The sequence below is a fragment of the Drosophila albomicans genome, chromosome 2L, assembly GCF_009650485.2.
Source record: "Drosophila albomicans strain 15112-1751.03 chromosome 2L, ASM965048v2, whole genome shotgun sequence".
Classification (NCBI taxonomy): Eukaryota; Metazoa; Arthropoda; class Insecta; order Diptera; family Drosophilidae; genus Drosophila; species Drosophila albomicans.
In genome coordinates this window covers 1,808,202-1,880,290 of record NC_047628.2, presented here as the reverse complement: position 1 = coordinate 1,880,290, position 72,089 = coordinate 1,808,202, and the positions used below count along the sequence as shown (strand labels likewise).

Genomic DNA, 72,089 nt, shown 5'->3' with positions numbered 1-72,089 from the left:
TTTGCAGCTTCTTACTAATATGCAACCAAAGCCTCTTCCAACCCGCCACTGGCAAACATTGAAAGCATTTTTCCAGTGAAAAAAACCAATGAAAAAAAACAGTAGAATTGATAAAGCGAGAAGAGAAAAAATGTTTAGCTGGCCACAGTGCACTGTAACGCGTGACCTTTGCCGTCACTGTCAGTAAATGGCAGAACATTTGAATTTGAATGTACCTTGAAATGAATTTCGCAATCGGCTTAAAGAACTCCTCTGACTATTGTCATGTACTTCTCACAAGTGCCTGCATCCACAACTCTTGCGATTAACATCAAATTTAAACAAAATTCTGTATAATGATATAGTTGTCAAAATTAAATCTACATGGCAACAGAAATGCAAATGTGACCAAATGTGAGATTTATCAGCATATATGCATATATACACAATTATATATATATATTTTTTCAATAAAAGCAAAACAAAACAGTATTATTCTTAAACTATACCAAATTATTGTACCGAATAAATTACTAAATTATACCGAAGACCTTATTTGGTATATTGATATAGTACTACATTGAAAGATTGTCCGCCAAAATAGCTTAGACTAATTCCAATTATCCTCATATTTTCAAAAATAATAAGACAAATCGTGTAGTACTTCATTGTATGATCTAGACACTTAAATTTTGTACAAATGGATACAGTCCCCAAGCTAACTTGCCAACTCAGTACAGCGGCAAACTGGAGCCCAACAAAATGGTTCCCAAGCAATACAATGATCGATGTTATGCGGGGTTATGGGGTATATCTTAAAATTTTTGTTTTTTATTTTTTTTAGAACTTTGCTTTTATTTATTGAATCTTCTTCTTAATTTTGAGACTAACAATAAGATTACGAATCTTAACATTATAATTTATCTAACAGTATGTTAAGACTGCATTCTGGTTGCGCGTCCCTCAAGTCGGTCGCTGGGTGGGTAAGTCATTGCGTCGAGGACGTTATTGGTTGCTCAACCTTGTTAGACCTCTCGCCTGGTGGTTAGGGTGCAATAATAGCTTGGTAAAGTACTTCCTTCTCTCCTGCGATCACTTCTTTGAGTGGTAGAATGTTTAAGTCGCGATGTATGTTTTCGTTGCGAACGGTGATGGTTCTCAAGATCTTCGATCTTAAAAATTTATAATCAAACGTTAAGTAAACTAGTACTACTATTTAGAAAAATTTAACATTTTGGGGAGTTGCACTGTTGTGGTGATTGAAAATTCCAATTCCAAATCATATAATGACAATAATAGATATTAATTTTTATTTTATTTCAAATTAGCAACGCGAATTTTTTATTTTCGTCAATTTTTCCGTTACAAAAAATTAACCCACATATATTATCTCTAAGTCGCAATAAAAGATTTAATATAAAAGTAGACAAGAAGTGTTAGTTTTTAAAGTATCGTAGTAAGACGTAGTTATAAATCTGTTTGTGAATCAATAATAATGTCAGCTTACAACTTAAAGAAAAAAATGTATTTTTTGGGCTTTGCGTAACAGCAATTTCTAATTATATATGTATGGTATGCTTTACGAATCTGTACGAATGCACGTGTATATGTATACCTCTATCGGTTTTATTTATTTTCATTTGATAAGAAATGCATTCATATACAGCATAGAGAATAAAGATTTTCATTCAAATATTTGGCATTCGAATAAGTGTGCAGATATAAAGAGATTAAAATCAATTGGCAATTATTCATTTGAGGTATTAAATTAGAAACTTATTGAACCACCCACCCACCACAACATTGCTTGGGACTTTGCTATTTTAAGCATCGTTTATTTACCTCAAACGGTTGCAAAAGTTTACCAACATGTTGAGCATATTTCGATTTGTACATACACGTACGCACGTACACACACACCCGCACCCGCACACACACACACACACACACACACGCGTACGTGCAAACACTGGCACACACACGCATAGATAAGTACACAAGCGGTGCGTTGGCGTTTGACTGAAAGCGTGACTGTCATCGCTTGAACCGTTACATCAGCTAGAGCCCACTACCACTACAACTGTGAAGCTGTGAAGTACATACAAGATAAAGTACACTCGTTATCTGAATCTGTTTCTGTTTATTTATGCGCGAGTTTATCTTTGAAGTGGCCATGACAGCGCTCCAACTTAGAATGAACATACATATGTACAAATATCAAATAATCTATATATTCGGCAGCCACAAGCAATTATGACTTTGTTAACCGAGCGGTTTCAAGATAATAATGGTCTAATTCTTGCTTAAGAGCTTATTGAACAAACTCTATGAACAAAACTTTTTGTCTTGTCTTACAAATCTACACAACGTCCAAATACTATTTGTTTTGTTGTTCATATTGGTGAAGTAGTTCAGTAGTCTAATTTGAACTCAGCGAACTATTCGATCACATAGTTTATATCCTTTAATACTTTCTTTTTAATCCTGTTCGAGCTCGTTTCAGTTCTTTATTGTTGTTCTTGTTTTCGAACGATCCTCACGGAATCTTTGATCCCAATGAAGAATCCTAATGAAAACATTCCGCCTAGAGTTCGGACGGAGGATTTAAATTCATCAACATGAAAATCAATTGTTTAAAAATACTACTTTCTACATCCAAAATATACCATAGAGTACAAAATATACCAGATTGTCTGCTTAAGTAACTAAGACTCGATTGGATGCGGCGTTTTTATACCCGCTACCCACAAGGCATGGTAGAAGGGTATTCTAATTTTGTGCCCGCCCGATCACATAAAGTATATATATTATTGACCAGCGTCAACAAGCGAGACGATATAGCCGATATAGTCTGTCCGTCCGTCTGTATAAGCACCTAGATCTCAAAAACTATGAGATAGAGATATAATTTTCTTATGACAGCACTTGACCAAGTTCACTTCAAGTTTTACCACACTCCAAGCCGTGAAAATGGATGAAAAATCAAATAACAATCGTAATTTTCAAGCTAGATTCGATTATAGTACAATACATACAATAACAACTATAGCCATTATGATTCCTGAAAATTTGGTTGCGATGAGATAAAAATTGTACCACCTATTCTTTTATCTGATAATCCGGTATATTTTGCATTCTATGGTATATTTTGAATGGTCCTATATCAATATCCCAAAAATATAGACCTTAGTATGTTTCAATATTTTTATGGTTAATTAGGGTAGTTCACACTTCTTACTTGTTCAAAATAAATTATAGAAACTATTCTACCTTTCGGACGTGTGCATTCCGTCACTAATTTCATCCGGTGGTTGCTCCAAATCACTAAAAACTACATATTTGTCAGCAGCAGCCAATAGGCATATATCAGCCAAAAAAACACAAGCCTATTGTAATTAGTGGCGTTTAAATTACATTACAATGCCCGACAATTACCCACTGCATAACATGTACCTATAAATTCATCAAAGTGCGTTTTTAGACAATAAAAGTCGAACTCAAAAGAGAGCATCATTTCAACCAATTATCGAGTTTAGGTAACTTTATGCCAATGCGTCACGTATACAGACGTTGGCTTAATATCATTTTGATATACTTCTACTGAAATCTTTATTTCTCTGTATATATGGTATGTGTCTCTGCAATATTCTTGAAACCTAAATGCGTGGTTTTTAAATCAACTAAACAACATTTTTCAAGTCCTCTGTACCGATGATGGAATGAAAAGACTGACGAAATATTGTTCTATTGCCTCAAAGATTAATTAAACAGGGTTTCGATGTTACTATACTCTTAAAATTATGTTTTAGTGCTAACAATTAACCAACGCAATGAACTTATTAACTAGAACACTACCCAGATGTTTTGACAAAAATCTGAATATACTCCAGACCATTAAAGCTCCGAGATTATTAAGTGTGCTGCTGTGTTTATTAAGCTGACATTTGTAGTAGGTAATTTGTACTGAATATATTTACAAAAAAAACGACTAATGTTTGAGATAATTGTGGATTTGAATATCTCCATATCGCTGTGCATATATATGCTAAGAAATGTACGCATATATACATATATACATATGTATGTAACTTTAGATACGTAGTTTTCGATATATTGCGAATTCGTGGCGTGTAAATCGTTTCGGACACCCAACGCTCGTATCTGCAGCATGCGACAAACAAAAGTCGCGACAACAGAAACAAAAACAATAGAAATGGCAAAGATGGGGACGAGTAGCAAATATCTTCATTCTTCATTCCGTTCGTGCGTGTGGGAGTTAGGTTGAATTTGATACCCCGGAAAGGATACTAATGCTGGATGGCTGGCTGGTTGGCAAAAAGTTGGAAGTTTTTGTGGCACGACGAGTGCTGAAGCTGGGTGCTATTTTCATTTGTCCGAAACGTGTTCGGAAAATTAAAAGTTTCCTCTCTCTCTGGCGTAGCGCACAGAAATGGAAAATGAAAGTGGAGCAACTTTTGCCAGCTCGTTTTACGTTGCAAATTTATTGGCGCGTGCGAGCAAATGTCCAGCATCAAGTCCTTGCACCGGGACAAGGCATTCCATAGAGCACCCTACTATCACACTATAGTGCAGCACATGCGATCTCTTATTGTTTGTTTATCATAAACAATAAAACTTATTTTGACAAGTTGGAAAAATGAAACTGCTACTCGGCAAATGGCAGCAGCGAGGCATAAACTTGCCCTACAAATTGTTTGCTTGGCTTCTTTTGAGTGGTGGAAGGGATGTCCCCTGCCAAGTGCACCGCCTACATACTAGTTGAGTGTGTGAGTCGACTTGACCGCGTGTGCTTTTCTCTCTCTCACTGTCTGTATCTCTGTTGTGTGTGTGTGTGTGTGACCAAAAGTTTCATAATTTGCATGACATGTGTGGCGCCATCTGCCAGCGCAGTTTGTCATAATTGCCATCAGTTGCGCAAATTCCAAGACTTGCCATAACAGCGCTGTGATTAATTTTGCACTGCGAAAACAGCTGAGACTGAGCGCGCTCTGTTTAGTTTGCTCAGTTTTGGTAGTCCCGAAAAAACTAATATATGACTTAAACTGACTGTCAAAAGTCTGTTCCACAAACATTATCAGCAGAGCAATAACAGCGCTGCACCGTTGCAGCAGAATAACAGAATATTTTGAACAGTTCAATAACAGAATATCCACAGTTTGCTAACAAATATTTTTTGTTGGTCCCAACATTTCAGAGGTATCAATATTGTAGTAAAAAAAGAGAAAAAAAGAAAATAAAATAAAACAGATCAGAAAGATCTCTACTTAATGAGATCTACAAACTTAATTTAAGTATAACTTAAAATAAACTTGGCGCGAAAATAAGCAGCAGTAAATACTGAACCTTTTTTAACTCAATTGGAACATACTTACGTAACACGGATTTATGGTGCATTACTATAATTATGTATAAATTGAATCTCCCATTTCCGGTGTCGATATGTTGTACTATGTCAGTAATTAACTTTAAACACAATCTCATGCAAATTCTGTACTGAACGTTGCCCTTCGCACTTAATTGCCCCTTAAACGATCTCAATTCAAAAGTTATTTCAGACATACAAAACATTTTTTTTATGTGTGAAGTTTTCCTTTATCGAAATTCAGTTAAATGCGTTGAAGTTTCGTACCAATCAATGCTCCGGAACAATACGAGTATGAATACTTTTAAAAATAACTCGTGTTTTTTTTTTTCTTGAACGCGCTTGAGTTCAATTAGTGGATTCAGTTTTTCGGAACACAGTTAAAATTTTCATAACACAAAATACGATGACGAGAACAATGACAACACATTCTCAACGACCATTCAACGCAGAATTTATTAACTCAATTTTCGATATATACACCAGTGAAACACATTCACATAATGGCAAATTACTAGAATATATACATTAAATTAAAACACACCTAGTTTGTATTAGACCTGAAGAGAAATTATTTCAATTAAAACGCAAATGTGTAATTCATTATGGGAATAACATATTTATAAGCAATTTAAAATATATCAATACCAATGCAATATGCATTTAGCTTTCTAACTTAAATTTCGTTTGTTACTAAATAAATAAATAATTCAAAATTTGGAATATTATCAAAAGTTGAAACTGAAATTTGAACTTGATGTACATTGCTTCGAAAAGCGATTTCATACTTTAGTTGTATAATGCTGCCTCCAAAATGTATTATTTAAGTTCCGAGTTTTGCATATCCACACACAGATAGATATAATTAATAACAGGTTTCCCCCCAACGCACCGCCCCGTCAAGTGGATTGCCATCCAATCCGGCCATATGCGAATTAAACGTGCGACAAATGCAGTTCCCCATATAAATTGGTTATTTATTGTTGGTTTAACGGCTGGCAAAATTTCAATGGCATTCCGATTTTTTTAATTGCATAAATGCAGAATCAATGCGAGCCAGAGCAGTGAGTTTCTAATGGGGCCTGAAACTGAAAGAGAAGCCGCAGCAACGACAACAAGAGCAGGAGATGAAGCCAAAAGGCAGTCACGCAGCCACAGGAAATTGTATCTAAATTCAATTTATGCGCCAGAAACCAGCCCCCAAAGTGCCAGCCAGCCACATGTGTGTCTCTGTCGGGTTGCAAGTGACTGTGTGAGTGTGTTTCTGTGTGTTTCGTGTGTGTGAGAGAGAGCTTGCGAGTGTGTTTCTGTGTGTGGCTACGTGGCTATGTTGCGTCCTGTTGTACGGCGGTTCTATTGCTGGTGCTGATGTTGGCCGAGTCGAGCCGAGCCGAGCCTGGCATTAGCTGACAAGCCCCACATTAAAAGTACGTGTCAAATTAAATTGTTATGCTCTAAACAATTGAATTTTGTGCCGTGTTTCATCAGCAATTGCGTCTCTCTTTTCCCTTTAATTCAGTGGGGCACAGATGAAATGATGATGTGGAGACGCTGCTCGATTTAATTTACGTTGCTAAAAGGCAGAGATTTATGCTTTTAATCTTCCAACGAGTAAGTGTCGGATACAGTTTCAGTATTTTTAGTATATATAATAAAGTGGATACGTACATTTTACGCAAATTTCAAATAATTACATCTCAGAGAAAAGTCCATCTAAAAAGAAATAAAGTTGCTACCTAAATAATGCTGACTTACTCAGAATTTGAAGAGCAGAGCAGCATTTCCAAATGTGCAAACAACATGTTTAATTATCGATTGTCTTGCTCAAGAAATTTAATTCGGTTTTTACTTTATGTAACTAACTTTGGCTAAGAGCAATGTCTCAAACATCTTCTGTACTGACAAAAGCTCTTAATTCAAACTTCACTTTACACTCCGCTAAGATATTTTTAAGAAGCCAAGTGTAAGGTCAATAGAAGTATACAATTAGTTTCCTAAATAAGCTTCCATAATACTTAATACTGAACCGAACTTTATGCAGTATCTGAAAATACATGTCATAGCATGCTGACGATGTTCCATTTGTACTTAGTTTCAGTTTTTTACAGGCACAAGAAAGTTATATTCATGTTATATGTTAGGTTTGAATGGAATACTAAAAATTATCGAAGGCTATAGTTGACATATTGATATAGTACTGCACTTAAAATTTACTATAGTGTGCAAAACATTCCAGATTGTCAACCAAAGCAACTAAGACTCTACTTCAGTGGGTGTTTTTATTTTTTTTCCATACAAATAACTTATTCCATTTCTTAAATAACTTATACAATTTTTATGTGATCGTATCCAAATTTTAAAGTATCATAAATACAGTATTTATTATTGAGTGAACTTAAAAGATTGCTTTAAATTTACACCTGCTATTTTTTTTTTTTGGATTTGCGAGGCCTGAAGTGGGCGTAGCAAGACTTGAAATAAACTTAATCTGCGTATACAGTACTACATAGGCTCCCTATCTAGTATAGTCTTTGATCAAGAATATATATACTTTATGGCGTGGGAGATGACAAAGTTATAATACCCTTCTTCCCTATGGGTAGCTGGTATAAATAAATTTCGTGGAGATCGGTCTAACCTATAATAAGCTATAGGCAAATAATGCCGTTGGCGTAACGTAATGAAAAACAAAAGTTAGCTTTGAGGTTGCAGACATTTTGTATATATTAATATGTTCAATTTTAAGAAAATTCCGCACTATTCTGCTTTTATTAAAAATGAGTTGCTGATTTCTCACTATAGTCTATAGCTAATATCAGATAAATACATTTAAATATTAAGAAAGAAATAAAAAGTCGAGGGAACTGCTGTTAACAACGAAAATCAGTCTGTAAGCTGTCAGAGTTTGAGCCATTAAATCCGTTTGTCATCCAATTGCCAAGTATCGGAAAGAGTATAATCCCGGGAGCAGGACAAGATTGCAACCAGAAGAGAGACACTCAACTGGGAAAACGTGCGAAAGTTTCGTCGAAGAGTTGTTGATAGTTAAAAACAAAGCAGGGTCAACGACAAAGGCAGGGCTGCGAAAGAGAGACAGACCGAGTGAGAGAGAGAGAGGCGGCTGTTGAACAGCAAATGGTCGCTATAGCCGATGCAACACCAGGGGACATGGGTAATTGTTGAGACACTCTGGGCAGAGCTTCGAAGCAACCTCCTTCCACATGACTTTCTGTGTTTTATATACGTGTGAGTGTGCGTGTGTGTGTGTGTGTGTGTATGATTTTACTGGCCGGGAAGGGCAGTAAATTGTGCAACACAAAAATATTACCTAGCAGAGGACAATAGTGTTGAAAATGCGCCACGCAGCGAGCAAAGAGAGCGAGATAGACGTAATATGAGCAGTTCACTTGGAGAGAGTGAGTGAGAGCAAGCGAGGTGCATCTGCCCGTTCAGAATGAAGGAGCATTCAATATGGGTGCCATTCGGGCGCAGCACAACAGACGCTTGTCAACGGCAGACGTGACTAGAAGACAACAACGAGAACGACGACGACGACGACGACGACGTCGACGACAACAGCAAAAGCAAAAACAACAACAACGCCGACGACATCTACGTTGCAGCAAAGACAAAACATGCTGAGGGTCTGCAGTGGCGCTTGTTAAATGGGTTGTGGGTGTTGTGGCTGCTCGAGTGAGTGGGGGAGGGCGAGGAGGCAGTAGGCAGGAGGAAGGGGATAATGGTTGCCTGACTGTTGCTCAAATAAACCCAAGCAATTGCGCATTAAATAGCACTAAGCCAGCTGATGTGGATGCAACGTTGCGCAAGAGAAGCAAAACTTTTCATAAAACTATTTCAACTGGACGACAAGTAAGGTAGTTGGCTGTCGGCTGAGAAACTGACTAATTAAAGCAACAAGAAAAAATACTTAAAAGAAGGTGGCAAAAAAAAGGGAGAGTATTTTTGTAATTTTGATTGAAATTAGCTTCGACTTATGAGTTCCTAAATAAATCACTGAAATTTCGACAGTCTTTGCATTTAACTCAATTATTTGATTTCGCTGAAAAGTTCTTTGAACTTCGCTGCATTGTTGCTCTGATGCATTCACCAGCAAAGGCTCCACTTATGCAGGACACTTTTGTGAAATGCTTTTGCTCGTATACCCCCAGAACCCTGAACTTAATGTGTTGATTTGTGTAACTTAATCCCCTAAGAATAGCGCAAAACAACTATACAAAATTGAAAGCGGAAAAATGAAAATATCTCAGCAACTGAGAAAGACCCTGTGAATATAAATTTACTAAAGAGTTTAATAAATAATTTCATTGGATAAAGAATTGATGAGTCAACATTGGGAAAGTCTCGTACAAAATGAGTATATTTTCAATAATTTGAACTGCAATATTCAGAAAAGAATTCCATACGTTCATCTAACTGACCGCCCTCAGTAAACTCTCAAAATTTATTGATACAGGGTCTATAAACAGTAAATAGCAAAAAAGACTGGGTAAAATGAGTTTTCAATGTTGGCTATGAAGCAAATGACGATGGCAGTGAGAATGGCAAAGGGGAGAATTAAAATAAGAGGTAAGAGGCAAAATCGTTTAATTAGTTGAACAACAGCTGAAAGCAGACAACAGATAAAAGACATCTGAAACTGGAGACCGGATTGTTGAATAGGCTGACGGTCGCTGGTCGCTATAGCTATCGCCGGTTTAAAGAGTTTTATTCCCTGTGTTACTTGATGTTTGTCTTTAGCTAATTAAATTTGTATTTCTGTTACTTATTGGCACCATTGCGATCGCATTGCATTAATGAATGTATAAAAAATGTATTGTTTCCAAAGAAAATGGCAAATAATTGATATGTTGTCAATTAACAAATTTATGATTATCAATTAAATAGAGTACTTAGCATTTCCTTTTCTAATTACGAGGAAATTTTTGTTATTTTTTTTTGCAGAATTTAGCTTAAGTATTAGCTCGCCAAAATGCTATGGACTACACAATAAGAATATACAGTTGTAAAGATAAATACTACAAAATTTATACAATAGTCCAAACACATATTGTTTTTTATACCTAATTGTAATAAAAGTTGAATTGGGATGATATGCTTAAAAGTCATTTACAAGCTACCCACAACTGCACTAACATATGTACATATAAGGCAAATGACCAGTGCACAGTGGTTCGACTTGTATGGAGCCGCGGCCATAAATAATTCTATTTGTTGTATTGTTACAAAACTTTCCCCAATATTATACAAAATATTACAAGTATATTTTATAAAAAATTGGCCATATCGTGCGTCTATTTGATATAGCTGCAATAGGAATGATCGGTTATAAATACAAATTTAGTATGAACAATTTTAATACCCGATACCCATAGGGGTAGAAGGGTTTAATAACTTTGTGCCGGCAGGAAATGTATGTAACAGGTAGAAGAAGGCATCTCCCACCCAATAAAGTATATATATTCTTGATCAGCGTCAACAGTCGAGACGATCTAGCCATGTCCGTCTGTCCGTCTGTTCGTATGAAACACTGGATCTCAGAGACTATAAGAGATGGAGCTATAATTTGTTTCGACAGTATTTGTTATATTTGCATGCAGATCAAGTTCGTTTTAAATTTTTGCCACGCCCACTTACACCCTCGCAAATCAAACAAGTAAGAAAGCTACAGTCGAGTGTACTCGACTGTATGATTCCTGAAAATTTGGTTGCGATCAGATAAAAATTGTGGAAGTTATTAAAGAAATACTTTTGTATGGGCAAAAACGCCTACTTAATTTTCCTTGGCCGACAATCTGGTATATTGTGCCGTCTATAGTATATTTTTAATGGTGTACTATATCGATATACCAAACATACCATTTGGTATATATTTACTATACATTTGGTATATTTTTAGTATGTTGTAGTATTTTCGGTATATTTTGAAAATAATACCGCAATATTTTGCCTTTATTAAAAATGGGTAGCGGGTATCTCACTGTCGAGCACACTCGACTGTAACTTCCTTGTTTATTTTTAAAGCTATGTTATCTAAACTCCCAGACTATAATTTTGGTTCAGTTTTACGTATGCTTAGCAAATTTTATTAAAATCGGATAACTAAATCATATTGCTGTCATAGGAAAGATTAACTATTTTGTGTTTTATTATACTTCCCCCATCCATTCCCCAAGCTATACCCCTACTAAAATATTATCATATCAAAAAATCCTAAATTAAACCATCCTAAACCAATTTATTATATTGATATTTGCACAGCCATCAACGATTCAATATAATTATAACAAAAATTTATGTTTCTTCTAATAAGTTTAACACATATTCAAGTAATATTGATTTATACTTCTTTCCATGTTTTCTTTGTTCAGTTATAAATGGGTCCGACCGTAAAATGAGTGTGTTCAATATGTCTGTGTTTGTTGCAATCCATGACATTTTTCGGCTGTGATACAGTCTACATTTTTTTAGCTCTTTATTATTTGCCTCAGCTGCTTTCTCGGAAAGCTCTCCGATTGATACGAGTGCATGCTCAATCACAGAAGATCCATGAACTAACACGTTGTGGACTGTATCTGGCAAATAATACCTTGGATATTCCTCTATCAGTTCCTTAGCAGTATCGATGGCATAATCATTAAATTTGTCCAAATTTATTTTGTACCCCGAGACAATAGCTTGGAATATAGTTGCACATCGATGGATAAAGTTTTCATTAAGCCACCTCTAACTCCGTCTCTTCCCAAAAAGCCGCTTGAATTTTATGCTTTTGGTCTAAAACTTTCAATTTTTGCTGCGAACCTCTAGGGTTTCACATATCAAGTTAGTTTTTATAAATTTCATATTAGTTAGTATAAATTAATTTCATAAATTAAAATAAATACCTTGGGCTTCAAAATACATTTTAAATAATATAAATTTATAAACTTGAATTGTTACAAGCCCGATTTGAAGTGCGCTTTTGCTTCGAAATATTTCACCAGAGCTGCGATGTGCTGTTAAAATGAACACGACGTGTTCATGCTTTTAATTCTTTTTTTAGAAAGTACCGTTAGGTTTCCAGCGAAAACCGGGTTGTAAATTGAAAATTTGGACATTTTAGATACAAACTGTGTAAATTGAGTTTAAATATTTTCTGATCGGTTTTTTGATTTTTGGCCTCTGGCGGAACCACTGTGCAGTGTGACTGGCATTTAAAAAATATATCATTTTCACTGCGGTGTTACTATAGACCATAGGAAGCTATTATAGTAAAGTGGGAAAGGATATTTTAAGCTAAACTTAATCTGTCTGAATCGTAAGCATTCGATTGGATACGAAACATAGAAGTTATTCAACAAAGAATGTTTAAGATACATCAAATCTACATTGGAAAAGGTGAGGTTAGGTGAAAACAATGCAAATTTCTCTAAAAGTATGGAGAAGACAAAATATAACTAATAGTTATGGACTTAAATTTAATACAACTGGAATATACTCTTGATTCTACACGTGAACAATGTGCAATTCTTCTCCAAAATCCTTTTCTATATGGTAATTTTCTATTGACAAAATGTTAGTATAAACACGGACAATTTGAACCAATGTAGAATTTGGCATTTAGCAGAAAACTGCAATATCAATATTTATAAGTTGTTTTATTTCAATTTTAATTTTAACGCACGTGCTTTCACTTGCAATAGTTAACTTTACAGCTGTTAGGCTAACAGAATTCTGTTAAGTATTAACATTTCGAGATTGAGGCAGTTTGAGGTTTTCATAATGTAAATTTGCTCCTTATACCCTTGGGTAGAAGGATGGTGTCAGTATATAAACTTTATCAGGCATAACAACGAATATTTAAATATCTTGATTTCATAGACTCCAATTGATAGAGCCACGATTTATATTCAGTCAAATTGTATATATAAATAATAATTTTTTGATTATTCGGTGTTTTTTCTGGTCTATGGTATATTTCCAATATACCGTTATAGCAAATAATCCTTTTGATATACATACATATGCAACTTAAATTATTTGGTTTTGGTTTTTTTAAAAGTTAACCACTCTCTACTGTTTCTTTTCTCAATTATTTATTTATCAAATTACAATAAATATAATAGGTTATTGTTTAAAATTTTTAAATTAATGAATGCCGATTGTATTTTTGATGTTATATACACACTCTTCACTCTTTTTCTGAAACCTAATCAAAGTGAACTTAAAGTCTAACCAAAAAGTATTTGAAGCCCCAATTAAGGGCTTTCATGGTTACTGCATTTGGGAATGGTATTATGCAAGTTTTAAGATGTTAAAGGTCGAGCATAATTTGCTTAATAAAATGACTAAACTGTGACCCCCCTCAACATGTGACTGTTTATCTATGGAAGTGTTTGTTTGAGTATGTTTGCAAGGAAACCAGAAGCCAGGTGCTTTGGTATATCGTTCTTAAATTGGCATTAAAAAGTATTTAGCATGTTAACAAGCCAGTAGGAAGTGGGTGAATGGGGCAGCATCGAGAGGGGCTGCATCAAAATAATAACAGCAAAAATTGACATGAAGCAAAGTTCACAGATTCTGCAGATGCTTTACAGAAGCACACATACATACATACAGGCAACAACATAAATAAGTATAAGCATCTATACGATGTATGTCAAATATGTATACTTTATAGAAATTGCCTTTATAATCGGCTTATATTCTGATATGAGGACAACAGACACGCAAACAAGCTTAAATTGAGACTCATATGAAGAAAGCAATAACAAAAATATATGGTACATCTACATATACTCAACGCATATATTGTATGCGTACTTACTCGGCATTGAGACTTTTGCAGCCACTGAGTGCTGAGTTCCAAGTATAGGAGCATATTTACATTTTGCAATAATGCTAATTGGAATACGAGTATCTATGGCAAGTCAAAGCAATGCGAAGCACAACAGATTTCATTTGGGAAAATTCAAAACAAATTTGACAATAAGTATACCATGACCAAAGTACACACAAGAGCAACGAGAAAAAATGCGACCCCATTTTCAGCGATAAGATACTTACTCTGTGCGTATGCGTATGCGTAACTGATACGTATTTAGCTCCAGTATATACACATTAAAACATCAATTCAGTAACCAAGCACTTCAGGGACATTTCTATTCTAAATGAGCAATGAAAAGCTGATAACATAAGTCCCTAGGCTTGCCTGGGATTGAACGCATTCCACCCAATCTTCCTAACTTGTCTTTTTGTTATTATTAAACTCACTTCCTATGTATGTAGAAGGAAGAATGCATTTCCGATCTTACAAAAGCCGTATGTATGCTACAATATTTCTTACCCAATTCTTGTTATTGTTGCCCGAAGATCAAGTTGGCTTTTGATTTTTGTTACGTCAATATAGAAAACTTTCATAGGTATTTAAAAACTAATTATATGTAGTAAATTATGGTATATTTTGTAGTCTATAGTATATTTCGAATGTAGTGATACATCGGTATATTTTTCGGTAAAAATTAAATTAAAATTGGAAGTGGGTATCTACCAGTCGGAAACACCCAAGTGTAGCTTTCTTACTTGTTCTAATTAATACAAATGCTCATAAATAATTCAAAATGTTGCAGATAGGGAATATATAACATTTATAATGTGAAGATTTTCGTTGTGACTTGTTGGAGCTCCTCAAATGTATGTATCCTTTTTGAAGGCGAAAATTTCAAAAATGAAACTGTGAGCTGAAGGAACGCGAAAGCTATTTATAACACAGCGCTGACACATACTCGTAGGGAAGTGATGAGGTTCTATTGTGATGATGGCATCTTCTGAAGCGGCTTCTGCTACTGATACTGGCTGCTGGTTACTTTAGAAGTAACACCAGAAGCAGCAGCGATGCTGAAATTAATGCACATTGCTGCATAGCCGCAATGGGGAGTTGTGAGCTGGGAAAAGCGGTTTCTGCTGCACTGTTGGACACAAAGGACCCTCGCAGCAGGATGCCGAAGTGAAAACGAACGGCCAAGTCATGGGTGCAACGGGAAGACAGAGAGAGAGAGAGAGAGTGCCACACAAAACAAACGATGTGGTTGCAAATTAGTAGTAAACCTTCAACTACATTAGGCGTTAGTCCAGAAGTGGGACCTGACCAAGCTCTGCCGGATCAGCTGTCTACCAGTACGTAGTTCGTAAGAGGGCCAGGGAATCATTACACTTAGGTGTAAAAAATATGCACATCCAACCTCCCTTTTCATTTCCCTTTTCTGCCTTTTCCTGTGCATTGTGAAGCGGAGCCGGAGCCCGCATGTCGAGCTAGCGAAATAAGTCAGTCAGTCAGTCAGCCAGGCAGAGGTTTTGGAATAGCGGGTGGGCGCCATGAATGAGGTTGCTGCTCTCGTCTGATGAGAGAACATCGTGTGTACATCTAACAAACCGAATTATTTCGTGCATCCTGCAAGAGGATGCATGACAGAGGCAGCTCGGGAGACAAAACAACAAAGACTCGACCAATAAACGCAAATTTTGGACCAACTGCGAAGGCGAGATGCTCTTCTAATAATGTTACTTTCAATTTTAATTACTCACATACTCAAATCATCTGCAAAGCAGTTCGACATGAACTTAATTGATGTCACGCAAGCTACAGATGAGGCCGAAAAACATAAGTAAAAGTATTTCTCCGATTGAAAGAATTAAAGTTTTAATTTCGCAATATGAAGATTTATATTTTGAAGAGATTTCCAATTTAACCCTTAAGAATTCAGTTGATAAGTTAATTTATCACAAACTTGCGTTTGTGTATAGTGTATAGTGAGCCTCTCCTTCTCCATTCAAGAGCCTTTGAATCTCTCTCACTCTATTACTGAGCAACATCTCCATCCCGTTCTGGCTGTCTACATAAGCCGCGATAGTGTTGCCTTTGCGCATAAACTATGATGTGGCTATTGTTCCCCTTGTTGTTGGCAGTTGTTAGTGGCACGGCGAGCTTGTGACAAGGCCACAGGAATGCTGGCAGCACCAACAACAGCAACTGTATCGGGTAGGGAAAACATCACGACACAGGTAAGGCAGGAAATACCGGATGTCACCGGATGTGGAACTGTGTGCACCGTTGCCGTGTGACTTTGGTCATGGTTATGACTCAGGTGTACGACTCTTGACTATTCTCCAAGCCTCGACGATGCCTCTTGCCTTTTGTCTGCTGAATGTTGTCTGCCCGAGTCTAAGTCTGGCCTGCTCCTGGTCCTGGGCCGTCACCTTTGTGTATTCGCGCCGTCAGTTAAATGTCAACAGGATATGTGACTATAATAATTTGTTGGCTGTAGTTGAAGAAGCGCCCGTCTAGCTCCTCAACAACTCACCAGCAATAAGTCTTGTTAACGCTATTCTGCCTGAGCTGTATTTTCTTTCATTGATAACATCATTAAAAGTTTAAGTACAAAGCCCATCCAAGTACCTAGATAAATATGTCATGAAGCTTCACTTTATTTATTTACTTGTAACTTATTATATTGAAGTCACTGAAACGCTATCCATCCAAAGTAATTGTTATACACGGTACTCATAGAGCAAGTATGATTTTCAAGAGCATGAAAATCCTAATGTTAGAAACCACATCTTGATTTTAAGAATATTTAATATAAGATCCGTGTTCTTATTAATAAGAACAATAACATTTTATTGTTTTAAGTTCAAAAATCATATTATAAGACCAACAAAATATTAATTTAAATTATATGTTATTGTTTTTTTTTCTAATTTATTATTTTAATATTTTATGATTTTGTACGTTTATTCAGTTGTATTTTGATCACTTTTACATGCGAAATATTTATCATCGATCCAGGACCTCCTCTCTTAGACTTCAATTGAGAATGTTTCGCGACAGCTCGACTAATTGAGCTATGAACGAATATAGATAAAAACTTTAAAGGAAATTCGATAGATTGCAGCATTTTGTAGCATAAATTTAGATTTTTGGGTCTTATTTCGAAAATTTGGCATTTTCAAACTAGTTTTGGTAGTTTTAAGAATTTGTTCTTAAAGTGGTCTTACTTCAAGAACACAATTTTTAAGACGAATGTTCTTGATTTTAGAACTAGGTTTTATTCAGGGTATGCCTTTTGTAATTGTTTGATTTTTGATTTCGTCGATTGGAAATAGAGTATTTTTGTCTATTTTACCATATTTTCAGTATATTTAGTGGTATATTTTTATGTTATGGTTCAGCCGTTATTACTTAGTTCGTCTCACAGTTGAAAATATCCGAATACATCTTTCTATCTTGATTAGTGTTAATAATCCTTACTCTTTGGTCGAATTAGAAAACAATCTTGGTCTGCTTAGAATTTCAGCATTAATATAAGCTCATATATTCTACGAAATCGAAGACAGACACACAGCTCTACATCGTTCCGAATGCTGCTCATAAACATTAACTTTCCCATTCTATCGTATCCAGTTCCTTTATAGAATTAAGTTTGCTGAACGAGTATTCAAAGTGTACGCTCAATTAGAACGATTGCTAGTTAAATAATTAGGACTTTATTGTTGCGCTTGATGGCTATCATCACAGTCCCTAAAATAATTAATAAAGCATGGGAAATCAAATGCCGCAAAGTTTCTCACCTAGCGCATAATTTCGAAATTCCAATTTCCCACACCTCATTCGTCCATTTGCAAAAATCATCGCCATCGTCATAGCCACCGCCTCCACTGATGCCATCGACTAGATTGATCCTTAGGCAAACCAATTTGCACAGAACTCCTCCATTATTATACCCTATATTCAAACATAAGCAAAAAGAAGTCGTGTTGTGTAACAAAATTACAACAATCAATAATCAAATCAATTTATTGTATATTTTCAGACACTCAACATCTATTCGTATTTTCAAGGATTGGCATAGGGAATTTTGTAGCCGAGTATCCTCCAATTCAAACAAGAGCTTTGCGCTCCTGCTTGTTTTTCAGATGTGTATTTATTACCGGAAATGTAAAACAGCAACCACGAAGAGTTAACAGCGAATCGGTAAGGGCACGAAAATGAGAGGCAGGAGGCTCATAGAACGAGAATGACGTCAACAAATATTATGAATATGAGTGATGCAATTGTCTGTTTCAAAATGCAATTACTGTCATAGGCTTTTTTATTGATCTGGTGTAGTATTTGTTATTATTTCGCAAATGAGTTTTTACCTTACCATCAGCATCAACCCCAAGCAAAAAGTTTCTTTGAAGCTGGTAGCTGTCATTACCTTGATAACTTTAATTATGTCAAAAAATTTAGCAACACATTGGTTGAGATACCGAAAAAACACGTTGCAAAACTCATAATTATATGAAAACTAAAATATAATTTTGTAATTGTTTTGTTCTTTTTGATTAATCAAGAAACTTACATAATGTAAAGTCATTTTAAACTTAAAAAATAAATTACAATTAAAAAGAAACAAGCTAGTAAAATCAATTAAAATCAATACAAAAATTATTAAGATTAAATTATTGTCATGTTTACTTTGGTGAACTGAATATGTTAGTAAATATTAATAATAAATACGTTTAGAGGGAGAATGAATTCAAGTTATTTTTGTCTGTTTGTCATTAATTTAAATGAACACTACTTTGTATAATATTATATTTTGTTATTTCAAAATATCTTATAAAGTAAAATTTATTTACAATATTTAATATAAAATAATGCTTGAATAATTATTATTATTATAATTTTTCCAAATTTATTCACGCAGGAAATATGTATCTTTAAGCGAGGAAGATATTCCAATGGAACCAGCCAAAACACAGATTCAGGTCCTCCAAATCGAAATGGCGATACTCAGAGTATTGCCCTAAAGGAAATTGGTTTGCTGTGGTGGCAACATTCACATTCCCAACGCGAATGCAAATTCAAATTCAAATGTGAATCCGAATTCTTGTTTTCGTTATTTGTTCAAACAGATGTTGCCTGTTTTACCGATATTGCGAGTACATAGCTTTGTTATTTGTTGCGGATGCTGTTTTTCACTGTGGTCACCTCATTGGGTTGTTTTAGTTTTCGCATTCGGGATGGGAGCATTTGGCAAAATTCGTTCGAAGTGCCCTCGATTAGTGAGGCGTGGATACCTTTTTCGACATAATTGTACTTTTAGTTAAAATTGTGTTTTTGCGATTGCTTGTTTGTTTGTTTTTCTATAGCTGCACCTAAATTTTGAAAGACGGTTAAAGGAGTATAGAATGAGTGAGATTGAGAAAGTCCTATAAGATATGTCACAGCAACAGCAAATTGCAACAACAGGTTTCAAAGCAAGACTCTTTCCTTAACTAGATTAATTTGAGTCACATTTTGATGTGTTGAGTAGAGCAATATTTTACAATTGCTTTCATTTAACTACTGATAAAGTAATGTTTATGATACATTACTGAAAATTATAGTGTTTTAGTAAAAATAATAATCATTCGTTCTGTTAAATATCGCATTTTTGGAATGTCAATTCTTGGGTAATGTACGCCTGCTTTTCTCTATCTTTCCCATTGACAATTAACAACTGCCATCGATGCCAACCACTGCCAAAATTTTCAGTGGTTTTGCGTTTTACAATACAAATTATTCTAAACCATTCGTTGCTAAATTTAAGCAACAACCACAGCCTATTTATAAATTTGTATCACAATTTACACACACACAACAGCACAGCACAGCACAGCACATATTGCAAAATATAGGCAAGTGGGTGGATTTTATGGGTTGTATGTATGTATGTATGTATATCCGCTTGCGGTGGACCACAAACGCTGTGGCAACCTCCCATCAGCCTTGCTCTACCCCGGGTCACAGCTGACAAGTGTCGGTCGCTTGCTTTTTCACTTTGCTAGCCAAAAAACGTCGATGGCAATGAGCAATCAAATTCATCAGCCACGGTTGCCGACACTACTCTTTATCCTTTGCTGTTGAAAATACTCTCTTGCCTCTTGAATAATTTTCATGTTTATTATTCCATTTGTTTGAAGGCAGCAACATTAAACTCTTTCCACTAGTAATTGATATCGAATATTTTGGTAAAAACTACTCAAAATCTTCCAATTACAATAAGTGTTCACATATCACTTTAATATAAACAGTTATCTAATATGGTGATATTGTTGTGAACTAAATAATAATACTCTTTATATACAATTCAAAGAACGAAAGCATCTTATCAACTTTAAACATCTGGTTAAATGTGGATCATATTTTTTTTAATGGTCCTAGAAGTGGTTCCTTTAAAATATTTCGGAATATTTATACCCGCTACCCATAGGGTAGAAGGGTATTATAACTTTGTGCCGACAGGAAATGTATGTAACAGGTAAAAGGAGGCATCTCCGACCCTATAAAGTATATATATTCATGATCAGCGCCAACAGCCGAGACGATCTAGCCATGTCCGTCTGTGTGTCTGTGTGTCCGTCCGTCTGTCCGTATGAACACCTAGATCTCAGAGACTACGAGAGATAGAGATATAATTTTTTTTCGACAGCATTTTTTATGTTTGCACGTAGATCAAGTTTGTTTCAAATTTTTGCCACGCCCACTTCCGCCCCCGCAAATCAAATAACAAGCGTAAATTTAAAGCTAGAGCTGCGAATTTTGGTATATACGATAATTACTATAGAAGTTATGATTCCTGAAAATTTGGTTGCGATCAGATAAAAATTGTCGAAGTTATAAAAGAAATACTTTTGTATGGGCAAAAACGCCTACTTACTAGGGGTCTTAGTTGCTTTGGCTGACAATCTGGTATATTGAGCCGTCTATGGTATATTTTGAATGCGGTACTATATTGATATACCAAACATACCATTTGGTATGTTTTTAGTATTTTTAAGTATTTTCGGTATATTTTCAAAATGATACCGCAATATTTTGCCTTATTAAAAATGGGTAGCGGGTATCTCACAGTCGAGCACACTCGACTGTAACTTTCTTACTTGTTTTAAACCGACATGAGATTGTTTTGAAAATAAGAAACATACGGAATCAAAATATGATATTCTCTGTCCAAATAAAAAAAGCGATAATCGAGTCTTCTCGACTGTGAGATACCCGGTACCCATTTTCAATAAAACCATATACTAAAAATTTTCAAGAAAATTCAAGAAAATACTAAAATGTATTTGGTATATCGATGTATTACTGCAATGGAAATATACCATAGAGTATAAAATATACCAGAATATAGTTATTATTGCATATACCGTAAATCATGAAAATCGAACTTAAATAACAACGCTTGTTATTCAATATTTTTGGATTTGCGGGAACGGAAGTAGGAGTGGCACAAATTTGAAGCAAACTTGATTTGCATGCAAACATTTCAAGTGTGTCGAACAATGAAAAATATATCTAAATTATATCTCTATCTCTTATTGTCTCTCGGCTGTTGACGCTGATCAAGAATATATAATTATTTTATGGGGTCGAAGATGAGTCTTTCTGAATGTTGAATTCATTTGCTGACAGCACAACTTTAAGAATGAAGATGTTCAAGAAATAATTTTAGTTTTTAGTGTTAAAAGCTTAAATGTATTGGTTATCAATCTTGAATATTTTAAATTTTTACATGGTATCACGCTTATAAAAAAAGAAGATATTTATTTTTATAGAATTTAGATAATCTTAAAAGATACAAATTTAAAAGTTAGTTAAAAAACTCAGTCATTGACATGAACTTATCCTATTTCAATTAAGAACGTACTGATTTGGAAAAACTTCTAATTCGTAATAATCACCAAATTTATTTTCATTGTTAGTCCATAGTAAATTTAAAACACCTTTTGCAGAATTTGTTGACATCCCCTTTTTGATTGTTTTCCGCACGTTGAGTGTGAAATTTAACGGGTACCTGGTAAGGAAAGGTTCAAATTTACCTAACGACCTGCTTGGCTGAATTAAAAGTTACGCATCGAAGAGTTTTGATTTGCCTTTGATGAGCAGCTAATTAGCGACAGCTGTCTGTTAATGAGACCAAAAAGCCAAGAATAAAAATGACGTTTAAATAATGCTGCGAAGAGATTTGTAAAATGTTTTATTATTGCTAAATACACAAAACTTGCCTATGTGTACAATCTTGATAATCATTAGCAGCTGAAACTACTTGTTAATAGAGTGAGAAGCAGTTGAGAAGCTCTAATCCATAATACACCGCTCAAAAGAAAAACTGCTTTGAACTATAAATCTTGAATCTGTATGTTATTATAAATAATTCAAATATAATATATTTTAACACACTTTATGTTTATACCATAAATTAACAAATCTTTAAATCTTTTTTAAAATAATGGATTTTGTAAGCTTAGCCAACTGATTTTAAGTTTGCAATTTCACAATTTCGTGTTACAGCATCATAATCCGTCTGTTAACGTCTATAACATTATGATAACATTTTACTCCTATTGTATTAACATTTATAAAATTTCCCTTAGTATGTAGACGCCTTCAAAACATTAATTTAAATACAATGACAAATTTCTATAATATAATAATGGAGTGAACATAATAAGTTTTAAATTAATATACTTAAATAAATAACAATGCAAATACGAAGCTAATAAAATTCGTGGGTCTGATTGAAATGTATTGTAACAATTATTTTGACAATCATAATATGCTAATATGGCTCAAAACATTAATAGCCGTTTATATGGGTTTTCGTGAGTAGATTTTGTTGGATAAAACATGTAAAATGTTGAATTTTGGTTGCAACAACAATAGTTTGCTATGCCGACACTATAAAAATTCAATTACTCTATTTTTTGCCACAATTTCCAAGCACACGAGCGCCATCTGCCAGCCGCAATGCAAACACATACGCAAGTTCGCAATCGCAGTCAAACTCGCTCACACACACATACTCACGTACACAAATGCATGTACGCATACGCACATGGGAAGACGATACGTACGTGCATAGAAGCGCCACCTGTCAGTTCGACTAAGCACCTGGCATTCGGCAAAATGTTCGTAACGCACCCCCCGCTAAATTACATAGAAATTTTCACATTTCCAAAAACCAGAGAAGGGAACAGAGCACAGTGGAGAAGAGAAGAAGAGCGGGTGGATGCGAGAGTGCCTTGCACACACTAAAACACAGTTAGCTAAAAAAGAAAGGCGAGAAAGCATTGGAGAAACTAGAGTCTAAAACACACACACGCCAACAGACACACAAAAAACCCCATCTAGCGTCTCCATCATCCACCAACGCCACCCGCACTCCGCACTCCGCACTCCGCACACATTTGCGGCTGTTCGCATGAGCGCGCAACTTTTCTTGCAAGCCCCTAAAATGCTGCCTTTCATTCCATGCTGGTTTTGCTTTTAGCTGCAATCTTTTTATATCCTGTTCCAATAGCGACGTGTAAGAAGGGTATAATAGGACAATGGTAAGGAGACAGCTCTCCGAATGGAGCGATATTCCTCTCCCTCCAAGGGAAGCATACAAGTCTCAGATTTTGATACTGCTGGGAGACTTGACTTTTTTACGAGGTATCTGCAGACGATCAACATTCTAGTGTGTTTATTTAATTTTTTGTTCGCGCTGCTATTGCGAGACAAATGCCTGCGCGGGTGTTTGAATGGATGAAAAAAATGTGTAGTCAAAAGAACGAAAGAGTCTGAGAGAGATAGTAATAGATAAACAGTGTGAGATGGAAAACATTGCGCATTCTTTGTGCCGAAGCGCTTTTTAGCTTTTAGTTAAATAGAATTTTATTTAGATTGGCCATGCCTGCATGACTGTACTCATACCCTTCGAGTACCCGTAGAAATCTACGACTACTCTTATGCCATTGTGTCTATTTTGACGGAACTTTCAGACAAGAAAAATTTAACCCGATTTGTGTAGCAAACGCAGTAAAGTCAACATTTATTAAATTATATTTTTTATAAACTTGGTTTTTAAAGAAAAGAACTTCAATTTAGTAAAACTTTAACCATTTTCCTGGTTTCCAGAAATAATTGTAATCCACGCAATATGCCTGAAAGTTATAATATAATATTTACTCAGGATTTTTTCAAGGCCTTGCAGAGAAGAAAAATTACAAAATACTCGTACCTGCAATGAAAGACAAGACTATAACCAAGAAAGATCCATAAAATAAGCTAAATAATAAAAACTTGGATTTCAAACGTACATCATCATAAATTAAACAATCTTTTTTAATAGAAAAGCTCTAAAGTTTAAGAGAGAGACATTTTTCATGTTTCATAAGACATTAATTATTAAGATGTGCATAGTGAATATCATAATTCGTTTTTCTCCAAAAATGTAAGTCACAGGTAGAAGGCGGTATCTCTGACCCTATAAAGTATATATATTCTTGATTAGCGTCAACAGCCGAGACGATATAGCCAAGTCCGCCTGTGCGTCCGTCAGGCGATGTCAGGTGATGATTTGGAAAGTGTCGAACCTATTTAAAATAATCAGCTGTGACTTGGAATAAAACATTAACTTCTGACCGGGCTTAGCTTTAATTCACATACAACAAGTACATCTGCTTCATTTTTGTTTCTCAACAGCTGAATGCTACTTCTTCTTCTGCTCTTTTGAGCAAATTCGATTTTAAAATTTAAAATGCTTAGATCTTCATTTAAGAATTGATATTGTGAGTTTAGTTTTGACTTATAATTTGACTCAAGTTTTTTGGTGGTTTTTTGTGTACTCAAAGATATATTGTACACAAATATTATATATTAAGTTATTATCCGATCGTAATTACACATTCCGTTAACACAAAGTAATCGTACACGTCTGTATAATAGGTATAGAAAGTAGGGTTTTAACATTCCTCCATCATCTTTTTTTCACCAACTTATTTTATGTCAATATAATTTGTATTAGATTTTGGTAATATTTATATATAAGGACTTACCATTTGGTTAAGATCCGTTAACAAGCTTATAAATTATTAAACTATATTTGTTTATGGAAAAAAATTAAAAAAAAAACAAATGAGAATAATTCAATGGAGAATATCCGCCTGTGAAATACCCATGATATTGGAATTTATTATCTGAATTAAATTGTAAATTTCATTTTTGAGTGAGTTCGAAATTCTCGACAAGGACATATTATTTTCTACTTCAAATTCAAATTATTCTTATAACAAATGATATTAACTGAATTTCGATTGATATGTATCACTATGGTATTCAAATGTAGTGGCCATCAATAAATATTGTAACGGATCACAAGAAATGGACATTTCATTTTACTTGACTTCCGCAAACCAAATGTCGAAAATATGCTTTGTGGGAATCTACAGAACAAGAAAAAGTGTAAATCCTTTCCGGGCTTTTCCTATTGTGTTTCTTTCGCACGAAAAGAAGAAACCAAACTTAATTATATTTCATTTATGATATAAAATAAACCTCCTGTTGCCTTTCAGGATAATTACAGAACAAGAGAACACAACAAAGAGACAAAAGCAAAAATAATGTTGCACAAGAAGAGCATAAACAAAAACAACAACAGAACCAACAACAACAACAACAACAACAACGACGAATAACCGCAACTACTTAGCAACATTATACACTTCCGCGCAGCAGCCAAGCCCGCCCAAAACGTAATTATTGTTGCGGTAAACGCTGGGGCCACGCCCCCAATGAGCCAGCCACCCGTGACCACAGGCCGTGCTTTTTAATTTCTTCATAAAGAGCGAGTGAGAGCGCTTTCGTGTGTGTGAGTGAAACAGCAAAAATGACAACGTGCCGCGAAAATTAATCCATTTGCTGTGACAATGACTTTTATGCGGTTTTCAGCAATGCGCCAACCATCCGGACTCGGCCCAGTTCGCAGTTCCAAGTCAGGAAGCCGGACAGCCGGAAAAAGTCAAGCCGCAGGCCAAATGCGGGCATAGAGGGAGCCACAAAAAAGAAAAATAAAAAAAAACCAACTGTTGGGTCTTTTTTCATTGCCGCGACATGTAAATATTTGGCGACATTTATACCGAGAACAAAAAAAAAAAAAACCAACGAACTGGGGTCCTGGGTCCGTCGCGTCCTTATCAAAGCAATTATCTCGAAGATGCCAGCGACCCGTCTTTCATTTGGACTTTAGGTCTTTGTTTGAGTTGATGCCGCCGTTAGTGAGATAAAGTACACAACATTTCTGTTTGAATTTTTTTTTTGCGAGATTTGCCGAATTTGCCACGGCATGGTCAATTTGGGATTAGATCATCTTGAGGTCCGCATTGAAGCAAATTTGTTAGAGGTGAGAGATAAAATATTAATGATTACACATTTGGCTCTTTGTCTAGTTGAAATCTTGTGTTACAGGAAAAATTATATTTCGGAACACAGTAAAATCTAATTCAGAGTTTAAAATTTTCTTGGGTCAAAGTCAGAGGATCCAAGACTACTCTTCAAATGTCAGCAATAATATCAGGTATGCTAAGATTACGTATGAATAACAAAAAGGATTAGTATAAATCGTTGAAAAGTGAAAGTATTAGTAAAACTAATAGCCTTTTTTTTACAACCACTAAATATGTTCATAATTGATCGTAAATTTTGAGAGTGGCCGTCCAGACGAAAATTGGTGCTTAGAATGAAACCAAACTTCAATAACTAAATTATAAAAAAAAGCGACCCATAAAAAATGTAATAAGAATGATAGACATATCAAAATCAATCGTGCAATTTGCCAACTTTGAATGCATCTTTATCATACTTTGTATTTTGCATTGGATTTCAACTTGATAAACACCGCTTACCTTAAAAATATACGGAAAAATGTTAGCCAATACTTACACATTTCTCATGAATGTAAAAAAATGTATGTATGTATGTTGGTTATTTTTCTTATTTGTGTGAGATTTTACATGGGGCAAATGTGACATTCCAAATATATTGAAATACGTGGGGAATACCCAAACTTGCGGTGATGTGACAGGCTATAAATTGTAAAAATAAAAATTATATTTCTTTTCAAGACAAATAATAAAAATTGTTTTTTTCAAAAATATTTAATTGGCACAATTAATAAATTCATGTTTCCACACACATATCAAATTCTTTTCGCCACTTGGGAGCTCGGAGATCTAAATTTAACCTAACCAAAAATATTCTGCCTGATACTGGCCCAAAATCCCCTTCCTCGTTTGGGTATTAGCTCGTGCTGAATTTCCTTGTTGTACTGTTCTCTGAGCAGTGGATCCATGGGTCCCCAATTCTTTTTGGGTCGGAAGGCACCACGCACCTTTTCGCCCAGAGTACTGCCCGGCTCTCTAATGATGGCCACAATCATCCAAATGGGCAACTGCACAATTCCAAAGGCTGTTATACACCAACCAACACCTAAAATAACGGAAAAAAATACAATGCGGTTTACAGAAAGTTGGACTTCTTTATAGTCTTACCATAAGCCCATGCGGGATAGTATTGATTGTTATAGGTGAGTGGCTCGTAGGTGGCGTAGAAATATATCAGGATTACGGTCATGATGAGCGGGGTGAAGACGCCCCAGCAAAGTCGCCAGTAGAGTCCCACCTTGCGACCCAGCATGAACTCAATGTCTTTGCAAAGTCGATCTGTGCCATAGATCCAGCCAATAGTGTACAGCTCAGCAATCCCCAGAACTAAGGCAATCATCGAGGCTCCAAAGAAGTCGACAAGCGTAAGCATATATTGACCACCCTATACAAAAATAAGTCAGATTAATTGCCGACTAAATGAAAATAAAGCTGCAGCTTACCGGCGTGATGTACATCAGACCAATGAGAAAACTAACGACGGCAATGAGCAAAGAGCATTGCCATTGCTTAAAGTTGGGGAAACGATCCCGAATAGCGGTCACCGTACACGAGGTCATAGCTATGTTGGAGCCGATACCCAGGACGAAGAGCATAAGGAAGAAGAGGACGGAGAAGATTTGCGGCAGCTGCTTGAATTTTGCGATGGCATCAGGATACGATATGAAGGCCAGTCCAGCCCCTCCCTTCACCACTTTGCCAATGTCTTCGGTACCGATCTCATGGGCTAAATGACCCAAGATTCCAAAGATGGTGAAACCCGCAAGGAGGGAAGTGGCCGTATCCAAAGCTGTCACAATTGTTGCGTCTCGATGAACATTGTGGCCAAATTTGTTGAACGAGGAGTACATGATGATGTTGCCGAAACAGACGGACAGAGAGTAGAAGCATTGCGTGACAGCGGCATACCATACTTTGGGGTCCAAAATCTTTTCCCAATTCGGCTTGATGAAATAGTAAATCCCATCGAGGGAGCCAGGCAATGTAACAGCTCGAACGAGAAGAACGCCCATTATGACATAAGGAAATAAGGCAAGGAAGTAAGATGCCTTGCCGGAGCTCTTGACGCCACGGCGAATGATGAGGAAGACACACGTCCAAGAGACGAACAGACCAATCACAAGTTCCCAGTTGGGCAGCCCAATGCCATCAGCAATTTGATCCTTTTCGCGAAGGACCTCTTTGCTGAGAAGATAAAATCAAATGTTTATCAGAAAAAGGAAAACATCAAGATAAGCTTAAAGAAAAGAAACTACAGCCAACACCGAGTGCGCTTAGAAAGGAATTAAGCAACTAGGAGATAGAAGCAAACTGATCATTAAAGATTACATCAGGCAAGCCTCACAGCACTTACACATAGTACAGTTCCGAACTGGATGTTATGCGATCTGAGTCATTATCAGCTTGAGAATTTAGTCCACGATTCCAATTGATTTTGCTGGCCCCTGGCGCTGAATCAATACAGTTCTCGCCCCATTCCACGCGGCACGTCGCCCATGGCAACGGGTTGTGAAATGAGTCGACAAAATATCGACAGAATATGGCCACCAGAGAGGCGTAATATGTGCTTAACATGAACACCTGGAATGCCTGGCCAACGCCAACACCTTGATGATTGAGAAAAGATCAACGGATAAAATGACTGAGTTGATTATTTGCGATCATGAAGCTGAACACCTTGATTTGTGTTAAGGATGCGATGCGAAACGATTGGTGATTAGTGTGGGTTAGTTCAAAAGAGATATAGAGTACACAAATCCAAACTAGGAATTGATAATAATACAGTTCCAATCGATATAATTAACTTAAAGTTATGATACTTTGGTCCCCACTACTTGAATTCGGATCACCCTCGCCCCGATTCAAGTTTTTCGATTCGTGAGAACCAATTGAAGTAACCTCTAAGTGGCTGTTGCAATCGCTTAGGGGCTATTGCAGCATTCTATCCTCAGTTCACTCAATTGACGTCAATATGGAATGTTGCATCATGAGTAGAGAAGAGGAAACTTACTCACTCGTTCAATTAACGTTCCAAGCCAATAAAGCGAGCATTGAACGGCCATAAACTTGAATCTCTATCTGGCACTGAATCGAGTCCAGTTCTAGGAGATAGTGCCACGATAAGATTACGGAACAAAAACACCACCAAAAAATAAGTCATGCGCCACACCAACAGAGTTAATACTTTACACACTACAAAACAGGAGACCGGAAAAGGTGTTTGGGATCTATGGATATTGGGAGCAAATACCACTTACAGAAAGTACAACTCCGCGGAGGCGACGAGCTGTTGTTGCTCCTGCGGCGACGACGACGATGACGACGGGGTCGACCACGCTGGACTAAAATCCAAGCTGGAACTGATGCTGGTGTTGCTCTGACTGGAGGCCACACAGTGAGTCCCCCAATCCGGACGACACTCGGACCAGGGCAGCGGGGTACGAAACGAGTCGTAGAAATAACAGAGTGTTATACCCATTATTCCTACGTAGTAGGTCGTGACAAATGATATCGATATCACCTGACCAATCCCGACGCCTAGAGATGTGAATTTGATGCGATAGCGATGAACAAGATGATTTGCAAAATAGTACAAGTAACAATAATAAATAAAAAATACCATATTAATATGTTAGCTAATTGAATTCCTATTACCAAAGATCTATTCATTGGGAATTACTTACATATAAGATAAGATACCTTACTGGTAAAACTTAATAATTCTCAGGTAAGGATAAGTATTCGACTGATATAAGCGGACGAAATGGTACTCATGGAAGGTATTAACTATCTATGAAGTCCGTTTTTTTTAAAGCAAATGTCACCGATGAAATGTCAGGGCATTACAATATCGACCAGACAATGCTAATACCAGAATGCGGCTCTTACCTTTCATTGCAGGGCACAAATCGAAGACCTTAACGGATCCGCGGCTTGAAAACTGTCCAATTACCATTTCCAGGTAGTAAATGGGTTTGCCAATTAGAAAGAGCACAATGAGATATGGTATGAGGAAAGCGCCTCCTCCATTGTCGAGGGCTGTGAACGGAAAGCGCCAAACATTGCCCAGGCCGACAGACATCGCTATGCAGGACATTAGGAACTCCACACCCTTACCCCAGGTGTCGCGTTCATTTTGTCCCGTTGGCGTTTTGCCCGCAGCGTGCTCAGCATCATCTCTTGTCTCTGCTGGTTGTCCTGGCAATGACTATGTATACCCGCGTGTGTGTGTGTGTGTGTGTGTGAGTGTGTTTGCAACGATTAGCTGAGGTCAAAGATACTGGGACATATGTGTAGATTTTGGCCACTTACCGACATGGCCAATGTGCTGGTTGTGCTGTGTCCATCGTCTCCCACAAAGGCCGGATTCTGTTGCAATGATTTCATGTTGTTTATCTCTGCAATATTTTTGAATTTTTGGTTGGTGTCTTCTATGAGCTGCGACCTAACAATAATCACTGCGACTGCTGTCGCTGCGGATTTTCCGCTGAGTTGTGAAAGTGTTGTAAAACTGACAATCAGATAAAATGAAACAACTTACAGATAAAAGCCAGTAATAACGCTTAAATTAAGTTGACTCACATTGTTGTGTTCTAAAGTTTAGACGATGCCAAGACACCCTAACTTCAATCTTAATTCTTATTAACACAAAAACAGTGTGTTCATTCACTATAATCTGTCTACATTCCAAACTTCCTCATAGTTACGATGAAAAAAACAGTATATGACTACATGGTATACAACTGATTTCACTGTCGTGATATAGATAACGAATAAATTCGGCTGATGATTAGCGATATAAAAGCAAGTGCAGACGGCCCTAGATAGAATTCTGTGTTTGCAAGTTTCAAGAGTTGCAATTTTTATGATGTTAGCGATGAGCAGATAGATATCATGATAATCAAAATTACAATTGAGGTTATGACATGCATAGGGTTATTGCAAAGACTTTTTGCCATTGTAAAGTAACCGAAGAGACATTTCAAAATCTAAATTATTCTCGGAATTTTAATAAAATGTGAGATCACAGAATATTCTTTGGATAGAAGCATAAGACAATTCGATTCATACATTTTCATTTAACGCAAAATATAAACTTACATGAGCTTTCTCAACGCATTTACATATGTGTACGATGCCTCATGATCTGATAATGATGATCTGATATTACTGAATTTTATATCTTTAGATTAATCGAATATTATTAAGTTAGTAAGTGTGCGACTTTCAAAGGCCAACCACTTCTATCCCACTAATTGATTATTTTTTTCCTTCGGGAACTACATCTTATGAGCGACAATTTTAAAAATGGGTCATAAATATAAAATGCAATCTAGTTATTTCGTATTGCGCAATGAAATGCAGCAAATTCTTATCGTCCCAATAATAGATATCTATTTCTGAATGGTAGACACGCAAACTGTTCTTTGTTCGTGGATGTGATTGCTTTTATAAAGATAAAAATCTGTGTCTAGCCATCATGAAGTAAATGCACTATTATTGCTCTCGTTTATAACGATAACAATTGTTAACAATCATTGTTTAAACAATTCACTCGTCGTTTAATTTCTGGCTCTTGCTTATTGTAGGACTAATAAAAACGTTAATAATTTCATTACCTAAATCAAGCAATAAATCAGTACAAAAGCAGTAACATCCGAAAGCTGCCAATAATCACTAATGTTAATATGTAATATATGCACATAAATACACATATGTGTCTTTATGTGGTAGACACAATCAGACAACTCTTGCTTTGGCAATCAACTATCGCGTTCTCGCTTGCACTAGCAAACAAACTTTGCTTGATATAAATTCAGATACCTCAGACCTCTTTTAAAGATGTATATATATATAATAAAGAATTTTGTTGATTGGAGATTTGCATTCCTATTAATTTGTAGAAGCCCTTCTATTTGTTCAATATGTAAGAGGACTGAAAATGGATATTTACTTAATAATTAAAACTTATAGATGACAATACTTATTTTTATACCCCTTTATCCATAGGGTAGAAGAGTATTATAAATTCGTGCCTCCAGCAAATGTATGTAACTGACAGAAGATGTCATCTCCATAAAGTATATATCTATATTCTTGACCAGAGACTATGGGGGTAGAGATATGATTTTTTTCGACAATTTATTTTGTTTGTAGGCAGATCAATTTGGTTTCAAATTACCACGCCCAGTTCCGCCCATGTATAAAGCTAAAGTTTGTACACACAATAATAACAATGATCGCTAAAAATGTTGTTGCGATGAAATACAAATTCTTGAAGGAAATACTTTAGTAAAAAACATACTACAATCGGGTCTTAGTTGCCTTAGCCGACAATTTGGTATATTTTATACAAATATAGTCTTTGGTATATTTAAGTACTTTTCTGGTATAATAATTTTATATTTTATTCTACTTTTATTAAAAATGCGTAGGTTATCTCACAATCGCACAATCAAATATAGGTTTCATATTTGTTATTTCCCCTTAAGTACTTTCGGACAGAGTAAAACAAAATGTAAAATAATTATAGTATGCAATTTGATCTTGTTTTGTAAGTTTATGTCGTGGCATATAACAATGAATAATTATCTCTCAGATATAAATATGATTTGTTTAAATTATTAGTATTTTTAAGATAGTGCAGATGTGGAGCCCTGAAGAATAAACGCAATTTTATTTTGTACATATTAAGTATTTATACCCGCTACCCATAGGGTAGAAGGGTATTATAACTTTGTGCCGGCAGGAAATGTATGTAACAGGTAGAAGGAGGCATCTCCGACCCTATAAAGTATATATATTCTTGATCAGCGTCAACAGCCGAGACGATCTAGCCATGTCCGTCTGTGTGTCTGTGTGTCTGTCCGTCTGTGTGTCTGTCCGTCCGTCCGTATGAAACACTGGATCTCAGAGACTAAAAGAGATAGAGCTATATTTTTTTCGACAGCATTTGTTATGTTTGCACGCAGATCAAATTTGTTTCAAATTTTTACCACGCCCACTTCCGCCCCCGCAAATCAAAAAAATCGAATAACAAGTATAATTTTAAAGCTAGAGTTGCGAATTTTGGTATATACAATAATTACTATAGTAGTTATGATTCGGTTGCGATCGGATAAAAATTGTCAAAGTTATTAAAGAAATACTTTTGCATGGGCAAAAACGCCTACTTACTAGGGGTCTTAGTTGCTTTGGCATATTGGTATATTGTTATATTGTGCCGTCTATAGAATATTTTGAATGCGGTATTATATCGATATACCAAATATACCGTTTGGTATATTTTTTTTATATTTTTGCAGTATATTTTCAAAATGGGTAGCGGGTATCTCACAGTCGAGTACACTCGACTGTAGCTTTCTTACTTGTTTTAGCATGTTATACTTGTACATATGTTTAAGCTAGTTTTCATTCACATAAATATATTGGTTTTTACATGCATGTGCAATATTACTGTTTCGTCTATTCCTAATACTTTAACATTGATATAATTAATTTTTTCAATTTGTACAAAATACATTTACGTCGTAAAGCTGGTGGAATACTCATAGTGGAGTATCCTTCACTGCTAGATACGTAAATACCCATGTTTAGCGATTATAACGATATTCTTCAAATCATCTTTAAAATTGAGTTAATTAGGGTGGAAGAAGGAGAGTTTCTAAATTCAAGCGGGTCTATTTATTATTCAAACATACCACATCATTTTCGGTAATGCCAAAACAGGTTTGAAGTGTGTTGTGCAAAACACAAAATAATGACTAGAGAGACAAAAGAATAACATTTGATGAGTCATATGCTATGGATGTGGTGGACTCTAGAAGAAACAAAACATACGTCAACCTTACTAACGCAAGTGAGTTAAAAGCAGTTTAAACCAGTTTGAAACTTCATAAATAATGTGATTTTTTGTAATGTCGATCATCGAATTTATTCTGAAAAACCTCTGCAATACTTTGGATTAACATCCATACTTTTAAAAATATCTGTCTTAATTAGTTAATGTATATACATAGTATATAATGTATATACATAGTTATCATATATAATGTGCATTATACACCAAGTAAATAGTATATACTTTAGACATTACACAAACGAAAATTAAGGAAGCTACAGTCGGAAGTGCTCGACTATGAGATACCCTTTCTCCCCATTCAAATACATACATACATATATAAAATTAATATATCGGAAGAAACACGGCATAACGACCAAAGAGAACAAAAAAACAAGTCAGAAAGCTACAGCCGTGTGTCCTCGACTGTAAGATATCCGATATCCATTTTGAATAAAAGCAAAATTTTGCGGTAATTTTTTCAAAATATACCGAAAATACTGCACAAATACTAAAGAATATACCAAATGGTATCTGAGTGCAAACATAAAAAATGCTGTTGAAAATTATAGCTCTATCTCTTATAGTCTCTGAGCTCCAGTGTTTCATACGGACAGACGGACAGACACACAGACGGACAGACGGAAATGGCTAGATAGTCTCGACTATTGATGCTGATGAAGAATATTTATACTTTATAGGGTCTGAGATGCCTCGTTCTACCTGTTACATACATTTCCTGCCGGCACAAATTTCTAATACCCTTCTACCCCATGGGTAACGGGTATAATAATTAAGACCCGTCAGCTGGCACATCCGCAATATTTCGAATTCTTGATGTAGGCCATAGGCTGAAAATTTTTCTTAGCCCATTTTCGGAGTCGGTAAACCAGTTAATTTAATAGTTGTAGTGTCATAATACCCTGATACGATTTGTATGCAAAAACGTGTTCTGCGGCGTGCTTGTCAGCAAACAGATTGACAGAAAAATACCTCAACAGAAATAAATGCGAGCATCAATGGCGTATACATCATCATGCAAAGAGTTATGGTTAAAGCAAATTACAGACAAATCTAAGAAAGATTCAGTTGAGTAAGCTCAGCAGTGAACTATGTCGTACCTATTTTATTACCATTTAAAATAAAACTGGATGTAAAGCAAATCAACTGATCTCGCATTATATATTTTTTTTTAATAATTTTCATTATGAATGTAGTTATTGACATGCAAGAAAGATAACTGAAAAATTGTTACACTCAGACGTTAAAACTATAATTTTAATTGAAAGTAATCCAACAATTTTTTCAATCTGATTTGCTTATTTTGTCTTGTTTATTAATACATCGCAATGACCCAGGTCACAACCTTACTGCAATTTAAAATATGTCACCAAACTATTACATGTTTATACATAAACTAAATGAAAGGCCTTTTGTAAATGGTTCAGGCAAGGTATTCTTGTATATTTACTTGTGCTTAACTCTGTGCTGTCATTTATGTTGATTGCTTTATAATGCTAGTATAATCGTTGAGTTGATTATTATTTGTTATCGTCCACGCACAATAAAATATGTTGTTTGATCAATCCGAATCAATATTGCAGAGCACATGTTGCCAATATCTTTAAATAATGGTGCACGCTTATAAAAAAGAAAACCAATTTCAAGCGAAACGTCTTTAAGCAAAAGCTTTCGTTGACCTTTAACACACGAAGTTGTTAAATAACCGACTCTGCAGATATCACTCTGATTCTGCCTGAGTCCACAAAAGAGAGCGAAGAAATACAAACACGCCACGAGTGTACATCAGATGTATACGCGAACGCTGCAGAAGCTGCAGCCTGCAGCTGATCAGCTGCAGCTTTACTTGCTTAAGAGAAGAGAACTTGCTGAGTCTTACTTGTGCTTTTACGGTATGCCGTTGCGTCGTTGAGTGTGCAGACACAAAAGCTTATGTTGTGCTTTGACTCTCTGCTTGGCTAACTTGATGGGCAACAATTAGCTATAGGTTGAATTTGGTTAAAGTTGCTGCTGTTGTTGTAGGTATAGATGTAATTGTTGCTTATGTTGTAACTGGAAGCCAGTCTTAACCACTTTGAACTGCCTAAAACTTGAACTTTAACTGTTTGTTTATACTTTCAAGGCCTCCCACAAGTGTAGCTCCCTGTACATTTGCATTTACATATGCAATTGTACTGGTAACGAAGTTAAACTATTTTAATTCCATTCGCAAATTTTCAAACTTATTGTATTTTTTAAATAGTGACACTTCCGCATGATAATTCGTACCAAGTTAAATGAAAATCGACTGCAAGAAATCCCGTTATGTTGGCTAATGCCGTCAAATTAACCGTCGCGATGATCGCTTGGGCAAAGCGCTAGCAGTCAACTGAATCAGTTGAGGCAAAGCTCAGAGGGTTTCGTGTCGAACTTGACTTCAGTGTAGTACAGTGGATTGTATTTCACAAAATTGTGAGCAATATCACATGCTTTAAACATAAAAATAAATTACACATTCATGTTGTTCAAAAATTGTATATTGCTATAAAGTTATTTTAAAAGTAAACATTTAAGGGGATTTCTAATTTCACAATTTGTATTTTTATAATCCATTATAGAAAAGAAAAATTCATTAAAATTAGTTACTTTGTAAAATTATTAAATTATTAATTAAATTATTATTATTTAAAATTACACTAAGTATGCGAGTCATCCCATCGTACAAAACATTGCTATTGCTTTCGGCTAAGTGGCGGAATAAGGCAGTCAGAAATCTTGACTAAAGCTTCACACGAACTGTAAAGTGGTTTGAGTCTCTGCTAAGTGATCTTATACAAAGCATACAGCTTTTAGCGGCCAGAGTTAAAAAAAATTATTGCAATACGTGCATGACTTATAAATGATAAAAAAAAAACGAATCGTGATCATTTCCTGATTATTTTCTTCGTATGTCCTTGTTGAAATGCAATTTTGGACTCCCGTACCCTTAAAATATCTCATTCATTAAGTATACTTTCATTAAGTTTACCTAACTTAGATTGAGTATTGTGAGTGTGTGTTTTCAGTTTCTGTGAAAGTTGCACTTACACTTTTCTCATTAGGCACAGTCCACAGCAGACGCTCATACACAAATGAAATTCCAAGGAGCATCGCCTACGTCGACTATGTGATGGTCTTGGTTCATTGTTCGAGGACCGCAGAGCAACACAAATTGTTATGATAAAAGTTTTTATCAAGTTTTCGTTGTAGGGTTTCGTTTTATTTTGAGTTTTGGTGCATCGTCCGGTGACGTGTCGTAGTCTATGCGTCGCTGACTTTCCATACAAGATAAAATAGAACGGCTCACGACAGAAGTGTAAGCGAGGGGATGAAAAACGAAAAGTTCTAGCCAAGAAACTGGGCAGCTGAATGCAAAAACAATGCCTTCAGGGAGGCACTGCCTCATAAAATTTTAACTACTTGCAAAAATACTGCTAACTGGTAAACTTTAAGCCAAAAATCATTAAGTCTGCAGCTTGAATACTAGATACTGTATAGCACTCAAAGAATTCCTGCACAAGACAGAGTAAGAAAAATAAAAACTTAAAAACCGAAGACATGACTTCGTCTTACTGTGCTTTCTACCAAGTATGAAATTTGTTGCGTGACGATTTTGTGGATTATTCTGGGGAGCCCTCTATTTACTTTCGCATTTCAATTCATCCCATACGATTTTTCCTTTCTAATTCCCGGCAGTTTGACTTCGTCATTATCATAATCACTTGAACAGTTAGACTGGGGAAACCAACTTATAGCGAAACATGTCTTGTGGTCTTTGCATCTTTCAAATTGCAATTCAAATTGTTTTCGGAGAATCCTTTCGATCAACTGTTATAATTTAAAATATAATATTAATAAATAAATAAATTCTTTTTTAATTAAGAATGAATTCTCATGCTTTCCAAAAAATTGCGCTTTAACTTAGATTAAGGAACTCTCCCACCCTTCCACAGGTGCCCTGTCGCAATTGTACTTTCTTGTAGGCAGCTGCAGAATTTAGCTTCGTTTCAAATGTAACTACATTCAGTGATTTCAGCTTTTGTGGTATTCTGGAAGGGGGAGAAAAAAATAATTTTAGTTTAGAGGAGACTGAAGGCGACTCTAATGTTATGTGTAGGTAATCTCTTTTATTACTGCGGCAACTTTTTGGGCAGAGACATAAAATAGGATTTTGGGCCAAAACTGGGCATTTAGAACTTTTACAGAACATGCGAGAAAGACAAACTGTGAGCATTACGTAAATGTTTATTTTGCGGTCGAAACAGAGGCGAAGCCACAAGTCATAAAACAAAGTTTTGCCAAAATAATATTGTAGATGTTGGCGAGTGTAGATGTCTCATAAAAGACATAGAGAATGAGAGTAAGAGAAAGACAGAGCCAAATAAGAACTAATTGAAAAAGACATTGGGTTATAAAATGTGCATTTGCCTAATTAATAAAGCAAATTGAGGTGCTTGGCTAAGTGTTTGTACTCACTATTCTATAAATCCTCTATGCATTGAGTTCAAGCTAAACTTTATAGGGAAGCTATTTTTATAACTTACAATATTAAATCTAAAAGTCAGTTTTAAGGAACTTAGAACTAAACAAAAACAACTATATTAATCGGAGTAAGCAAATATCGATATGCATACATAAAAATTTATTATTGCTTTAAATTGTGAATTGCAGTTGTCGTGAAAGTTGTTGACTCAATTCAGAACGTTTTAAAAATGAAATTGGTCCGATTGTATATTGATATTGCCAGAATCCTTACTTCAAAAAATATAAATTAAATACTGAGTATGAAATTACTCAAAGCAATTGGCAAACAGTAAAGAACATGCTTCAGTTTTAATGGTGAAGAAATGTTATTTTCAAGGCGTGACCTCTTAAGTTCGTAACTTAAAGAGAAATCGTTTATGAATACTTGAATTCTAGTAAGCATAATAATGATACAAATGTTGTGAGAGAGAAATAAAATAAAATAAATAAATAGCACGCGTTGTCTTTTAATTTTCGAGCGTCCGTTCTATTTAACTTTTCAATCAAGAAAGATCGCGTCGTTGTAAATTATGTATTCGGAAGTACAAAGTATCAGGAGAGATGATAGAGTATATGACAGTATAACTAACATCAAGAGAGTGACCGTAAAGTGAGTATTTGTGTATGAAATTGGTTCTCTAAAAATAATAAATACAATTATTATTCAAACAATATGAATTTTTATTTTTTAGGTTTACCTTAACTGCTATTTATATATTTATTTTTCCCAATAATTTTGTACACCTATTTGAAATGATTTGTCCTGCTTTGCTGAAGACCCTCTCCGACTCTACAAAGGATGCGGGAATACAAAGAAATTTGAAAAATTATCGACCACTATCGACGATAGCGATTGTCCACTATCGAGAGTGCGCGCCGCTATCGAGAGCGTGTCGATAGTGGCTAACCATCGTTAGTCCCGATAGTGCCATCGATAGTTCTCCACCTCTAATATGTATGTATCAGACAAAACGTCGCATAAAAAGTACTTGTCCAAAGTTCGTTTCTAATTTTAATTAAGTATGATTGACTATGAGAACTTACTTTTTTATATCAGTGGATCATTTCCCAACAGTGGATTTAAGTTGAAAACTATATTTAAACATATTTACTGCCATATTTTGATATCTACTTCTTGCTAAATTTAAACAATTTGCATCCGGTCGAAATTTTGTGAAACTTCTTTCTATTCCACGATTACGTCACGAAATATAAAAATATTAATTTGAAATTATTAAGAAACCTTGATGATTCCTGAAAAGTTGTTTGACAATGTGATCGAGTCTGTTTTGTGTCACAATGGTTTGGCTTCCTAGCATTTCACAGTTGAAACTCCCTAAGGAGTACTCTTATCAGTTGGGGCTTAACGACCATAACAGCAACAAGAAATTATCACAGGAGGACCACAGCAGCTGCAACGCAAGCTAACCAATTCTAAGCCACTATTTTTCTGGCTTGTTTCACAATTGTTGCGGTGTGGCTGAAACATGGAAAACATGGCCCCCATTTAGTCCAATCGTGCGAGCAGCTGCAGCAGTCACCGAAAGCCGCGGCACGTGACCATGGCAACGATACTACACTATTCAGTCGCGTCTAGCAGCTCCTTAGCACCCAAGCTGCAAAACTGCAGCTGCTCCGACAGGCACGACTCAAAGCACCGCTAATGTAGTGCTAGTTGTTATGGCTGTTGTTAGTCCCAAAGAGCAATGCAATACTTCTAGTTGTATTCTCATCCTTTTCGTGGCTCCCGTTGTTGTTGTCCTTCTCATTTTTAGTGTGGCTGCGGTGCGTGCAATTCACAAGTTTTCAAGTTTTAAGTTTCCCGCCGCTCTCGGGTTAAATGAACTTAAGCGCCAAACAGCTCGAAAAGCGTACCACTTTAAGAGGAGGTATATCAAACACGGACAACGACCGATCGGAACACTTTGATTCCATTGAGAATCTGGTGATGGGAATATGGTTACGTGCTGGGCATCGAGGAAACATTGATATACTGATATCACGATAGCACACGGGATACGATGGCATGAAGAGAGGGACGCGTTAAATGTACAATTGAAGCGATTAAAGACACTCAGAATTCAACCTGACACGAGGCTGGCAATAAGTTAAAAATTAGTGGACAATTACCGATCGAAGCACTTTGATTCCATTGACAATTTTCTGATGGGAATATGGTTACTAATATCACGATAGATCGATAGGACATGGGATACGATGACATGAAGAGAGAAACGCGTAAAATGTAATATTGAATCCATTCATGTAATAATTATAAGCTTAACATTAACTTAAAGAAAGACCCTCAGAATAACCTGAAACAAGGCTGGCAATAAGTTAAATATACAATCAAGCTTATATTTTTTAAATCATTATTTAATTATAAGTCTTCTCTATAGATTAGTGGGCAATTACCGATCGGATCACTTCTATACAATTGTGAATTTGCTGATAGGAATATTGTAACAGTTTGACAGTGTCAGACACATAACAGTATGGCAACATTAACATTACTTTAACATAAGTTGAATGAGGTACTGTTAAGATATATGTAAAACGATGCTAGAAGAAGTATCGATCAGTCTCTGTTAACGAGTGAAATAAGAGTATGACAAAGCTGGCGATAAGTTTAATATACAATCAAGCTAATATTTTTGAAATGATTATTTCATTGTGAGCCTTTTTTTAGATTAGTATAATTTGAGGAGGTAAGTACGGAGTAATTTTAAAACATTTCTGTTAATGCAAACAAAAATGGGGCACAAGACACTTCTTGAAGTTTTCCAACTTAGCAGCTGTGGCCGCCATTGCGATTTACTGTTATCGCTGGCTGTGAGAAGCAGCAGGTGTGCCAATCCATATATGAATACAAGTTCGAATTCGAGTTTGAGTATGTGTGTGTGTGTGTGTGTGAGTAAGAGTTGATGCCAAACCGTTTCGCTTTTCAGTTACCTAATGCGAGACACACACAAACACAAACACACACACACATACGCGCGCACATTCAGTGTGCATAAAACTCAATTCAAAAATACTTAACAAACATTTATTTGAATTTTCTTATTTTTTTTGTATTCTCGTGCATGTGGCAAAGCTGCTCCAACCGCTGCTTTGTTGTTGTAATAAAAATGCAAATATGCTGGATGGTTTGCGCTGTCGAGAGGCGTATGCAAAGTGCCAAAAGCGAGAGAGCAGTTTTCCTCAACACCCCGTCCACGCCCCAGTCTCCACCATCGCCTTCGCCCCAACATACAGCACACAAATACACATTCACATAATTTTAATGCCAATTCAATTTAATGGTTCATTTCATATGAAAATTGTAAAAAGTCATTGCTGGTCGAAAGAGTAAAATGTCCCACACAAGAAAAAAATCAAGATAAAAGAAACCTAGAAAAAGTTCTCCAGTCGAACTTATCAAAATTTCCGATGCCCTGTAATACTCAAATAAAAGTATTGAAAACAATTATTCGAGATCCCATTCACATCCAAATGCGATTCTCTTTGGGGATTAATTTCATGCATTAAGTAAAGATTAAACAATTTTGTAATAGTCTGTTTTTCTTTATTTCTTGGAGGTTCACAGGGTACAATCAACATGGAGAACTCAACTCGAAATATTTCCCCTTTTCCGTTTGGCATTTTGTCATGCGTGCTTTTTCTTAGAGCTTTTCCGACCGCTTGTGTATCGGGGTGGTATCGAGTCCATTGTGTTGATGCAGCTGCGGGTAATAAAAAGAATTTTATATACACTCCATCTATAGCAATATGTATATAGATATTTAAATATGTAGAATGTATTTATTTATATATGTATATATATATATATGTGCATGTATGAAATACACTAATATTGATGTGAGCACACGACGTATTAAATATGCGAAACATGCATTTGCATTTTTATGTTATAGAAAAATCATAAATGGTAAGCATTTATAGATACGTATGTGAGCTTACCACAGTTTTCCCATTTTCTGAAGTTTGATTTTCCATGTGCAGCTGTTTCATTTGAAGTCTTTCAGAAATACATATCTCAGTTTCTGTATCTCTTTCTATCCTACTTAAATATAGTGATGCTAATGTACCCATCGAATTGAAATTTAGATTTCCATTTAGGAATAGTCTTGAACTCTCTTAATTTGATAACAACAGTAATCTTCACTACAATTTATAATTGAGGTAAATCGGAATTTTATATTGCGACTTCATTTGTTAACCCCCTTTAAATTATTCCATTGTTATTTTGTTGCCTTTCGTCTATTCAGATCTAACTACACTTTTAGATCTTTCCAATCCACATACATACAATAGATTTTACTTTCTTAAGCAAACAATTATCTAATGAACTAAAACTTATAGTAATTCAACATTGAAAGCAAAAAAAGTACTATTATGTTGTGTGTACATAATTCATTTCTTGTATTCTATTTACGAATTCAATTCACTTTATTTCGACCAAGTATCTATGTATTTAAAAACGGGGGATATTCTTTTAGCTGTTTTACCTTTCTTGCTATGCGCTTTTTGTGGCCTCAACAGATTTTTCAACTGCTTTGCATTGGGTTGGCTCACCGGTCTTTGGGTTTAAACTTTAAATGTCCTTTAAGTAGGCAATGCGCCGAAAATATGCGGCATGCTAATGGATTTTGGGCTAATGGAAGCGTCGACCTTTAAAATGTAAATACATTTTTTTTGGTTTTTTTTTTACTTGTTTGGTCTCCGGTCGTAGCGCACCTTGCGCTTAACCCCTTGGCGTCCAATGAATGGCGTTGGCATTAACGTTGCCGCTTTTAATGCCGCGTAAATTTTGCAGGATAATCCAATAAAGAGATTTTCGCTGTGGCTGTTGTCGTCCTCGGTGTTGCCGTTGGCAAGGCATTGCTAAAAATTTCACTGGGACAACGAGCCAACTAAAGAAACAACAACAACGGTTTATAAAAGTTGCCACCAACAAAATCTGTAAACAATTGTTGCGACCTTCGTCGACGATATCGCGATGTGCAGATACTCGAACTCTCGAGTATGTATGCATGTATATGTACAAAAATATACACATATGTATGCATGTATATATGTATAATTAAGTAAGCTACATTTTTCTCTAGAAATTAAATTACAACACGGCAAATTGTTACACTGTTTGAATCAAATGAATCGAATATAAAAACTGCAGTAAATATGAAATTATAGAATTTTGATCAATTTAAACTATAGAGAGAAATTTAAACAAGCAACACAATATAAAGACAAGACCAAGTCACAACCCAGTGAGTTTATTTGTTATGAGGAGGCTCAATCGTTTTTTTACTTCACATTTCGATTTTGCCACAAAAAGGCCTCTCGAGTGGATGTAAAAGCCACTTGACGCCTCATCAACTACTTGAACAAGCCGTGAGTGCAATTTCCGAATAATAATTCATAATAACAAGAACAACTACAATCGACATACAAATTGTTTTCAACAACTAAAAATCATTGAAACGTGATTGCGTATGCATATTACGTATACGCATGGTTGAACAAACATTAATCCAGACTCAAGATTCCAGAGTCATGAATATACATTCTGTGAATTTGGAATAAGCAGTGTTCACAATTAAATCGTAAGAGGTCACCAAAGTGAATAATTATAACACATAAAGAAGCTAAATAAAATATTTAATTAACAAAAGGAAATTCAGCACTTATCGCAAGTTATATTTAAAGTGCTATTCTGTTTTCGATATATTAGATAGATCAGATATCACTTTCACTAAACAGTACTAAAATATACCTATGTATACTTATCACTACAATCAAAATATACCACATAGTACAAAATATTCTTGATTGTCAGCCAAAGCAACTAAGACCCGATTGCAGTGGACTTTTTTTTGCCAAACAAAAGTATTTCTTATCATTAAAGTTCTTATTGTATATACCAAAAATTATGTCTTTAGCTTGTTTATCCTTGTTGAAAAGGGCGTGGCAAAAATTTGTAAGAGACTTGATTTGCGTTCTATCGAATAAAAACAATATGCCTATCTCTTATAGTCTCTGAGATATAGTTGTTGATACGGACAGACGGACAGAACTATATCTACTCGGATGTTGAACAAGAATATAAATACATACTTTATAGGGTCGGATATGCCTCCAACTGCCTTTATATACATTTTGTGCACGCACAAAGTTATAATATAAAAATAAGATCACGTTTTAATGCCGCACTATTGCGAAAATATTTAAATAACAGCTTATCATGTTAATATTGTTATTTCAAGAAATTACTCATCCTGAAATCTTACTTCATTTGGAATAACTGCAAATTTTATTTAAGTTGGATTTGCTACAGTCGCTTAAGCATAATTATTTAGTATGAACTTGGAATTTTACTTAAAATAATTTATGTTTTTAAGCTAGAATTAAAGTTAAGCTGAGCAACATTAAAGCTTAAAACAATAAGCAAAACTCAAACATCAAATGCCATCATTTAATGTTATTTCTCTGGAACTTGCAGCTTTTCCTTTCGTATTTCATTTGATTTAATTTCACATAGCACTCATGAGAGAAGAGAGAGAAAAAGAGAAAAAGGAGAGTTGAGCTTGAGACAAAACAAATACCAAACGAAACGTTGCGCAAATTCCTTGAGCAAAAAAAATCAATAAATTTCAAAGGAAATAATTAAGCAAGTAATTGACTTGGATTTCTTTTAGGAATTTCCACATAAATCTTGCTGCTAAGCTAGCCAGCAACTAAGTATGTCTGAATATCTATGTGCATGTGTATGGGAGACTGAATGTGAGTAAAAGTGTATGTGTTTATGTGTATCTATGCGTGATTCCACCAAAATACGATCTGTTGGGAAGGGAGGGAAAGGGGCCAGCAGCCGACTTGTTAGTTATGTCCTGGCATGTGAACTCAGCCAATCTGCCATGCGGATGTGCGAATGGTTGCAGTTGCAACTAAGAGAGCAATAAAGACAGAAAGATATATACATTCAAAGAGAGAGAGAAAGAGAGAGAGGAAAGAAGAAGGAGATGGGGATAGAGTTTGCAGTTTCCACATGCTTGGAATGTGAACACTTACACTTGAAGGCATTTACGGTGCGGCTCCTCTTATAAATAGACAAAATAGAAGCTAACGCCTCGAATATTTCGAAATTAAAGTCAAAGGCAGTTGGCCAAAAATGTTGCTCCAAACATATCTGTGTGTTCCAGTGTATGTCTTTTACGATTCCTACTGATATTGGTAGTGTCAGTGTTGATTGCTTGGTTAGAACGACAAAAATGTAGTTGCTAACTAAAAGGTTTTGGCTCTGTTTCAAGTGCAAAAAGTCAAGTCAAGGGAGATACCAAAATGGAGAAAAGGCTTAATTGAGAGGCCAGTTGGCGAGATTTGCGTGCTATTACATTTTATTTTAAATTAAATTTTCCATCTTTTAAAGACTAATTAAAGTATTATTTCGAATAATTCAAGAAATCGTTAATATGATTTGTACATATTTCAAGATATATATCTTGTGCTTGAAGCATATGACTTTACAAAATCCGAGTGTATATCATCATCAAACTTGTTTTTGCTTGCGTTCTCTTTCTCTCTTTTTCAATCACTATCTCAGTCGAGCATTGTCGCCAGTTGTCTGGGAAATGGCAATTTATAAAAGTCAGCTGCTGTTGCAGGAAGTGTAGTGCCGGCAAGAGCTCAAGTTTTACAATGCATCAATAAATTACATTATCCTTAATAATCGCGTTTTTCCACTCACATTAAAGATGTGAAAATCGGGTAGTTTGAGCAATATCGAACATGATTTGCATATACTATATGTACATATGCATTTTATTTTGGTATAATAAATTAATGAAAAATTAAATAATCTGCCTTCTATTGATCAAATTAACCATTTCGTTAGCAAGTGAGTAAGAGTTAAATTTTTGCTTTCGGCAATTAGCAAATTATTCGCCTCAAACATAAACTCATTAGTTCACAATGATTTTCGGGGCGACGAGGTACCAAATATTCAATATGCCAAACATAGCCGGTCGGAACTGGACTGAATGAGCGAATGCATCAGATAAACGAGGCATTGGACAACAAGGCCTAATTAACGCTTAGGAGTCAGACAGTTAGTTTCTCTATGCTACGCCCACATGGCAATCCTTCCCAAATACACACATTTAGTCATAGGGAGAAAGCAAAGAGGTGGAGATTAAGGGAGGTAGAGAGATAGAGCGGTTGAGCGAAATAAGAGGGAAGAGACAGAACTCAATGTAATTATGTGCTAAGTGCTTTAGGCATGGTACAAACTCATTTGATATCGCACAATAGACAGAGTATTGAGAACCTGAGAGAAGATTGCGGACGAGGAACGTGAATTTTAGCGTGCCTGCATATCAATAAGCCCATCATTATTATCGATTTGCCAACTGCAACAACTGCAATTTTGGTCATACTTACGCCAACATACTCGTAATTAACAGCAGAGCCCCAAATTATAGGTCAATTTTGAAATTCATGAGCGTAGTCGAAAGTATAAGGAAATTGTAACTTGAATTGCTTTTTAAATTCGTTATTCGCCTTTTATCAATTTATCAACCACGCTCTTCGTAATGTGTTCTACTCACTCGCAGTTTATTGCTGATTTATCTGAGAAGCATTGATGCAACTTAATGATGCAACCATCAACGAGTTGTTTTATTTTCCCACAAAACAAGCTGACTTCATTTTGTGTTAGGTCAAATATCTAGCTGATGAATTGCAAATCTTAATTGTAGCAATAAAATTATATTATTTGAATTTTTCTTTTACGACTAGGAATGTTATTATTTATATTTTTCACAATCCAATGTGCTAAATGTGGGAGTACAATGATTAAGCAGTTAAAATGAACAGGCCAAGAGTGCTTCTCGTTCATTTGAACGGAACGAGTAAAGATCAGCGAGTGTAGAGAGGACGAGAGAGTGACTCGTTATCTAAGACTCGAAGACGATGACGCTTCTACGAAAAGACGAAGTAGAGTCGAATAGCCGTCTTTGCCACTAAAAGATGTTTGATGTACGTCAATTAAAAATTTATACTATATTTATATTTATAATTACTATATTATATACTATATTTCATTACTTTTAATTAAAAGATAAACTTAATAGATACATAAATAACAACACCATATGTATATGTATATACAAGCGCTCTCCAGACAGAGAGTAGTCTTCTAGCAGACCGGAGTACACGTCCCCAGACTCCTTCGTTAGATAGGAGAGTGTCAAGGCCCAGTCTTCAACTCGGACTTGGATGAATAATAAAACCTGTAATAATATACTGTCCTGCTCAAAGATCAAGTTGTAATTCCAATACCTTTAACTGAGATTTCTTCGAGACGAGACTCTGTGAATAGGAAAGGAACTGAGAGCATAATCGCAGATCACTGCATTGGCCGTCGAAAGGCAATGTTAAACGGATGTGAGTTGCGATACGTCCATCGGCAGCAGTAAGGAGTTGATAGAGGAGGCTCCAGTCGAGCAATCCAGCACATCCCGAACCCACACCAGAGGAATTGACTGACCTAGCTCAAGGAGACCACCTTCTTTAAAGCTATAATGAAAAAGATAGGATTCTGCGGGCATCTATTTCCGGGTGGGACAGATGGCTAGATAGAGGCTCCTAAGTGCATATTGGGGGATCTTCTCATTTTTTTAAAAATTAATTTGTATCTACTTGTGTATTTGTAAACTTCATGAACGGTTAAAAAAAAAGAGAATAAACTCATATATTGTGTCTTTTGGCATGTGATTAAACAGTCTTCATAAGCTAATAAATTGACTGTTAATCCATGTACATATAATAATAATATAAATACAATAACAATACAAATTTGCATGGATCTAATGAAGGTGAAATTGGAATGAGATATGTACATATGTTAGCTAATTCTTCTATGTGAAAATCCTGTAGACGAGATCGATCGCATTGTCCACTTAAGAACTCATCTTGCTCATATACACACGTCCACACATATGCAAGACATGCGAGTAGGCTACCCAGTGCACTTTCAGCAGAGCTCCAATCACATCTGGTATGGGATATACCTGCCAGTGGCGTCCCCAGTCCAACGGTGCCAAAATGCTGCCAGCCCAGGCACCAACAATTCCATCCGCATTGTAATTGAACAGATGCAGAGCCGTATCCTCGCACTTGGTTATAAATTCGGGCTTCTCGCAGAAACAAACTTGGAGAGCTCCACCGCCACCCAGTAGGCAGCAGCAGACACAGAAATGTCTGTTCATAGTTAGCCAACACTGCTGCGCCAAAGATGATACAGATAAATGCATAGAGAAGGTTATACAAAATTGCATAGTCTGTCCGCCGAATAGTTCACGGGGAGTGAAATAGGCGTCCCTTTTCTGCCTTTGCTTCATTGTCAGCACGTCATCCTCGATACGTACAAAAAACCGGGCCAGTATGTCTTTGCGAATAAGATTCGCTCTTCGTGCCTAGCATTGATTAGGTTGTTGCAAGAGGCTAGAATATTTGTTTTTGGAAGTTGATGGTTTCAATAATAAACAGTAAATGGTATGCAATGAAAATAACTGAAGCTTTCTTAATTCTGTTATAGAAATGAACTTTTAAGAGATGAAACATTGAGACCAATTATCTAAGAGTATTATTCCTATCTCTAAAATTTTTTTTTTGGACATCCAGTTGAAATGTAACAATATACAATATACAAATTAAAAATCTATTTGGTTGCATATCTACAAATTACTCAAATTAACATTAAATAAATATAAGTAGTTTGTTTATATTCAAAAGCCTTTATTCTTGGGAGAAAATTTCTGCCGCTGCATTTCCTCTGTATATAAAACAAACAAGAGTAGTATCCCATTTTAATATGAACGAGATAATCTAATTAAAAAAAAATGACCACAGCAAAAGCCTCACGAAATACGCATTTTTCGCTATCGACATTGATATTTTAAAGAGATTTGCTAGTGCAAGCGAGGGCGTTCACTGACCGTGTCTAACACAAACGTACTCACATATTATATCATCATCATCTGCAGAGCTGTGGTAGACAACACAGTCTTATCATGTGTGCTCTCACAAAGTTCCGTGCTTTTCTGATACTAAAAGTTAACTATATAGGTCATTCACAAAGTAAGTCAGAGGGAAATTTTATTTCCTAAGGCTGCGCTGGGGGATTTTGTACTTGATATCAACTATTCATGTATCGTGTCAGCTTGACAGTCTGGTGCCAAGGTCAACCTTCAAAAATGTTCAAAGTACATAAAATATTTTTTATATATATTCTGTATATATGCTATATTATTTTACATCAGACGAGAAAGTTTGTAACAGTATTTTATATTTACAAACTTATCTTTGTAAGTTTATAGTTTTCATAAAAATCCCAAAAACAAATGCTCAAATTTCACACGTTCAAGAAAAAATGTTAGTCGGATAGACGCGGCTTAAATAAAATCTGCAAAATTCTAGAATTTAAGACGATAACTGACTTCTAGCCGGAACAGGTCATGTGTAAGTAAATTTGGCAGAGTTTTTTTTAGAAAATTTGGTGTACGGGCGTCGTGTTGGCGGACATTGTCATGGCTTGACATGTCTACTGGACTGTACGGCTGTCACAGTCGTGTCGTGACACGAAAATCAATTGGTCTGTTTTGGATTCGTACGATCACAAACTTGCATATTGTATAAAACCGTTTAATGTTTTCTTGTGACTATGATGCGCGATGCAATCGATTGAAACTTAAAACGATAATTAAATACTCTTTCATATAGAAGGATGTAATACTGCTTCTTAGTGTCCATTTATGCATTTTACTTTAATTTATAGCGAAGTAATGAGCTTTTTGGTGCTGCTTGTCAGGACAAATAATTTTTATGTACACACAGACATACATAATGTTTATTTATGATTTTTACATGAAAATTAAATTGAACAAGTTAGAAGATTGTGCTCGGCTGTGTGATACCCCCTACTATATTAAAGTACCGAAACATACAAAAATATAGGATATATTTGGTATATCGATATAGTACTACATTCAAAATATACCAAAGAGCACAAAATATACCAGATTATCAGGCAAAGCAACTAAGATCTGATTACAGTAAGAGTTTTTTGCCATACAAAACTAATTTCTAAAAATGTTATCTAATCGCAACCAAATTTTCAGGAATCATAAATACTGTTATTACTGTTGTCATTTCAAAATTACGATTGCTATTTAATCTTTTCGATTTGCAGGAGGCGGATGTGCACTTTGCAAAAATTTTAAACAAACTGAATCTGCGTGCAATCATTACAAGTTCTGTGCATAAATTACGTCTCTATCTCTTTGAGATCTAGGTGTACATATGGTAAGACGGACATGGTTTGTGTGATGCATATATTAAATTAGTTCACAAATTTTTAGAGAAGGAATAAACTTTCTTTTTTTAGCAAACCGAAATTAGCTTCAATGACTAACTTTTATCATCTGTTGCTCCACTTGTTCCTTCTGATTGTTCCACTACAAATACATGTGGTTTAAAGGGATACTCCAAATATTACAGTTTTTGGAAAGTTTAATTTTTTAGAACTGTCAAATTTGTTTATTGTAAATCAGGAGGCTACAAAGTAACGTTGCCTTGTTTCTGTTAAAACAAAAAACAAAATAAATGTCAACAAACTATTATCGATTGACCCTTCATCCTCTTACAGTCAGGCGAAGTTGAGATGGGAGAGTATTTAGCAGACCATCTAAATTACTTTTTAAAAATAGATGATGTAAACGTGCTAAAAGTTTATTTCGTTTTCCTTTATTTTACTGCAAACATGAATCGCCTGAGTGCGTAATCTGGTAGCTAAAATAATCACAAAAATTCGAGAAAAAGTTCACAATAAATGCACAAAACTCGATCGATAAAATGTTATAGCAATAAGAGATGCGATAATGTCGGTATTATTTAACGAAACATACATATACAAAGCACAAAAGTGAATAAACACGTTAAAACTCTCCATTTCACAGTGCTCGCCAACAAGATACCCTGCAAAAGTTATTACATGTTTGTGTTAGATCTATTTTGTCCGATAAATTTGACAAATTCTGTTTCAGTATTAATGATTAATATTTTAAGAAAATCTACGATTTGTAATCTTAGTTGGTATAATTTGAAATAAACAAAGAAATCTTAATATTAGTCCTAATCATTTTACAGGATATTTTAAGGCAAATCAATGTTTGTGTCCCTTTTGTCCGCATGTCAATGTTAAAAATTGTATTTTTTACGTTTCAATGAACTTTTAGTGCAACATTAACAAAGCTTCACGAAGCTAAAAAACGAATCCTACAACTTTTTGCTAACCGTTTCTCTCTTTTTTTCAGCGAGTGATGTTGTTATTGTGCATTGTCGTTATTTACCCTGCCTGCCATTTTTATGAGCTTCAAGTAACAGCAACAACGAAAACAACAGAAACTTTGATTGTGGCCTTTCTCCTTGTCAATTTGACTTTTTATTTTAATGCAACAAACGAAATCAAAAACGACTTGTTATCGATGTTGTCATTGTGCCATATTTTCGTCCAATCAGCCAGAATAGGATGAAACGCAAAAAGGGATTCTGAGCAGTGAGCACAGAGTGAGGACGGGAGGTGAAAAGAGAAAGTTGAAGAGGCGTTGTTGTCGCTCGTCAGCAGTTCGCGTGATTGACTTTTGGGGTTAAATTAATTAAGCGTGTGCGTTTTTATTGTTGATCAAATGGCTGTGCGAAAATTGGACCCAATTTGACTTTTTCAACGTTGCAGACAGAGTTTCACCTCTGGTGTAAAAATAGCTAACACTAAAGTCAAGCATTTTATCAATGCTGTGGGACATTCAATATGAACATTGTAATGAGATTTCTGATCTCATTATGATGGAATGGGGCCTTAGTTAATTCATTATGACAGCTAAGTGTGGAGCTCCTCAATGTGAAAATTGCATAAATGAAGTATCTAATGTAATGCAATCATATTTTAATTTTTCTCAAACAAAATTTTGTCTTAAATGGAGCATAATTAGACCCAACTTCCAAACTCTAAGCCCTGAATTCTCTGCTGCTTATAGACAAATCCGAGTTTGAGTTGGGTTCTACAATATTTGGACTGCAGTAAAAGTTTGGCATGAAATTTACTAATTTTATAATGTGGCAGGCAGACATTTATTTCGACGCTAATTACAAACATTTAAACTTTTAATTAGTTTTCAGACAAGCAACAACAATAACACCGACAACACCGAGAGGAACAATAACAAGAATGACGCATGGGTCTTATCAATTATGGCAAAAAGGAAAAATTGCGAATGAACCAAAGTTGCTGTGATGTAAGTGCGGTTGACGTTTCTATAACAAGTGGGTCGGGTATGCAAATCTATGATTTTGTAAAAGCTGCACATAAACTTGTATAAACATGAATACAATTTACTTCATGGCTAAATAGAAAATTGTTCTCATTTATTGCAGTGCGTCTTCAAAACAAACAAATAAAAGCGAAAATAAAAATAAGCATGAAAAAGCCATCACAAAATCTCAGCACTGATTGCCACTCAACCTAGAGAACGTTGGAAACTAAAATGGAAATTGGCCAAAACGAAAATGGAAATGGAAATGGACATAAGAAGCTTAAAAAGTGTTCCTTCACAACTGGCTTTGAGCTAATCAAATTTTACCATATTTCTCTCATAAACTTGTCAGTTGATATGTCAATCCTCGACTATAAAGCTTGAAGTTTCATCAATCACCCCTTTGAGATCAATCCTTCAGAAGAAATACAAATAGAAAAAATCGTTTATAATTTTTAATAAAACTAAAAAGCAAATGGTATCTGGATACAATGAATCTCATTATGAACTAATTAGTTTGAGCTATTGAATGGATACAAACATTGAAATTCAGTGAACAGTGTGTGCTTCGTTTACACCCCCTACCTATAGGAAAAAAGAGTACTGATTCTGCTTGATTCAAAAAAAAGGATTCAATACAGACAGGATTGTGTCGGTGTTGAAACAATTTTTGATTTTTGCTCTTCGTACCTCAAATTGGATCCCTATTAGTAGAATACGACCTTACCGTAGTAGAGTGTTATTACAAAATCTTTGTTTTCTTACTAACTTTATCTGTTTAGTTACTTTTATTTATTTATTTTATTTTATAATAGTATTATTAGTTTATTGTTGGCCACCATCATTAAATAAATAAATTTGTGCCAACAGGAAATGTATGTTCAAGTCAGAAGGAGGCATCTTCGACCCCATAAAGTATATATTCCGTATATTTACAGACAGTCGAACAGTCGAGAGTGATTTTTTTGGACTTTTTGCTGATGTATTAATTCAATCGAAAGTAATTAATTTACGTCACAGTAATCTTGAAATCCCAATAAGACACATTATGGTTATCGTAATGTAATGGAATTTTAGTTGATTTGCTCGGAAATAATCACACTTAAAATAACTTGTAGCTTCGCATTTAAAAAGCCTAATAATAACTGATATTTAATTAAGTATTATTGCAGAAGAGTTCGAGAGAATTTTGCCGCCAGACACATTATTTGCATTTAAATTTTCGTTGACTTGCCCAGCTTCGGCATCCCTATAGCTGTTTCTAGCTGCCGACTAGACTAATGTGTCGCCATTAAATCGGCTTGCCCCAGAACATTAGCAAAACCCAACAGAAAGTGGAAAGAAGACAAAAACAAACGAAACTCAAATTAATGCACAAGTGATCAGGCAGGAGTTAGGAGGGACCAAATGGGTTTGGGATTCGGTGTGCCGTTGACGTTGGTAAACGAAGCATTAAAAGCCAACACCGAGCTCGACCTCGTTGCAGCACCGACCCTTCTAGCCACTCTTCAAAATCCCCTCTATTGCTGTGCTGCAGACAAGTGTGCACTTGTACTTGCAGCTTAGCCAGCGTAAAACATATAAATAAATATGAAAATAAGTAGGACTTCTAATGTATGGAGTGCCTGACTTGGAGATACTCTCTATTACTTGATTATTACAGCTCAATGAATTAGCTATTTTGTTTTTTTAGCAGATATAAAATATATTTTTACTTGCTTATATGTATTATGCTAACACTATTTTTATACCTTCTTTCGTTGAAAAACGCGATGTAATCTTGTAAAAACATGTCCAAATATCGTCATCGTCAGTGTGGTTGCTGTTGTTGCCACACACTCGTGGGATTGTTGTCTGAATGAACACGAATTGTCGCTGTCGCTGTTTGAAATTGTAAGTACTACGCTGCGTATGATCAACAATCGTGCTGTGGGTTAAGGGAGTGTTGTGGGTAGTGACAGCACTGATGAGGGATGCCACCAGGAAACGTATACATTTGTGAGAATGTTAGTATGTGAAGTGGAGGGTCTGCTCATGAAACCACTGTAAAATTTAGTTGGCTTTTTCTAGCGACAAACAGGATACGAAGACTAACTATGACAAGTATGTTTCAATAAAATGTTAACGCCGTTGGACCATTTTGATAATTCAAATTCGACTTTCACTTCACATCACTGCAGGCGAATTTGCAGCTTGCAGAATTTTCACAAATGCAATTGCATTTGCTTACGAGTTTGTGGTTTTTGATGCTGCTTCTTCACCGTTTATTGTTGTTGTTGTGCTTTGCTGGTAGTGCAGCTATTTTTGTTGCTGCCTTTAGAGGCTGACTTGGTGAGTGTATTGAATTATTATTCATGAGAGCCTTAATTTATGCTGCTACAGTCGGAATTAGTCCGCTTTGCATTTTTCGCCATTCGCTCATTCCTCCTCATTCACGTTGCTCTCTTTCGTTGTCTGTGTCTAAGTGTATGAGTGTGTGGAGGTGTGTCTGCCATGCATACATACATATGTATGAACTACTGAAATGTATGTGCATCTGTGTGAGTGTTTAGTTTTCGGTACGGAAGTACTTAAAATGGCATTAATACTTTTATGACTTGTGGCCAAGGCAATCTGAGGTAAGGTTGCACCCACCAACATAGTCGAATCAAATATTCATAAGTAAATATTCATATGATTACTCGTACGTTTGTGGGCAAGTGTGAGTGAGTGTGTCGCTCCAACTGTATTTAAGTATTGTTGTATGTATTTCTTGTACTTGCTTGTTCATGAACAAGCAAAGGAATTAAGTTATAAATGCCACGAACGAGTTTGGAAAGCGTAGTGAGAGTTGCTATTACGAGTATGCTAAGATTATTTCCTACTTAGATGGCTCCGAGTAATTGAGTTTGCTTTGAAACTCACAGAAACAAATTCGAGGCTAAGACGCTGGCTTACTAACGTATGATTTTAATTCAATTGAATGTGTGTTGGCATAGAATTAATCTTGAATCAAATTCATGCTTTCCCTCATGCACCTTGAATTTGAAATGTTTTTTTAAGACTATTCAAAATTCGAATAAAGTCCAAAAGCTATATTTGGTATATCAATATAATATTACGTTCAAAATATACCATAAAGCACATTTACAAATTGTGGTAAAAATCCGAAAACAAACTTGATCAGTTTTGAAAAATAACAAATGTTATCGAAAATTGTTATATTTATGTTATTATAGTATAGTACAGATTCATTGTTTCATATGACAAACTGATAGGCGATCAGACATAACTATATCGTCTGGGCTATCGAAGAACCCTTCTTCTTCTGATATAATACATCGGTCCTATGAGGCTGATTGCCGGGCCGGAAGTGGGCGTGGCAAAAATTTGAAACAAAATGATCTCGGTGTTTATACGGACATGGCTACATCGTCTCCTTTGCCTTTTTCTTTCCTGTTACATACATTTTCTGGCGACACAAAGTTTTAAAACAGTTCTACCATATGGGTAGCGGGTAAAAAAAGAATAAACAAGTAAGTAAGCTACAGTCGAGTGTGCTCGACTGTGAGATACCCGCTACCCATTTTTAATAAAGGCAAAATATTGCGGTATCATTTTCAAAATATACCGAATATATTGCAAAAATACTAAAAATATACCAAATGGTATGTTTGGTATATCGATACAGCACACCATTCAAAATATACCATAGACAGCACAATATACCAGATTGTCAGCCAAAGCAACTAAGACCCCTAGTAAGTAGGCGCTTTTGCCCATACAAAAGTATTTCTTTAATAACTTCCACAATTTTTATCTGATCGTAACCAAATTTTCAGGAATCATAACTACTATAGTAATTATTGTATACACCAAAATTCGCAACTCTAGCTTTAAAATTAGGCTTGTTATTCGATTTTTTTGATTTGCGGGGGCGGAAGTGGGCGTGGCAAAAATTTGAAACAAACTTGATCTGCGTGCAAACATAACAAATGCTGTCAAAAAAAAATTATAGCTCTATCTCTTATAGTCTCTGAGATCCAGTGTTTCATACGGACAGACGGACAGACACACAGACACACAGACGGACAGACGGACAGACGGACATGGCTATATCGTCTCGGCTGTTGACGCTGATCAAGAATATATATACTTTATAGGGTCGGAGATGACTCCTTCTGCCTGTTACATACATTTCCTGCCGGCACAAAGTTATAATACCCTTCTAGCCTATGGGTAGCGGGTATAAAAAGAATGAAATTGTTTTTTTTTTTAGTTATTTTTCTTACCTTTATGTTAAAAATGTGTTTGACTTTGTGGTGAAAAGTTATGTCAATATTTGTAAAACATTTAATGAAGAAAATTATACAAGTTTGACTAACTCGTCTTATTAAATAAGAGGAAATCCATAAGTTGAAGTAATAGTGGAACAGCAAATAAAAGCAGCGTGCTTATGTGTGTTCGTAAGCTAATTATACATACAAATGGAAGAGGTAGATAGAGAACGAAAGAGAGTAAGTAGCTCTCCAGCTATGTTGTTAAGCTATATAATAATAGGTAAGCGCATTAAGAACCGCAATTTTCTATAGTCTGGGCAAGCATTACTCAACACTGCACTATGGGTCAAAAGCCCAAATTTGCGGCATAAACTCTAAAAATGGACCTAACATTCTGAAAATTTGCACAAATATCTGGGAGAGAAAGATAGAATTTCGGAAAAAATTTTGTGTCAATTTGACCACGCCTTCCTCCCGCCCCATATAACCGTCCGTATGAAACAATGGATCTCAGAGACTATAAGAGATAGAGCTATCATTTTTTTTCGACAGCATTTGTTATGTTTGCACGCAGATCGAGTTTGTTTCAAATTTTTGCCACGCCCACTTCCGCCCCCGCAAATCAAAAAAATCGAATAACAAGCCTAATTTTAAAGCTAGAGTTACGAATTTTGGTATATACAATAATTACCATAGTAGTTATGATTCCTAAAAAATTTGGTTGCGATCAGATAAAAATTGTCGAAGTTATTAAAGAAACACTTTGAGCAGCGCTGCATGAGAGAACTCATAAACACCTGCAACATGTATTGTTATTTCAAAAACGGGCAAAAACGGGCAAAAACCATTACTAAAAATGGATTCTATAGAGATTTGTTAAAAATATTAAATTTTTACCTTTAAGGCACTTTGAGGCACTTAAAAGAAAAGCTTCACAGAACACATGTACTTTTGTTAGAATAAGCTAGAACAACACATTTGCAACACATTAGTCAAAACAACACAAACATTTAGAAATATAGAAAAACGTTTAGTAACGATTAATTTACATACCTTGACCTTTATTTTCCATTTACACACTTTTAACTTTTAATGTTTGGTTCAATTGATTTACGAGCTGCAAGTCGTCAAAATTTTCGCGGGTTTTTTGTCTAAAACAAAACGACACTAAACAGCTGACTTTAAAAGCGCGCAAAAAATTAGGGGTATTCCCAAAAAATTTTATCAACATTTTTTTATATCATATAAGTATTCAAGATACCAAAAAAATAATTAAACAACACTATTTCAAAAAAAAAAATAAATCATTTATGCCGCATATTTGGGCTTTTGGCCCATAGTGCACTGGTGCACGCACACATACAAATAAAGACACAAGCGAATTACTTCTCAGTTCTCTGAGTTGTCTCGCGCAAAAGTTAATCATACGCTGCTTAAAATTACAAATCACCGCAATCAGCAGGACATCAGCGCCAAAAGGACGATGCCAAAAACGCAGTCAGTACTGTCGGTCAGAAGCATTGCTGGACCCAGGGCAATGGAAATGACAGTGGCAATGGCAATGGCAGTGGAATGGAATGGAAACAACTCCATGACGATGCTTTCCTGTCCTCTTAAGTTCTGTCCTACCGTGTCGTGTCGAGTCGTGGCTGCTTGGTGTACTGCAGCAAGGTTAATAACAGACGGCCTGCTGTGGCAGCTTGAACCTTTTTTGCGGTCGCCTCCACAGTCTCAGGCAGAGCTCTTAAGTGTTTTAAACAGCGACCATTTAACGGTAATTATTGCAACACTGTAGCACATTTTAAGTGTTACACCTCTCTCTAGGACTATTCCCAGAGTTACCCCAGAGTTGAGTGCGTCCAAAGTTGAGTGGTGAGCGTTGAGCATTCAGAGTTGAGCACTGCTGTTGGTCATCGTCCACCTGGCTTCAGTTGGCTGCATAAATTTCCTGCACAGCCTTTTACTTAATCCTGTCTATTTTGCAAAAGGATTATCAAGGCAACTTTTTAATTCACGCCACCAACATCACCACCGGACCACCGCCAGTCAGCCAATGATGTCAGCACTTTTCTGTGGTGGCCTTTTAATGCGCCTCATCTTTTTCTGTCGCTCTCTCTCTCTCTCTCTCTCTCTATCACTTCGTTCACCCATCTCACTATTCACTTAATGTCCATTGAAAGCCATTTGATGCGTGGCCAAGTGAGCGGCGGATTTGTGAATTTGTTGGGCCAAGTGATAATAATTTAAAATGATGGCTTTAAGTAGCCATTAACAGTGAAGTGAATAACATTTCATGTATTTATCTCCCACATGCCACGACAATTGTAATGAAGGTCTAATAGTGATATAAAATATTGTAAAAGACTAAACTTCACGTGAAGGTCCAAGGAACAGATTTTATAGATTGATAGTACGAAAGATACATTTGAATGTGCTCGACTCTGGCATACCATAACTCACTTGGAATCCTTTAACTAAGTCCCATAGGGTAGAAGGGTATTATAACTTTGTGTCGGCAGGAAATATATGTACTTATGCATATAAAAATGCATAAATAAATATAAAAGTACTCTTTTTTTGTTTTTTGTTTATTAACTGTCAAATGGTTAATGTGGCAAATGTTTAAATACATTATATAATATATGTACTTTATATAAATTGACTATACCAGGTCAGTTAGTCAATGGCGTTTTTTTTACGGAAAAATTTTATCTAATAAATACAATACAATTTTAATTTAAAATCTGGCTTCTTTGAGCAATTTTTATTTTTTTATAAATAAAACATAATGTCAAAAATAATTTATTATAAATAATTTGTCCGCATTGGGATTTCATTCTAAAAAGCAAAAAACAAAATTTGTGTGCGAGTGGATAAACTTAAAGAAAATAAATAATATTAAAGCAAATTGAAAATTAAAAATAAAATCTAAATAAAAATAAAAAAAAAGTAAGAAAGTTACAGTCGAGGGTGCACGAATGTGAGATACCCGCTACCCATTTTCAATAAGAGCAAAATATTGCGGTATTTTCAAAATATACCAAAAATACAAATATACTAAAAGTATATTAGTAAGTAGGCGTTTTAGCCCATACAAAAGTATTTCTTCAATAACTTCCACAATTTTTATCTGATCGCAATCAAATTTTCCGAAATCATAACTATTGTGATTATTGTATACACCAAAATTCGCAGCTCTAGCCTTAAAATTACGCTTGTTATTTTGATTATTTTTGATTTTCGGGGGCGGAAGTGGGCGAGGCAAAAAATTGAAACAAACTTGATCTGCCTGCAAACATAACAAATGCTGTCGAAAAAAATTATAGCCCTATTTCTTATAGTCTCTCAGATCTAGGTGTTCATACGGACGGACAGACGGACATGGCTAAATCGTCTCGGCTGTTGACGCTGATCAAGAATATATATACTTTATGCCTCCTTCTACCTGTTGCATACATTTCCTGCCGGCACAAAGTTATAATACCCTTCTACCCTATGGGTAGCGGGTATAAAAATTTTATTTGCATTGCATTTTGTTTTGTATTATTTTTGTTTCTTTTCGGAAATACAACTTCAGCTATTCTCGAGTTTAAGTGAGTTTTGGCCTGAGAAGTGCATTTTGGATGACGAACTAAAGTTACCGTTAAATTGAGGTGATTTTCACCCGGATCAATAACAAAATACTTAATTCAAGTCTATTTAGTTTTTAAGAGTGACTCATCAAAGCTTGCGGTCGAGAGTGTATTCATGTGTGCCTAATCATCGGTGTGAATATTCTTACAAACTGGGAGTCGACAAATGTCTTGTGTGAGGATATACTCTAACCATATAAGTGAAGCACAACTTCGTTAGTTTTCATTAATGTCACGACCTACAATTTCAACTCCAGTCAAAAAACACGCCGACTATCGTAATATTTTTTGAAATTGATACCGATTCCTTTTTATCGAGTAATATTCTTTACACGAATATTTACTGGTGGATGTTTAGATTCTTTACTCTTTAAATATTTAGTAATTTAATATTTATAAGATTATAGCATTTCGGTATCTTTCAGCTTTATGCTATTTTTTTGGAGACTGCAAATAAGTCTTTCCAATTTTACTGGCTTATCGGTCCTTTTCCTCCCTGTTCAGCATTCATCCATCTACTTTTTTGCCTTGCTCTTATTTTTGGTAGCTTGTATATTGTTTTACTCGTTTGGAAATCCCTTCTATTGGCAAATAGATTTATTGTTTTATGCTTAAATGATTATTTCGTTTTGCTCATGCCCGACAGAAGGAAAAACAATGCCCATAAAAAAATGTAACCCAATATCAAAAGTGATAATCAAGTTATAAATTTAAATTGAAACTCATAAATTGAGCGTGGGACCGTAAGCGAATATTTGCGAAAGTGTTGATACAAATATTTTCCGCTGGCTTCCTTTGGTCTATTTTGTCATTTTTCTATATGAGCAGACATTTCCAAGCAACTGCCTTTCGGCCATTTACATATATACATATTTTGGTAATATATTCCCAAGTACATACAATCGTATACGTATAATGTGCAGATATGTCTTTGGTATAGATATTTATTACCGGAAATCACATATTTCCGTTTGGCTTTTCGGAGCCGGGTCCCATTAATGTGCTATTAATGAGAGCCACAATTAAATTTCATTTTCAAAGTGACACAAACGGGTTTAAAAAGTTGTACATACGAGTATATAAATACAAAATAAGTTCATGCAAAATTCCATATTAAAACAGCAAATCCCTTCATTGTGCGTGAGTCTGTTATATGTGATAGTATGTGCGTGTGTGTGTCTGTTTATGCGGACTGCCTTTATTTTGCTGGCATAATATAAAACATCCTGTTGTCGGTTGACAGCCGGCTGGCAACTGTATATTTATGTATGTAGTTATTGTTGTTGTAATAAACACACACATGTACCTACACACATATGTACATACATATGTATATCCCAGAAAGATTGAAAGAGTGTTGATTCAGGTGAATGTGTAAATTGTGTGTGACTTGCTTAAATTTGCTGCGTTATTTGCGTCATTTCCGCAGCAAATCAACTCAAAAATTCCAAAATGCCTAGGACACCATTCGTACACAGCGAAGGCATCAAAAGGCAGCCGAAAGTATATTCTTTGTTATATCTAAATATTACATACATATATTTGTAATGGAATTCATATTCGCATACTTATTGACGTGTATGTTTATGTAAAGCGTGTGAATATCTTTTTTCCACTCATGAGATTCTTTCTGTGTGTGTGTGTGTGTGTGTGTGTGTGTGTATTTGGGTGTAATCAGCCAATCAATTTCAAATACACATTTTAACACTTGAGTGCGCAACTAAAGAATAAAATTCCATTCCGCTTTAATAGCCCGAAAACTCCAAATTATATCACATACAAAATCACTATAACAATAATTTTCATGTTAAATAGTTTTTGCCCAATTCTCAGCAAAATTCAATTCAGTCTCTGGTAAAAAAGTAAACTACAACTTAATTATTAAAGCATAGTTCATTTGAAATTTGTTTTGTTTTTTATTCACTTTTAAGTTACATCTGTTAAACGTTTATGAATATACGAGTATACATATATATTATTATCTATTACTATAATATTTATTACAGATGAAATGTATAAGGATGAAAAGAGGCACGTGAATGGCTATAAACAATCTGTAAATCTGTAAATAATGAATGGAATAGCTTATAACATAATAACTTCAATCATTGAAGCAATTATGAATGATTGAATTAAGGAATGTAATCACAAAGAATTAATGTGAAAGTAGCGTTATATTTCTATAACCTTTTTGGGTGTAATAATAACTACGAACAAATATGAGCTTGTTAATAATTAAGTTTTAATACAGATTATTTCATTTTTGAACGGGCAGAGACATTACCCTTGTACCTGCCACTGTGTTAATATTGTGGCGAACATGGCTTAGTATTTTAGCTCAGTTTCATGACCGTGTCCTGACCATACGTCAACCCCGCCGAAACGCATTACCTTCTGCTTCGATAAATAAACAAGTTGAGCTACTTAAGATTTAAGTTGGAGTTGAATATACTCAGAGTTGTTGTTGCAGCACGAGCGTTGCAAGTGCGCACAAATTTATAGTGGGTACTTTTGCCACCACAACTCACCTCACTTTAGCAGCAGTTGCAGCTAAAGCTACAGCTACAGCTCTAAAGTTCCCTTCGTATTGCTACAAAATGCATATTACGTATACGCCATGCATGTGCATTCCAAGCATGAAACTCTCATGCACAATGAACAGCAATAACAGCAACAGCAGCAGCAGAAACAACACCCTTGATGTCGATGCCGATGCCAGGATGTCGACATCGCCGCTGACTTCAAGTCTTTTCAGCGTGTAATAATAAACATATAAATGTTTATGTTAAATTAAATTGAATGCAAAAAGGCGGAAATGTTAATAAATGTTAAAATGCTACTCGCCCTGTTTGCTGCGAACGAACGCTCCACTTGTTAGCACCCTCTGGCGACAATTTAAGATATTGCTTTAAAAGTTCTCTCCCTTAACTCAAACTGTGCCAAATGCCACGCCCCTTTTTGTGAGACCCATTTGGTGGTTGTCAAGCAAAGTGCAGCCATAAATACGTTAACGTTCGATATGTTTCGGTATTTGAAACGCCAGATGCAACAACTAACCAGGCTAAGTGGCTGCACTCACAAAGTTGCCACAAGCCATGCCCCTTACTCTATGCGCCATGTGGCATACGCCATGCCCCCATGCCCCTTCCCTTCGTACCACTTTACCCCTTTTTGATATGCCACTTTATGCAGCTCATATGTGTATCCATCAACTTGCTCTACCATCTGAGGCAGTAAAATTTTGTATAAATTGAAATCACTTAAGTAACTTGACGCCATTCGCTCTCTCTCTCTCTCTCTCTCTCTCTCTCTCTCTCTCTCTCTCTCTCTGTCATCTGCCATCTCCCTTTCTTCTTTTGCTTTTATCACTCTTTTCGAAAAATGCCACATACAATATATTTCCAAACTTATATTTGACTTAACTCCAAGGAGTAGTTAATTTCAATGACAGAATAAATCTAATACAATTCGATTCTAATCGACTTCAAAACTTTGTCCACCTTCATATATAATATATGGGCTTAATCTAGAAATACATTTCATTGAAACTATACTACATAATCGAAATAACACCTTACCATGAATTTGTAGTCAAAGAATTAATATAATTATTTCATTTAGTATTCGCATTGGCTCTGTATGTCGTACATCTGTCATATATTAACTCTTAACTCTAAAATTATTTCGTAAAAAGTATGTTGTGGGTATTGAAAATTTGTGCAATTTAAACAAAATGACAAGATCAGTTGTGGACGATCCTAAATGCAATGGTATTACCTATCAAAGTCCTTTAAGGTTTCTTCTGCAATAGCAACAAGTTAACGACGTTATATATCAAATCATTGTTATCGATATGTTGATTTTTATACCGGCTACCCATAGGGTAGAAGAGCTTTAATTTTTTATCGACAGCATTTATTAGGTTTGCACACAGATCAAGTTTATTTTTGAATTTTTGTGTAGTATTTTTTGTGAACACCTATTTTTATTAGGACGAAATAATTATGAGTATACGAAAAAGACAAATATGGTTGAACTACAGTAATTTTCCAAGCTTGCTTGCTATACACACTCTCAATCGATACACTCCATACTGTAGCGTTGAACAGCACACTAGAAGAACTGCAACCATTACAATAGTTTTCAATGTCTGCAAAGGATTTCCGTGGTTTAACATTTCGTAAATGTAACTTCTTCCCAATCTAGCAAACGGAAGAGTCGACATCAATTGCGATAATTATTTTCACATTTTCCTTACCGATCTAATCCACCTAGCACATAATAAACATAAGTGAATATCACATAGAGCAAAGCCAAGCCAAATGGATATATAAAGTGCAGCAGTCGTGCAGGATGCGCTACCAGTAAGTGATCCAGAGTGAAGAAAACCGGAGGCAAGCCATGGGTCCACACGTTGTAAATTCCACTAATAAGATTTTGCGGTTGCTTCTTAGGAAAAATGCAGGTCCAGTAAATAATAGAAATTATGTGCGTAAAAATTAAGTTTATCCAATAACATGCCCAGTAGCACTTTAACATGCAACGCCGATTAACTGCGGGAATCAAATACTTTATAATATATCTTGTATAAAATATAATATTTGTTACATTATTTGAGCTGGCAATAGACATGCATTTTATCTATAGTAAATGCAGTAACGAAAAAATAACAAACCAATGATTCTTTCATTATTATTGAAAGTTCATAAATTATTTAATTTGCATATTTAGTTGACTTAACCAATTTAGTGAAGAGACACATACAAAAATGCTTTGCCATTTCTAGCTCTCTGTGTGATACTCGCTACATTCATTAATAAAAGCAATAGTGTTTCTTAAGGATTAAACTATAGTTTTAATTTCGTGACTCTTTTACTATTTGTTTATCTTTTTTATTTTCGTGGGGTAGCACAGTGGGCGATTTGGTCCCGCTAGCGGCATTTAATTCAAATTTTTAAATTTAAAAATCCGTTAATATTTATTCACATATCGATAGCAGATGCTTTGATTAGATTTTTAAAGGCTTTTTGAAAGCTCTACGATCAGCTGATCATCAGCTGTGATCGGTCAAACACATCATATGATTTCGCAAAGAGCTTTACACAATTTTTTCTCTTTGCGCGCATGGAATTTGAGTTCCTCGGAAATTTACAATTTTTGGTGAATTTGTTAGAAGTTTGGTTTTTTATTATATTCAAAGTATGTATTTTCAAAAAAATCAATGCTTGTGACCGGTCTATAAATGTGTAGCTCATAAAACGTAGTGGTAATTCAGTGTATTAACAACTAGCCCGGATTAGCGTACACCTGTCTTTCGTGGAGTAGAACTAAATTTATTTAACTAAGTTCAGTCTAACTCCTTTATTAGCCGAAAGTGTGAATCAGTGGCGTCCAAAATGTGTAATATCAACTGCTATTATCTGCTAGCCTTCAAACTATGGTACTTTTTAGACACAGTGTTAGTACCAAAAAGGGATCTTTTTTTAGTATTGCACTCATAAGTCATCCCATTTTTTTCCATCATCCCATCATATTTTAGATAAAGTTTATATATGAAATATGTTAATTGGAATTCAAATAAAATAAAAGTACAAAAAAATTTTAAATTTAAAAAAAAAAAAAATTTTTAAATTAAAAAAAAAAAATTTTAAAAAAAAATTTAAAAAAAATTTTTTTAACTTCAAAAATTCTATGATTTTTTTCTGATCAGCGAAAAAAAACCGACTGAAGATATCTATTTTAGTTTAGAAGTTATTAATTAAATGCCGCTAGCGGGACCAAATCGCCCACTGTGGGTAGGGGTGACTCTGCATAAATTTAAAAGTGATGTAATAAAAAAGACTAGCTATGCTCTCTAAGATCTACTGATTCATAAGCCCAGACAGTCAGATTATTGAAAAAAAGTTTAACGTCTACTTCTCTGTCTTTCACTTCGCAGGCGTGTATTTTTGTCTATAAATTTGAGTCGCGCTAAAGTATTTAGAAATAAGTGTTTTGTCAATATTTTAAAATTCTATGTTTTGAAAAAGATGAACTATATGATTTTAAAATCTATGTATTTATGGTAGAAACTTCATATAAAATGAAGAAGGCTGCAAAATAGCGCGAATAGATTTTCGAACACATATACCATTCAGCGTATAAAATATTGTAACGAAAATATGTTTGTTCAAAGTTACAAATTAACACTTTATATTTTCAATTTAATAAATCTAAAAAAAGGGCACAAAAAGCGGATTATTATACAGATATTTGTAATAAAAAAAACTCTGAACGTGACCACAAACGCAACAAAATATTATTCATTATTATACCCGCCACCCATAGGGTAGAAGGGTATTACAACTTTGTGCCGGCAGGAAATGTAAAAGGATGCAACTCCGACCCTTTTAAAGTATATATATTCTTGATCAGCGTCAAAAGGCGAGACGATATAGCCATGCCAGTCTGTCCATCTGTCTCAGAGGCTATACGAGATTCTGCCCCCACAAATCGACATAAATCGAATAACAAGCGTAATTTTCAAGCTAGAGTCGCGAATTCTGGTAAATACAATCTATAGGCTTTAAGATTCCTGAAAGTTGGGTTGGGATCAGGTAACAAATTTCGAGCATATTCGACTGTAGCTTTCTTACATATTTCATAATTACATTAACGCCAAGAGTAACTTCTATCATTTGGAATGTTTGGTAAATTCGCCGAGTTTTGGAATTTTTTCGATTCTGAACGCCTATATCGTTAAATTAGTTTTATTCGAATTAGTTTGTATAGAAGGGTATTATAATTTTGTGACAGCAGAAAATCAATATGTCAGGCAGAAAGTATATAAAGTATATACATATACATATGGGCAAATCCCAGAAACAGTCCACCAGCGACCAATTCTTAAATTTCACATTTTGTAATGTTTCTTTATATGGAACATTATAGTAGATATCGAATTTTAAGAATTTAAAGCAAAAAAGAAATTTCGATCATTATAAATGCACAAATTTTTATCAAACCCAATTTTTATTATAATTTTCATAATTTTACTTACATTCGTGCTCTGCGCACACCTATTGTATTTTTCACAATTTTTTGCCTATGAATATAATGTATATTTTTTGCCCTGCTTGGCTCATTAAGACATCAAACGAATCGTGTAACATGCGACACGTAGCGTGCGACACAATGGGTTTACTTTGCTAAAAATCTATAAGCATTATTAAGATCAAACGATCGGTTTTTGTCTTCTAATATTCTTACTTTCTTTAGGATATTAACTTTCATAGGGTTTATTTTGCAGAATTCGCTAAAAATTGAGTTTGAAATAAAAATTTAAAAACTAACTTCCGCTTTGTGTAGCGTGCGACACGTCACAATTTTATTAATTATTTTCAAAACAGTGACTCCAGTGAAATTGAATCTTATTCCCTCCGAAAGTACTCTCAATTCACTCTAAACACATAACAAAAGTTTACGGTAAATCTTTAAAAAAACCCCCCAAAAAATTGATTTTCATTAGCTAAAATCGTGCGAATGTAGCGTGCGACACGTGGGATTTGCCCATATATGTATATGTTCTTGATCAGTTTCATCAGCCGAAACGATATATCAGTGAATGTCTGTCTGTCCGTCTGTATGACCACATAGATATCAGAAAGTTTAAGAGATAGAGATATAATTCTGGTCTTTATCAATCGTAAAAGCTTGCTTGCTATCAGACTAAAAATATCGAGATTATGGGGATAAAGCCTACTTACTACGGGCCTTAGTTGCTTTGGCTGACAACCTTGTATATTTTGCACTCTATGGTATATTTTGAATGTAGTACTGTATCAATACTTCTAAATATCCTTTGGTATATTTTTAGTATTTTTGAGGTATATTAATTAGGTAAATTATAAAATTACTACAGCAATATATTATTCAAAATGGGTAGCGCGAATCTCATAGTCGAACACACTCGACTGTAGCCTTCTTATTTGTTATTTATTATAGTTATTGTTTAAAAAATCTATAAGGAGTAAAAACTCGTTAACTTTAAGCTTACCAATACTTTCAGTACTTGCATGATAGATTGAAACGATAATGGCACCACTAATGCTGGTAACACTGCATAATATAAAGCCCCAATTTGTTAAGTAAATAAAGACAGTTCCCCGCGAGAAAAATATGATGAGATAAGAGCACAATCCAGTTCCAAAGAATATAGCCAATATCCATCGGTATATTAAAAAAGCGCACGACTTCAGTTCCGATTGCCATTGAGATCTGAAGAAATCTTCTGGTGCATGATGATGAAGTCGAAGATGCACTAATTTAAATTCATCTCTAAAAGTCAAAGGTGCCTGACGCTGTTCAGTTAATTGTGCCATCTTCTCCGCTTAGTAACTGTTTCCTTACAGTGTTGCGTTCATTAAAATGGAGAATGTTTTGTAGAAAAAGTTTATTTGAAATATTTTTAATGTGAAGGTTATATCAAAGTAGAAATGTTATTTAAAACGCTTAAACTTAAGTGAGATTCCCATCCCCCCTTGTTCTGCTTTTTGTTTTCAGTCTTTTTAACCGAGTTGCATAATTACCAGCTACATGTGTCTGTGCTCACTCAGGCTCCTCCACTTGGTCCTCTGCCTGAGCACGAGCCAGAGCCAGAGCCTTATTGCGGTCCCAGTCTTGATACACTGTGCGGAAAATTACGACATGTGCATGACATAATTTCCCTTTTGCCATTCCTCCTCAACATGACCGAGACGCTGATCCCACAGCGACGACATCGTCCTCTTGAGCCAAGCAGACACTTTTAATTGAGAGACACTTGGATGAGTTGTAGCGCGCAATTAAAATGCCATTACGTATAAAAACAAAGCTCAAGCTCACGCACAGTGGCCTGAATGTTGCTAAGAAATTACCTGTTCCTTGCTCCTCCACTAAAGCGTTGTTCCTAGATCAGCAACATTTTGAGCTTGCAGCTAGCCAAATTTTAGAGTGACCATTTTAAAAACCTTTATGACCTTAAATTTTACACGGAAATGGTAAATTTAGCCACACTACTCAAAAATTTGCCTATTAAAAAAATGGATTAATCAAAAAATAAAAAAACAGATAAAATCAAATTCATTGCCTATTTCTATGGCAATATGAAAATATCTCAAGCACTTATTATTGCAACTTGGTTGAATTATTTTTTGATTTTAATATTTCATATATGGAGTCTTACGACTCCACAATATTAATTGTTGCTATGTCTCAGACACTTTCTATTTAATTATTTTTAATTATCAATCTTGATGCTGCTCATCACTCTGCCGATATGTGTGCGGAATAATAGGTTGTATATTTTTTCGCATGTGTATCTGCTGAAAAGTTTGCAAAAATTTTGCAAGACCGTTTATCTATATGGAGTTGCGCGAAAAAAAACACAATTTCGCTCATCTGGGAACAGTGCTTAAAGAAGAGTTTGGTATTTTCGCATTCAAAAAGAATTATTTTCGAAGTAGAGTAACTGAATTCGAATCATATTTTCTCATTTATTGAAAACTAATTAAAAAAAAATTTGTAATTTCTAAACTCATATTGTATATAATTTGTTTGACATGCAACAATTATATTCCATTTCATTATAAGTTAGGCAATATTTCGACACACTTGGTTATCAAGAGGCTTTGGTTTCAGGGTATTCCGTTGACATGTCATTTCCAGGGATTGCCTGAAATAGAGTTTGCCTTTCCTCGTTTTATTTTTTTTTTTCTTTTTTCTGTAGTGTTGTTTATTCACTTCGTAGTTGCGATTTACTCGGACTATATCCATTTGCCCCACCCCCGCTTTCGATTGCTATGACGATGACTATGGCGATGGCTTACCTAGGCTGCTGTCCTGTCTAAAATTTTTGCATACATTTCGTTGCCTGTATTTTTTGCCATTGCACAAATCCGCAGTTCTATCAAAATCACGTGTAACGACCACGGCCATGAGGATGCCCACTCCTCACCTGTGGGCTTTGGAAATGCAAATTTAGAGTAAAAGGTTTGCAGCGCCAACTCGATTCGTTCTCTATCTATCTTCCATTCATTCATCCGACTTTCGATTGCTCCTGCTCCAGCTACAATGTACTCCTGTTTCTGCTTCTGCACCATTTTTGTGTGTTACTCGTAGTTTATTTCTGTGGCATTCCAATTGATTTGCTGATTTGCGCATCAATCAAAGGAAATTTGCTTTCATGTGGCCCGATGTGGGGGTTTCCTTGAGGTGCTCGGAATTATATTGAGCTCGGATAGGAATTGAGCTTGGCATGTATTTCCAGCAAAACGTTTTCTTGTTTAAGGCTTGGCAATCAAACAATAGCCAAGTTCTGTCAATTAGATTTATTGGACTAAGGTCGACATAAAAGTCAATTATGTGCTTACAAATTGATCTAAGTTTAAAGATTCGATAAATATCAAAATATAATATCAACATCAAAAGCAATCTTCAAACATATAATACACAGGCAAGGTGGAGTGGTGTGGGTACAAGACAGAGCTCTGGCAATCTCTCTCTCTCACTAGCAGACGCGATCAGCCAGCGCTAACTCAGCGGGTCGCTCGGTTTAACTTGTGAGCTTTCCGCTTTCAAGCTTTTGTAATTGTTTCAGTCTTGTTTCGATCTCTGTTTTCTTATTGCTATCTTGAAATGTAGATGCGCACTCACGTTTTCAATTATTCTGCATGTATGTAAAAACAGACTAAAACCCATTTGTCAATTAGCATAATTATTCTTATTTGATTTTTGCGCTCCTTTTTTCCGCTACCCATAGGG

The 72,089-nt window shown here is 35.3% G+C and overlaps 3 protein-coding genes across 7 annotated transcripts; all 3 read right to left on the bottom strand.

Moving 5' to 3' along the window:
* Positions 1-27,344: 27,344 nt before the first annotated feature.
* Positions 27,345-36,868, bottom strand: LOC117563225 (sodium-dependent nutrient amino acid transporter 1). 5 transcript variants are annotated; one of them, XM_034241423.2, is made up of 7 exons: positions 36,777-36,868; positions 30,959-31,044; positions 30,536-30,854; positions 29,905-30,184; positions 28,090-28,831; positions 27,755-28,031; positions 27,345-27,692 (listed from the first exon to the last, which is right to left on the bottom strand). In XM_034241423.2, exons 2-7 carry the CDS (start codon positions 31,031-31,033, stop codon positions 27,448-27,450), a joined length of 1,938 nt encoding a protein of 645 aa, XP_034097314.1. In that variant the 5' UTR covers positions 31,034-31,044; positions 36,777-36,868; the 3' UTR covers positions 27,345-27,447. The 5 variants fall into 5 exon arrangements, with proteins under 5 accessions (XP_034097314.1, XP_034097312.1, XP_034097315.1 ...); XM_034241421.2 differs by lacking the exon at positions 36,777-36,868 and adding an exon at positions 36,388-36,764 and having other exon boundaries at positions 30,959-31,157; XM_034241424.2 differs by lacking the exon at positions 36,777-36,868 and adding an exon at positions 36,388-36,764.
* Positions 36,869-48,931: 12,063 nt separating this feature from the next.
* Positions 48,932-50,634, bottom strand: LOC117563509 (uncharacterized). The gene is given in 4 exon segments (XM_034241884.2): positions 48,932-49,289; positions 49,291-49,375; positions 49,378-49,525; positions 50,614-50,634. Coding segments are annotated over 4 exon segments (534 nt in total). The 3' UTR covers positions 48,932-49,009.
* Positions 50,635-65,252: 14,618 nt separating this feature from the next.
* LOC117563228 (protein rolling stone) lies at positions 65,253-69,784 on the bottom strand. The gene is made up of 3 exons (XM_034241432.2): positions 69,346-69,784; positions 65,569-65,863; positions 65,253-65,512 (listed from the first exon to the last, which is right to left on the bottom strand). Exons 1-3 carry the CDS (start codon positions 69,668-69,670, stop codon positions 65,347-65,349), a joined length of 786 nt encoding a protein of 261 aa, XP_034097323.1. The 5' UTR covers positions 69,671-69,784; the 3' UTR covers positions 65,253-65,346.
* Between the last annotated feature and the right edge of the window lie 2,305 nt (positions 69,785-72,089).

Excerpts from the sequence above, each read along its gene's own strand:
- LOC117563228 (XM_034241432.2), bottom strand. The coding sequence starts at position 69,670 with ATGGCACAATTAACTGAACAGCGTCAGGCACCTTTGACTTTTAGAGAT. Across the intron at positions 65,864-69,345 it reads TGCAAGTACTGAAAGTATTG|TTAATCGGCGTTGCATGTTA; the intron begins GTAAGCTTAAAG and ends TGATTCCCGCAG. Across the intron at positions 65,513-65,568 it reads GTGCTAGGTGGATTAGATCG|ATTGGGAAGAAGTTACATTT; the intron begins GTAAGGAAAATG and ends TCCGTTTGCTAG.
- LOC117563225 (XM_034241423.2), bottom strand. The coding sequence starts at position 31,033 with ATGAAATCATTGCAACAGAATCCGGCCTTTGTGGGAGACGATGGACAC. Across the intron at positions 28,832-29,904 it reads TCCGCGGAGTTGTACTTTCT|CAAAGAGGTCCTTCGCGAAA; the intron begins GTAAGTGGTATT and ends TTATCTTCTCAG. Across the intron at positions 27,693-27,754 it reads CTATCCCGCATGGGCTTATG|GTGTTGGTTGGTGTATAACA; the intron begins GTAAGACTATAA and ends CCGTTATTTTAG.